This window comes from Apodemus sylvaticus, chromosome 20, assembly GCF_947179515.1.
Source record: "Apodemus sylvaticus chromosome 20, mApoSyl1.1, whole genome shotgun sequence".
Lineage (NCBI taxonomy): Eukaryota > Metazoa > Chordata > Mammalia > Rodentia > Muridae > Apodemus > Apodemus sylvaticus.
The window spans coordinates 28607609-28679697 of NC_067491.1; the positions used below are offsets into that span (position 1 = coordinate 28607609).

Below are 72089 nucleotides of genomic sequence, written 5' to 3' on the forward strand. Positions count from 1 at the left end.
AATCCTGACTAATACACAGGGTCAACATCCACATTCAGTCCAGGGAAAGGCTTTACCAGTCCTCTGAATCTAACTGCCTAACCAGAATGATGTGTAGGAGTGTGGATGGGGATGTGAGATAGAGGGAGTAGGCCTTCCTATTCTCATGAGTCTGAGGCCTCAAGATCCTTGCTATGGCCTTTGTCAATAATACCCATCCACTCAAAACTTAATCCACTCCCTACATCACTCTAGACAACCATTCACAGAAACTGTTTTTAAATTGTGTTTACAATAATGAGTTAATGAACTCTCAACTAGAACTACCAATTCCAGTAGCCTGTAGCAGTCCTTTAGAATATTTAACAATGTTTAGTAATGAACTCCTGTCCTGAAGACCCAGGGTGAGGAGGTTTGTCCCTTAATAGGGCTTATATTCCTGTTATTAAATGTGGGGGTGAGGAGTCACAATATGTAAACCTGAGAAGTCAAATGTAGGTACCCACCCTTGAGAAACCAATCAAACCAGACAAGTTAACACTTTTCCTCATATCCTGCCAGTGTGTGTGACTCCCCCAGTTATTTGTAAACCATTTTCTTATGGAATTGTGTGTTCTGTTTATATTCTAGACATGAGTAAATGAGTCCTTTATAGAGACATGATCTACAAATATTTTTTCTTAGTATGTCTTTAATCTTTCCAGTTCTTTAATATTTCCTTTTACAGAAGTCCATAACCTTAATGTGATGAAGTCAAATGTATCATTCTTAAGGATCATATTTTGATGATATGCTTAATAAACTTTTTGCAAGCTAAAATAATGAAGAGTCTTATGTGTTTTCTTTCAGACAGTTTTAAGTTTTATATTTAGGATTATGAGTATACTAAATCACTAGCATGTGTGGAAACAATAGTGATCTCCACACCTAATAACTGTGTCAAAAATGGGAAAATTAATCACTGCAAATAAGTGGATCCACCTCTGGATTTAATAAAGACCCATTTATCCCTGTATCAGTAGCATACCTTTTTCTTTTGGATTACTTAGTGGAAAGTTTTGAAGTCAAACTACTACATTCCCTAAAATGTTTTCTTCCAGGTCAAAATTGTTTTGCCTTTTCCAAATATTTTTGCTGTTTGCTCTAACAATGTAACAATAGTGCAGTCCAAAAGTAAGATATAAATGGAAATAGACATAGTGTTCACCCTTGCTAAACAATAAAAGAGATCACAGACTATCCTGGACACTACCTGGGAATATATGTACACAAAATTAGTTCACTAGTGGCCAGTAAGTCATTTTGTACTAGTGGCACCAATGAAAATCTGGTTTCATTCTCTGACTGGTGGGCTTTCCTCTTTCTAATAGTTTGATTTAAAGATACAATGTACCAAAATGGTAATGGGTCTGGGGATGCAGCTCACTTGGCAACATGTTTGTCTAACATGCATCAGGCTCTAGATTTGATCACCAGGATCCAGTAAACTAGGTATATTGGCACATGTCTGTAATGCCACCACATAGAGGGAGAGGTGGGAACATCAGGAAACTTAAGTTTCTTAACACAAGAAGTTCCAAAACATCTAATATTTGATCGCTGTGATGAATACTGACACCCAGTCTTTGAAGAAGCTAACAATTTATTTTGTATGTTGTCTCAAAATTAGTGCTGTATAAATACATGCAGAAAAATAAAACAGAGTCTGTCTCAGATTCATTGATTGTAGCAGATAGTCTCTCTAGAAAGAATTTCCTAGTTGCAGTCTTTGGAGTTTAAGCAGACATCTCTCAAGCAAGTTTCACATTGTATCAGAGAACATAATTATGATGTCCAAGAACCATTTTGGCTCAGAATTGGATTTCAGAAAAACAGAACCAGAAGAACTAGTTTAAGAGAAACACCAGCATATAATGAGGCATGTTTAATGGTAGCTATTGGGGGAAGACACTATTGCTATTATTTTAAATGATTGATGTTTTGGCTGACTTTTTAAAGCACTGCCTTCCTTGAGATTAAGTATTAATGGTTTTTATAACATTTCAAACATATATCCTATTGTTTTCTCATAGTCACCCTGTATTACCCCATCTCCTCCTTTAGTAAGTACCTTTTCTCCGTCCACTCCACTTCTACTTCCGTGTGTGTGTGTGTGTGTGTGTGTTCTAGATTCCACATGTGAAAAAAAAGCACAATAATTTGTCTTTCTGAGTTCAGCTTGTTTCATTTAACACCATAGAGTTTTAAAGGATGCCTTTCCTGTTTTTTACTAATCTACTGCTAACATGGTTTGATAGACTACATTTTTACAAGAAGATCTTATTCTCCTCTTGGAACAAAGAAACTGAGACATTTTACTCTGTCTTCTTATTATTCATGGTAATGCCTTTACAAGAGATAGCTGACAAATACCAACGGCATAATAGAAAGTTAATAGTTTTGTGTGTGTGTGTCTTTGTCTGCTTGTTTGTTTTGTTTTAAGTTGCTAGAGCTCACTATTAAGGAATAAGTGATTCATTCCACATACGGAACCATTTCATATGACATCTGCATATCAAACAGAACTCATAACTATTATATTACTTCCAAGATGTTATTTCTACAACTGACAAGCAATGTCACTTCTGAGGGATGTTGAGAAGGATCAGCGGGTCAAAGCACTTGCTACCAAGACTAACAACCTGAATTAGATTCCCTAGGACCTACACAGTAGAAGGAAAAAGCATATCCATAAAAGTTGCCCTCTGACCTTCCCATGCATGCTGTAGTATACAAGCATCCCCCCAATCCCACATTAAATAATTAAAATATTTGAAACAAAGAAATGTTATTTCTTAGAAGGTCAGCAATATTAGATATTTAGAATGATTTTGATGGGAGAGCAAATACCAAAATTTAAAGAGAATTCCAAGAAGAATTGTAAAAGGAGATTTGTCTTTGCTTTTCTAGACATGAGCACCAGGTACTATAGCATGTCAGCACAGCAAGTATCTGCAGTTCCAGCACATGGGGTCCCAAATAAGAGGATCCTTTGATATAAACTCATTGTAACCCCAAAACAGTACTTCTTTTGTCATAGATTAACAAAGTTTAAGCAGGCCAACTCTATAGTAGCAAGTTTCTCCCTATACCTGGCTGAAGACAATCTGGATTAACTAGGAAACAGGTTGTCTGTCTTATGTCTGATTTTTGATATCTTGATCAGCTAGACTGGCTAATCATCTGTTCTCTGTTCTTATGCTCATAATAGAATTGTTTATTCTTTATTCAAAATCTTTCTAATTCATCATGCACATTGAAACCTGTAACCACATCCCTCAATCACAAGATGGAAAGAAAGGTCAATGAGAATTGTTTAGTTAGATATAAATCTCAAAAAAAAATAAATAATAATCCTGTTGTAATTTCCTCTTGTGTAATGATTTTAGTCTGTTTTTTTTTTTGAAGAATATGCATTTATGGTGATTGTTTAGATTGTGGCTATGAGGAAACTTTCTTTCTGAATAGACTTTGTTTTAAGGTATAAAAAGGGTTAAGAATAAAATAAAATGCTAGAATCTGAAAAAAAAAAAGAAAAGAGGATCCTTTGAGCTTAGGACAAGATTGGCAATATATCAAGAAGGGATAGAGAAGAAATAGGAAGTTCCTTCCCAGTACAGCATCAGTGGCCTATGTCAAAGGCCTCTGATACATTTTAGTATAACAGAGATTATTAATATGAAGACAACAAGGGAGGAAGTTGGAGTAATAGAAAGAACAAAGCTTTGAAGTGACTCCTGTATCATAAGAGGTTACTCTCCATTTACAGTGAAAGATAAAGCAGCGATATGATAGCTATTTATCTCTCTGTTAGTCTTGTTTTGGGCAATGAATGCTCAGCTTGAGAAGATGCATTAATACATTACAAGCCAGGAGTGGTGAATTTAATATGTAGCAATCCAGTGAAACTACCACGAAGAGAACTGGGAGGAAGGAGCTGTAAGCATCCAAGTGCAATTTAAGCAGCCTCATGCTGGGACTTGACAGGATGCAAATTTTATGCCTTAGTCTCCTTTTAGAAACCCTAAGTGTATGTTAAAATATCGATGCATATTATTACCTAGAAATGATACCCTTCAGTACAATTTAGAGAATGCACATATATTGTACAATGTATACATATTTAATTTGTCTGTTTAAAAAGAAGTATCAATTGTTTAAGGTTTTTTTGTTTTATTGGTTATTTTATTTATTTACATTTCAAATGTTATCTCTTTTCCCAGTCTCCTCTCCCCCTCTCCCTACTTCTATAAGGATGTTCACCCTCCCACCTACCCCCCCCACCTACTACTGACTCTCACTGTTTTTTGTACATGTTTTGATCATAGTCACCCAGCTCCCTACTCTTCCATATCCACTGCCTTTCCTTTCCCAGCCAAATTTGTGTCCTTGTGCTTGGTTTTGGTTATAACCCTTCAAAACAAATCTGTATTGCCCAAATACTCTTCAATAGATGGTGTTCCTCAGCTGGAGTGTACTTGCCTAACCCAGGGCTACACTTTAAACTGTCTTTTCTTCAGCAGCTAAAAACAGCCAATAGCTCCAAGGCTAGCATTGGGATTTCATGAGTATCTCCCATTCCCTTGCTGGGGTTTGGTCTAGCTTGGACTTCCCAGGTCATGTGCATGCTGTCACTGCTGCTGTATGTTCCTATGTGCAGCTGTGTGGCTGTGTCAAGAGGACAGTGCTTCCTTATAGTTCTCCATCACCTCTGGCTCTTACACTCTTCACTCCCACCCCAATGAATGACAATGAACCCTGAGCCTTAGGTACATTAAGTATATTCCATTTAGGGATTAGGATTATGTAACCTCTTTTGCTCCACACCTTGACCAACTGTACGTCCTTGCATTAATCACCAGCTATTGAAAGCAGAAAACAATGGACCGATCAGAAAGACAGAAACTAAGCATGGAGACAGTGAAACTAATTGAAGCTTTGGACCAATTGGATTTAACAGATACATATAGAACTTTTCATCACAAAGCAAAAGAATATACCTTTTTCTCAGCATCTCATGGTACCTTCTCCAAAATCGATCACATCGTTGGTCACAAGACAGACCTCAACAAATATAAGAACATTGAAATAATCCCATGCCTCCTATCAGATCACTATGGAGTAAAAGTGGTCTTCAATAGCAACAAAAACAACAGAAAACCCACATGCACGTGGAAACTGAACGATATTCTACTCAATGATACCTCGGTCAAGGAAGAAATAAAGAAATCAAAGATTTTTTAGAATTTAACAAAAATTAAGGCACAACATATCCAAATCTATGGAACACAATGAAAGCAGTGCTAAGAGGAAAACTAATAGCTTTGAGTGCCTCCAAAATGAAATTAGAGAGAGCATACACTAGAAGCTTAACAGCACAACTGAAAGTCCTGGAACAAAAAGAAGGTAATTTACCCAGAAGAAGAAGACAGGAAATCATCAAACTCAAGGCTGAAATCAATCAAGTAGAAACTAAGAGAACCATACAAAGAATCAACAAAACCAGGAGCTTGTTCTTCGAAAAAAATCAACAGAATGGACAAACCCTTAGCAGACTAACCAAAGGGCACAGAGACAGTATCCAAATTAACAAAATTAGAAATGAAAAGCATGATATAACAACAGAAACTGAGGAAATTCAAAAAATTATCAGATCCTACTACAAAAGCCTGTACTCAACACAACTGGATAATCTGGAGGAAATGGACAATTTCTTAGACAGATACCAAATACCAAAATTAATTCATGATCAAATAGATCATCTAAACAGACACATAACCCTTAAGGAAATAGAAGGGGTCATCATAGAAAGCCTTCCGACCAAAAATAGCACAGGACCAGATGGTTTTAGTGCAGATTTCTATCACACCTGCAAAGAAAAATTACACCAATACTTTTCAAACTATTCCACCAAGTAGAAACAGAAAGAATACTACCCAACTCCTTCTATGAAGCCAAAATATGCTGATACCAAAACAACACAAAGATCCAACAAAGAAAGAGAATTTCAAGCCAGTATCCCTTATGAATATTGATGCAAAAATACTCAGTAAAATTCTTGCCCACCGAATCCAAGAACACATCAAAACTATCATTCACCATGATCAAGTAGGCTTCATCCCAGGTATGCAGGGATGGTTCAAATTAGGAAATCCATCAATGCAATCCACTACATAAACAAACTCAAAGATAAAAAAAAATACATGATCATTTCATTAGATGCTGAAAAATCATTTGACAAAATTCAGCATCCTTTCATGCTAAAAAGTCTTAGAATAAACAGTAATTCAAGGCCCATACATAAAGATAGTTAAAGCAATATACAGCAAACTGGTAGCCAACATCAAACAAAATGGAGAGAAACTTGAAGCAATCCCACTAAAATCAGGGACTAGACAAGGCTGCCCCCTCTCTCCATATCTTTTCAATATAGTTCTTGATGTCCTAGCTAGAGCAATTAGACACCATAAGGAGGTCAAAGGAATACAAATTGGAAAGGAAGAAGTCAAACTATCACTATTTGCAGATGATATGATAACATACTTAAGTGACCCAAAAAACTCTACCAGAGAACTCCTACAGCTGATAAACAACTTCAGCAAAGTGGCTGGTTACAAAATCAACTCAAGCAAATCAGTAGCCTTTCTATACTCAAAGGATAAGCAGACTGAGAACGAAATTAGGGAAATGACACTCTTCACAATAGCCACAAACAGCATAAAGTATCTTGGGGTGACTCTAACCAAACAAGTGAAAGACCTATATGACAAGAACTTCAGATCTCTGAAGAAGGAAATCAAAGAAGACCTCAGAAAATGGAAAAAAATCTATGCTCATGGATTGGCAGGATTAATATAGTTAAAATGGCCATCTTGCCAAGCAATATACAGATTCAGTGCAATCCCCATCAAAATCCCAACTCAGTTCTTCATAGAATTAGGAAGAGCAATTCTCAAATTCATCTGGAATTACAGAAAACCCAGGATAGCTAAAACTATTCTCAATAGTAAAAGAACTTCTGGAGGAATCAATATCCCAGACTTAAAACATTACTACAGAGCAATAGTGATAAAAACTGCATGATATTGGTACAGTGTGAGGCAAGTGGATCAATGGAATAGGATTGAAGACCCAGAAATGAACCCACACTCCTATGGTCACGTGATCTTCGACAAAGGAACTGAAAGCATCCAGTGGATAAAAGATAGCCTTTTCAACAAATGGTGCTGGTTAAATTGGAGGTCAGCATGCAGAAGAATACAAATTGATCCATTCTTATCTCCTTGTACTAAAATCAACTCCAAATGGATCAAGGACCTCCACATAAAACCTGTCACACTGAAACTAATAGAAAAGAAACTGGGGAAGACCCTTGAGGACATGGGCACAGGGGAAAAGTTCCAGAACAGAACACCAATAGCTTATGCTCTAAGATCAAGAATTGACAAATGGGACCTCATAAAATTACAAAGTTTCTGTATGGCAAAGAACACTGTCAAAAGGACAAAACATCAACCAACAGATTGGGAAAGGATCTTCACCAACCCTAAATCCGACAGAGGGCTAATATCTAATGTATACAAATAACTCAAGAAAGTAGACCCCAGAGAAACAAATAACCCTATTAAAAAGTGGGGTATAGAGCTAAACAAATAATTTTCACATGAAGAACTTCGGATGACTGAGAAGCACCTTAAGAAATGTTCAAAATCATTAATCATTAGGGAAATGCAACTCAAAACAACCCTGAGATTTTACCTCACACAAGTCAGAATGGCTAAGATCAAAAACTCAGGAGACAGCAGGTGTTGGCGAGGATGTGGAGAAAGAGGAACACTCCTCCACTGCTGGTGGGATTTCAAGATGGTGCAACCACTTCGGAAATCAGTCTGGTGATTCCTCAGAAATCTGGGCATGACACTTCTGGAGGACACTGCATATACCCAGAAGATTCCCTGGCATGCAATAAGGACACATGCTCCACTATGTTCATAATGGCCCTATTTGTAATAGCAAGAAGCTGGAAAGAACCTAGTTGTCCCTCAGTGGAGGAATGGATACAAAAAATGTGGTATATTTACACAATGGAGTACTATTAAGCCATTAGAAACAATGAATTCATGAAATTCTTAGACAAATGGATAGAGCTGTAGAACATCATACTAAGTGAGGTAACCCAGTCTCAAAAGATCAATCATGGTATGCACTCACTGATAAGTGGATATTAGCCTGGAAACTTGGAATACTCAAGACATAACCCACATATTAAATGATGTCCAAGAAGAATGGAGGAGTGGCCCCTGGTTCTGGAAAGACTCAGTGCAGCAGTATAGGGGAATACCAGAACAGAGAAGTGGGAAGGGGTGGTTGGGGGAATAGGGGAGGGAAGAGGGCTTATGTGACTTTCGGGGTGTGGGGAGCCAGAAAAGGAGAAATCACTTGAAATGTAAATAAAAACATATATCGAACAAATAAAAAAAATCAAAAGAAGAGCTGAAAGATTTTGCTACATTGATATAACGTGATAATGATAAGTTATTAAGAGTCAGTTCAGTATTGTGTCCATTTAGCTGAAGAATGATTGTATGTTCTCCCTAGAGCTTGCAACCTATAAATACCTGTGCTGATAATTCATGCCAGGTATGGATTTTATCTTGTGGAACAGGACTTAGGAATTTGAGGCCAACAAAAGTACATGTAGGGTGGTGGTGGGGTAAATGGAAAGGAAACAAAGGAAAAGAAGACATACTATACTGTCCGGTGCCTTCCAAAAGGATCCCTTTTTCCTTCCTTTTGTTCCTTCTTTTTTCTTTTTTTCTGTGCTGGGAACAGAAACCTAGAATACATGCTGGTAATCCTTGGTTGAAAAAAACGTTATCCACTTGGGAGGCAAAGAAGGGCAGATCTCTGTGAGCTTAAGGCCAGACTGGTCTACAAAGTGGGTTTCAGGACAACTAAAGTTGTTACACAAAGAACCCCTGTCTCAAAATAGCAAAAACAAAACAAAACTAACAAACAAAACAAAAAACAAAAAACCCAAACCCCTTGTAGTGATGTATTAAATTTTCAATATCCCCAAATCACTTTTGTACTTCACAGGAAGGAACAAACCTGTAGATCTTACTATCAACCAAAACAACCCAGACACATTCTCACAATTCAGTTCAATCACAATTCATTTGCTCTATCTGTGCTTTCTTTCATTTGATGTCTTGGTTATTTTTGACACTTAGTCTTTTCCTTAGGACACAAACTTTGTCAGTAAACCATGCAAATTCATCCAAGACAAGTTTGGTATATAAGAGACAATTTATTTTATGTCATGTCCTTATAAATAAAGTAGTTAAACTGAAGAATAACATCTTTAAAGTCATGAGATGTACAATGTTATAATAATAATGAATGACATATAAGACCCAGTTACTTTCCTAGGAGCCTTGTATAATCCATTTCTCATTTAAATTATTCTGGGATGTTCATATTATCCCAAATCTACTGCTTCTATCCAACAGTTTTGAAAGCCCCACTTGGTTTCATTTTTTTCGCACATGAGAGAAATCTCACCTGAACTGACTCATGCATTCCTTCTCTCTACAACTACTATAAAAATATATTATAAAACAAGAAGAGTTTTCAGCCATTTACTAAAATTCCAAATGTTCTGGACTCTGAATGCACCACACTCATCCAAAAGATTTAGATGTAAGTTGTGAGCCACTTTCTTCTTCATGCCATAGGCAAATTAATGGGACAGAGATCAAGTAGGTAATTAGACAAAAATCACACAGTTGTAAGCAGTTAAAATGTGAGTTCTTTCCATGTAAATATATACCATGAATTTAAAGGTTTCTCCCAACCTCTCTTTTCCATGACTCTTGAAGGCGGGATGAGATATATAGGTTGATGGTCAACAAATTATTAAAACTAAATAAAATTGCTATCCCTAATGTTGCTAGGTAAGATATAATTTTGTCTTTTAGGGAGAAGGTCATTTGGTTACCCAGATGACTCAATGCAAAAATATTAACTTATTTGAGTGTGTGTCGTGTTTGTTCTAATAGGACAGCAAATGCTGTGCCAGCACAGACAAGTCAAAACCCTGCTGTGAATTACTATATAATAACCAGCTTGAGATATGGAATTACAGAGCAAGCAAAGCTGTTCAAGGGCTTAAATATATCTGTCTTGATTGAAATTTCACAGATGCAATTTCTAGAGATACATCTTGCAGCAGCTTGAGAAGGATGTTAGGAAACAGTTTCTGTTTCTAGCTCGGAAACGAAAATATTGTATGACCTTGAATGGAAACTAAGCAGGATTTTTCCATTATATATTTCTACTCTTAAAACCTAAATCATATTTAAAATTCTGTTTTCAGGAATTCTAAGTGGTATAGATGGGCATGTGTGCAGTGAATTGAGCCATTTTTCAGAAGGCCCGTGAGTAGCATTGATTATCTTTGTGCCTAGTACCAAAAGTGGTGTACCCTAGTTTCATAGAAGTGAATATTTGTCATCTGCAGTATACCCTCAATACAGAAGACTTAAGCCTGTCCTCAGAGACCTTAATAGTGTTAATTCAGTGAGTAATTTCATAATCACGACTCCAAAGTCAAATGCCAGAAGCAGTCAACTTGTAAACATGTAAGGTAATAACCATTCAAGTGCTTAGAGCCCTATGGCACTCCATATAAATTCTCAGTGATGATTCAGGACTTTGAGTCATTGTTGGGACAACAACACACTGCAAACAGATAAATAATTTTAATCAAGAACCAGGATCAGTTCTCACTTTTTATGCTGAGTTGATTACTTCTGGAACAGTCTATATTCTATGCTGATAAAAGTTCTGTTTGACCAGAAGGATTTTCGCATATGATTCTTTCTTCTTTAATTAGATGTTTTCTTTTTGTTTGTTTTTGGTTTTGTTTGTTTTTTTTTTAAAGATTTATTTATTATAAGTACTTATACTCTAGCTATTTTTCAGACACACCAGAAGAGGGCATATGATCTCATTACAGATAGTTGTGAACCACCACGCGGTTACTAGGATTTGAACCCAAGACCTTCAGAAGAGCAGACGGTGCTCTTTAGCCGCTAAGCCAACTCTCTAGCTCTTACTCCAGCACTGCTCACTGTAGCTGTCTTCAAACTCCCCAGAAGAAGGCATCTGATCCCATTATGGATGGTTGTAAACCACCATGTGGTTGTTGGGATTTGAACTCAGGAACAAAGAGCAGTCAGTGCTCTTAACTGCTGAGCCATCTTGCTAGCCCCAGATATTTTCTTTATTTACATTTCAAAGATTGTCTTCTTTCCTTGTTTCCCCTCAGAAAACCCCATCTCAATCCCCCATCCCCTGCTCACCAATCTACCTCACCGCTTCCCTGTCCTGGCATTTCCCTACACTGGGGCATTGAGGCTTCAGAGGACTAAGGGTCTCTTCTCTAGTGGATGCTCCATTTACTAAGCCATTCTTATGAAAGCAAAGAATTTAGAGAAGTCTTTTTAGTTATTGGAATAATATGCACCCTATGAAGAATATACATGATATTATTTGTGTTATACAATATTTTTAAATCATTAGACAGGTGTTGCTATAAAAGTGTCAGTCTCTGCTCATTGATTCAAGATATTGATTTCCAAATTCATTTTTATATTTTGCTGTTAATAAAGCATACAAAAAATATAAATTTTCCTGTAAATATACTATCTTAGTTAGGATTTTATTACTGTGAAGAGATAGCCTGATCAAGGCAACTGTTAAAAAATTGAGCATTTAATTGGGGCTGGCTTACAGTTTCAGAGGTTCAGTCCATTATCATCATGACAGGCCAACTTAGGATTGGAGGAGCTGAGAGTCCCATGTCTTGATCCCAAGGCAGTAAAAAGAAGGCTGTCTTATGCAGGCAGCCAGGAGGAGAGTGGAATTCCACACTGGGAGAAGCTTGAACATAGGAGACCTCAAACACCCCCAAAATGATGCACTTCCTCCAACCAGGCCACACTACCTAATAGTGCCATTCCTTGTGGACCAAGCATTCAAACACGTAAATGCATGAGGGAAGCCAAACTTTTTCAAACCACCACACATAGTTTGAGGGTAAAATGCAATATACTGACAGTAGTTTATCCATTTTTACCTCAAACAATTTTTGCAAATGTTTATAACTTTAATATGACACATTTATATGGACACTAAGTTATAAACTGATCTGTACTAAAGAAATTCAAACCACATTTTTCAACAAGGATAAACTGTAAGCCAACCTTAATGCTAATGTTTACAAAATGAAATCATACTTTAATATACAAATGAGAATATGAATATTAACACTCAAAACCTCAGAGTAATTAATTTTACATAACTTTTGAGACTTTTCTAAGGATGGTGAGAGGAAATGTGTGGCCTCAAAGATATGCGCTTGAGTTTCTTTCACTGCTGTGAAGCCTATTTAGATGTAAATATCCCACAAATTCAAAAATTTTAACCCAAGCATTGTCTTCCATTAGTGTCTCTACTCTTGATATGGTAGTAATAAACACTCTACATTTATATAATAGAAAGATCAGTATTAGATGCTCACATAAAAAGAAGATTAGATGCTTAGAAGAAGACTACATAGTGGACCTTGTGTAACATCATGAAACATTTGTTTCACAATAGGAAAGGAAGTCCTGTCCCTGTTGCCCACTAGCTATCTCTATCCAGATTTTTGGATTACGTAATGTAAAGCCAGATGAAATGCTTGTGTGGTGCCCATTTTAGGGTCAGAACATCTATACTTCTTGGGTTTGTGAGTGCTAGAGTTTTTTTTTTTTCTATATTTTCTGTTTACATTCCAAATGCTTTCTCCATTCCAGGTTCCCCCACTTTCCATATGTCCCATAAGCCCTCTTCTCTCCACACATTCCCCAATCACCCTCCTCCCATTTCTCTGTCCTGGTACTCCCCTACAATGCTGCATCAAGCCTTTCCAGGACCTGGGCTCTCTCCTTCCTTCTTCTTGGGAATCATTTGATATGCTAATTGTATTTTGAGTATTCAGAGCTTCTGGGCTAATTAATATCCACTTATGGGTGATTGCATTCCATGTGTATTCTTTTGTGATTGGGTTACCTCACTTAGGATGATATTTTCCAGTTCCAAACATTTGCCTAAAAATTTCATGAATTCATTCTTGTTTTTAATTGCTGAGTAGTATTACATTGTGTAAATATACCACATTTTCTATATCCATTCCTCCATTGAGGGACATCTAGGTTCTTTCCAGCTTCTGGCTATTGTAAATAAGGCTGCTATGAACATAGTGGAGCATCTGTCCTTATTGCATGCCAGAGAATCTTCTGGGTATATGCCCAGGAGTGGTAGAGCAGGGTCCTCTGGAAGTGTCATGCGCAGTTTTCTAAGAAACTCATAGAAAAGAAAGTGGGGACGACCCTTGAGGACATGGGCACAGAGGAAATGTTCCTGAATAGAACACCAATTGCTTATGCTCTAAGATCAAGAATTGATAAATGGGACTTCATAAAATCACAAAATTTCTGTAAGGCAAAGGGCACTGTCAACAGGACAAAACAGCAACCAACAAATTGGAAAAAGATATTCGGCAACCCTACATCTGAAGAGGGCTAATATTCAATATATACAAAAACCTCAAGAAGTTAGACCCCAGAGAACCAAATAACCCTATTAAAAAATGGGGTACAGAGCCAAACAAAGAATTTTCACCTAAAGAAATTCAGATGGCTGAGAAGCACCTTAAGAAATGTTCAACATCATTAGTCATTAGGAAAATGCAAATCAAAACCACCCTGAGATTTCACCTCATACCAGTCAGAATGACTAAGGTTAAAAACTCAGGAGACAGCAGGTATTGGCCAGGAAGTGGAGAAAGAGGAACACTCCTCCACTACTGGTGGGAGTGCTAGAGTTTTATTATGACTTCAGGCTAACTGTTTTGAAGGTGATGCATTCAAGACAGCAAATGCTACTAGGTTTTTCCTGGTAACTTTTCTTTCACCCTAGAAGAACAAGTTCAACCTTTAGGAATTGAGTTAATTCTAGTACAGAATCAATACTTAAATATTCAGTTGCATATCTTACCAATGCTAGCTAATATTTGCACACACATATTTGGAATATTAGTGGTTATGAGCTAGAAACAGGAAGTTTCCAGCTTTCTGAAACCTTATAGAAGGACCTGAAATAAGTAGACATAGTTTTCCAAATTTTAAAGAAACTCGTCCAAACCAAAGTGAGAATACACTATTAGTAACAACAGCAGTTCATCTAAATGAGAATACCTTAGTACCCCCAACTACTGTTGGGCTTCCGTAAAAAGAGAGCCTTATGGAGCTTGTCTTAGTTAGGGTTACTATTGCTGTGATTAAACATCAGGACCAAAGCAACTTGGGGAAGAAATGGTTTAATCAGATTAGATTTCCATATCACCATTCATCATCAAAGGAAACTAAGGCAGAACTCAAGCAGGGCAGGAACCTGGAAGTAGGAACAAATGCAGAGGCCATGGAGGGGTGCTGCTTACTGGCTTGCTCCTTATTTTTGCTTAGCCTACTTTCTTTTAGAACCCAGGACCATCAGCCAAGGGATTGGCAGCACCCACAATGGGCTGTGCCCTCCCCAATTAATCACTAATTAAGAAAATGTTCTACATGCCAGCCTACAGCCTGATCTTATAGAGGTAGTGTCTGTGACTCCTTCCTTTGTTGCCTCCAGCTTGCATCAATTTAACAAAAAACTAGACAATACAGAGCTCAGAAGAAGGAAGGATTTCATTGCAAGTAGTGGCTCTCAATTGTGATGAATTTAAGTTATGTAACACAGACATAAGTGAGTTTAATCATTCACATGCTTAATTGTATATAGGCTTAAGAAGATAAGAGGGATTATCCCTAAAAGTTCACATAGAGGTCACAGTCCACTTAATGGCTTGTATACCCAACATTAGTTCAGACCAAACTGGTTTGGGTTTTACTACTGGAATATACACCATTACCAAGGTAAGTTTTATAAATGATAACATTAATTGGGGCTGGCTTACAGGTTCAAAAGTTCAGTCCATTATCATCAATGTTGGAGTTTGGCAGCACCTAGGCAGGTATGTGCAGGAGGTGCTGAGAGTTCTGCATCTTCATCTGAAGGCTGCTAGTAGAAGACTGACTCCCAGGAAGCTAGGATGAGGGCCTTAAGGCCACCCACCGTGATACACCTACACCTACTCCAAGATGGCCACACCTCCTAATAGTTCCATTCCCTGGGCCAAGCATATACAAACCATCATACTGGGCACATGCCTTGTTTTTTAATTCATTTCCTAACATCTTTAGTGGTGGTTTGAAAGAATGCCCTGATAGGCTCATATATTTTCATGCTTACTCCACACTTTATGAGTTGTCACAGAAGAATTAAAAGGTATGGCCTTGTTGAAATAGATATGACTTTGTTAGAAGAGGTGTGCCACAAGGGGTGGGCTTTGAGGTTTCAAAAGCTCAGGCCAGACATAGTGCCTCTCTTTCTTTCTCTCTGCCTGCTTCCTACGGATCAGGATATAGAGCTTTTAGTTACTTCTCCAGCACCATGTCAGTCTGCATGCTGCCATATTCCTTGTCATCATGATAATGGACTGAACCTCTGAAACTAAGCCATCCCCAATTAAATGCTTTCTTTTGTAACAGTTGCTTTGGTCATGAGAATAGACTAGTGACTTAGACATGCTTGAGTAGAAAAATGTTATTCTCAAGGGATTTCTGAGAGGTAGTCACTTATTTCCATTGTTTAAAACCAGTTCAGCAGGGCAGTGGTGGCACACGCCTTTAATCCCAGCACTTTGGAGGAAGAGGCAGGTAGATTTCTTAGTTTGAGGCCAGCCTGGTCTACAGTGTGAATTCCAGGACAGCCAGGGCTATACAGAGAAACCCTGTATCAAAAAAAACAAACAGAAAACCAAACAAATAAAGCAAAGAAACAAACAAAAATACTGGTACAAAATCTAAAGCTGATAGGGTCCCAAGTTTCCAAAAGGTTGCTCGGGGTATTGTTTGGCAAGGAGTATACACCCATAGTAAGAGTCTCAGGGTGTCAAGTATAGTATTAGTTAGAAGAGGGTGTGTATATAGCCTAAAGCAAGTAGAGCCTCAGGTTTCTGAGATGTTCTTTGAGCCTTATTTATGCAAAGCCTATTGCAGATCTTGCAGAAGAATGAGTCTCACACTTACACATTTACCTGGCTTACATTAGTTTTTCACCACCACTAATGCAAAACAATCCCTCACTTCCATACACTGAACAATCAAAATAACTTAATTTGACTCAAGATACTGCACCATAAACCTATCTGTATGAAAAACAGATCCTCGTGGTGGCCAATTTTATCTGCAGAAGTTGAACTTATTGGTGTTAGTCTAACAGCCTGCTTAAACTGAGCCTATTACTTTCCTCAAGGTTTGGTATTTTTACATATTAACTTAGAAACAACTCATTAATTTTGTAAATGGCAGTGCTATTCATCTTACACATAATATCAGAAAGCATTGACCTTGAATTTTTGGTCTACACATGATCTTTTTAAATTTTTAGTTTTGTAATTACCTTTCAAGTAAAAGATTTCCATGTGACATTTCCAGACATACTTCCTAATTGTCATCCCAACACTGTCCCCCACATCATCCCTCTATCTCCCGTTCCCACTTTTCCATTTACTCTTTTACCTCAAAGATTACTTCTATCCTCATAAACTGACTATTTAATACTTTCTAACTATTGATCTTTTCTACTGGTAATCAAAAAATATGAAGGCATCTTAAATCCTTTCAGTTTTCCTAACATATTCAAGTTATGAGCAATTCTTCCAGAATATATACAGAATATCTTTCATCTTTTATCTGTTGCGCCAATACAGGGTTGAGCAAGGGCTATTAATTCAGCCTCCTGGGAGGACTGAACACGGTAGAATCGAGCAGTCTGGATGACCTCGATTTCAATGAATACAACAAAAGAAGATGATACTGTTACCTTTAAGAGTACAAATTCATCAAATGCCTGTCTTTAAGATCTGACTCGGCTGCACTAAACTTTTATTCTTGCTCAATGTATTTTCATTATACAGAGGAAATCCAGTTTCAGGTGTGAGATCTGAACAAGCTAAACAATGACATTTAACAGATGATACAACTCATTCTACACAGCATGGACAGGCCTTCAGTTTGAAATCCTGCTACCTTGGCTACCTGAGTAGCCAGCCCAGGTCACCAAGCCCTGTTGTAAGCACCATCATAATAGAAGCTTCAAACAGTTTGGCTGTAGCCACCTCTTACAAACATGATATGTAGACTCCTCTGCTTTTTTTTTTTTTTTTAATGGAAGGAATATACTATAAGAGGCAATAGAAAGCATCTGCTGAATTATTCCTCACAATGTGCCATCATCCCCTTCTTAAATAAATGAGACAGTTAGAAGGTTTTGAAGAGAAAAACAAAAGAGAAAGCTTCTTTTACCTGTGTATCCATGAGGAGACTTAGGAAGTGCCATCTCAAAAAGTTCTTGAGATGACTATTTTTTAAAAGGGTGTTATTATTGATTTTTCTTTAAATTACCAGTCAGTCTTTCTAATACTTTCATCCTCTTTTAGTGGTATGGTCTGTTTTTTGCAGGGTAGAAAATATCCACATGTGAATGAAATAATTTCTCCAACTTTGGACAGCATTGTGACCTTTTTCTAGAATTTTTTTTTATGTCAGCTACTTTTTAAAAAAGATACATAGTTTCTTGTTTTCTATTTAGATCAAGTAAGGATATCAATGTTCCAAGTATACATGATATGAGCCAGCCCCTCACATAATGTTCAGAAGAAATAATGTTCAAAACACTCTTAGAATCTGTTGAGATAATGTTTTGTACACTATGTAAAGGTTAGCCTTATATTCCTCAAATACTGATTTCTATACAGGCAGAGAGTTGAGTACAGGCTGCACTTTAGTATTGTTATTTTTATGAAGCATCATCATTCTCCTTGCTTAGTAACCATCACTTTCTGATTGGTCAATAAAGAGCTGATCAGCCAATTACCTGGGCAGAGGAAATAGGAAGACTGGCCTTCCAAACCCAGTTAGGGTCCCAGGGAGAGAGAATTAGGAGAAGGAACATGTGGAAGATTTGCCACAAAGTCATAAGGAGAGAGTAGACATGGGGACACACCAGAATGAGCTAAGGCAAAGCTAGATCTAGGCAAGTAATGGGTATTTGTCTTGTAGTAACAGCCTTAGAGGGTTGGAATACCTCAGAGCCTGCACAGCCTAGGCTAACAGCTTGTTAACAAACTTGATAGGTCTTTGTGTCAATTTTTGTTAACAAACTTAATAGGTCTTTGTGTTGATTAGGAGCTAGAAAGGGAAAAGATAAGGATTTTATGTTTAAATCACAATCTACAGAATCTTTTGTTTAAATCATTTATAATTGAAAGAAACATGAGGAGATTGCATAAAACTCATACATAACCATCCATGCATGCTACTAGTTTACACCTAAAATAGCAAACAAGTGTCAATTATTGCTGTATACATACTTACAAAAGATTCATTATCTAGCTCTTTAGGAAACTGACAGAACACCTTGTCATTGGGCGCTACCACTGTCTAGGAATCCATTTCATTACTTTCACTTGAATTTGAATGTTCTTGAATATGAGTTTACTTCTTTGATTGGCAACTTACCTGAATATTTAAGAGTATTTCAAGGTCTGAAATATGTCTATCATTATTCTAATAAAGATTTAAAACCAGGTTTTATTCAGGTATAAGTGGATAATAGGATGGTGTCAGCGTGGCTTTAAAGGACCCATTTAATCAACTACAAATATTCTAGTCATAATAGTAGAATATCAAAGCCAAAAAATAGAAAGAGTGTGATATAATGGTACCTCAAGAAGAGGACAGTCCATGCAAGAGAAGCATTGAGGCTCATTGTAACGAAGGTGCTATCACCTGATGCCCACTCAATTGGATAAGGCTATGAAGTTGGCACATAGCTTTTTGTTTTTTGTTTTTTTGACACAGGGTTTCTCTGTACAGCCCTGGCTGTCCTGGAACTCACTCTGTAAAACAGGCTGGCCTCAAACTCAGAAATCTGCCTACCTCTGCCTCCCAAGTGCTGGGATTAAAGGTGTGTGCCACCACTGCCCAGCACTGATGCTGGTCTCTCCTCCTCCTCCTCCTCCTTCTTCTTCTTTGTCTTTTGTTTGTTTTTTAAGTTGGCACAAATTGACACTGGCAAATTTGCAGGACTGCTCAGGTTCATAAGTTATCAATATTTATTTAAAAATATACCAGTTGTTATCTTGACACATAAGAAATAAAGTAGAGATAGTTAAGATCATGCATATCCATTGATAACGAGAAGGTCCACTCTGAAAGCAGACATAATGCCCAGGGTATAGGCATGAACCTATAGGTATAGTGCCACTGAACTTCTTGGAAAAGCATCACTGTTTTTCCAATTTGACTTCATACGTTCCTTTGCCATCGCTGCAAGAAGACATTAGTACATTATCTAATCATTTCACATATGCTGAAGTTCCTAAAACATTAAAAGGCCTTCTACCATAGGCTGTTTGTCTGCCAGTCGGCCAGTCATGGGGCCTGTGTCCTGCGTGGAGAGCAGCAGAGGGAGTGATTCCCTGCGGCCATCTTCGCGGTCTGCCGGGGCAGAAAAGCATCACTAGGTAATGTATTATCCTGAGTTTAAGACCTCTGGGGGTGCAAACTGCCAGGGGTCTGCCTGCACCCAGGACATGAGCATATAGTCGGTTCATCTGCCAGCCAGTCGGTCGTGGGGCCTGTGTTCTATGTGAGGATCAACAGAGGGAGTGACCCTTCCCCCCACACACACACCATCTTCACTACATGACAGAGCAGTCTGGGAACACCTGGTTCACCTTGACAACCCAAGTATAACATTGCCTGAGGCAAGACTGAGCAGAGTTCCAAAGGCACAAAAGAGAAACACAGCATATCAGCAACCTGTGCCAGAGGAAACCCAGTCATCCAGTGTCTCGGAACTAGCCTTAAAGGTTCACAGTAGGTTTAAGCACCAGCCAGTGACAATAAGATCTTCTAACACCAGTGGGAACTAGATGGCTAAAGTCAAATGCAGGAACGTTACTAACAGAAACCAGCATCTGAACCCAATTCTCCAACAACAGCAAGTCCTGGATACCACAACACACCAGAAAAACAAGGGTTGGATTTAAAATCACTGGTAAGGATGCTGTAAGAGGAACACATGAAGGACATAAATAAATCTCTTAAAGAAATTCCGGAGAAAAATGATCAAAAGCTAGAAGCCCTTACAAGGGAAACACAAAAAATCACTTAAATTCAGGAGAATATGGGTCATAAGTTAGTAGCCAATAAGGAGGAAATGCAAAAATCACTTAAAGAAATACAGGAGAACTTTGATCAACAGGCAGAAGTCATGAAAGAGGAAACACAAAAAATCTCTCAACGAATTACATGAAAACACAAAGAAGCAAGTGAAGGAACTGTGCAAACACTTGCAGGATCTAAAAACAGAAGTAGAAACAACTAAAAAAGCACAAAGGGAGACAACTTTAGAGACAGAAAACCTTGGGAAGAAATCAGGGGTCATAGATGCAAATATCAACAACAGAATACAAGATATAGACCAATCTCAGATGCCAAAGATACCATAGAAATCATTGTCTCAACAGTCAAAGAAAATGCAAAATGCAAAAAGCTTGTAAGCCAAAACATACAGGAAATCCAGGACACAATGAGAAAGCCAAACCTAAGGATTATAGGCATTGATGAGAGTGAAGACTTACAACTTAAAGGGCCAGCAAATATCTTCAACAAAATTATGGAAGAAAACTTCCCTAACCTAAAGAGCCCATGAATATACAAGAAGCCTACAGAACTCCAAACAGACTGGACCAGAACAGAAATACCTCTCGTCACATAATAATCAAAACCCCAAATGTACTAAACAAAGAAAGAATACTTAGGGCAGTAAGAGAAAAAGGGCAAGTAACATATAAAGGAAGACCTATCAGAATTACACCAGACTTCTCACCAGAGACCATGAAAGCTAGAAGATCCTGGGCAGAGCTCATGCAGACTCTAAGAGAACACAAATGCCAGCCAAGACTACTATACCCAGTGAAACTCTCAATCACTATAGATGGAGACACCAAGATATTCCATGACAAAACCAAATTTATGCAATATCTTTCCACAAACCCAGACCTATAAAGGATAATAGCGGGAAACACCATTAAAATGAGGGAAATTATGCCCTGGAAAAAGCAGGATATTAAACTTCTTTCATCAAAGCCAAAGGAAGATAACCACACAAGATGAAAAAATTAACATCAAAAATAGTAGGAAGCAATAACTACTACTCCTTAATGTATCTCAACATCAATGGACTCAATTCCCCATTAAAAAGACATAGACTAGCAGACTTGATAAACAGGACCCAACATTTTGCTGCATACAGGGATCACACCTCAGTGTCAAAGACAAAAACTACCTTAGAGTAAAAGGATGGAATACAATTCTACATGCAAATGGTCTCAGGAAACAAGCCGGAGTTGCCATTCTAATATCAGATAAAATTGACTTTCAACATAATGTCATCAAAAGAGACGTGGAAGGACACTTGCTGGTCAAAGGCAAAATCCAACAAGAAGAACTCTCAATCCTGAACAACTATGCTTCAAATGCAAGGGCACCCTCATTCATAAAAGAAACTTTACTAAAGCTCAAAGCACACATTGCTCCTAACACAATAATTGTGGGTGACTTCAACACTCCCCTCTCATCAATGGACTGATCAGGAAAACAGAAACTAAACAGGGAGACAGTGAAACTAATTGAAGCTTTGGACCAGTTGGATTTGACAAATATATATAGAAATTTTCATCCCAAAGCAAAAGAATATACCTTTTTCTCAGCACCTCATGTTACCTTCTCCAAAATCGATCATATAGTTCGTCACAAAACAGACCTCAACAAATATAAGAAGGTTGAAATAATCCCATGCCTCCTATCATATCCCTATAGAGTAAAAGTGGTCTTTAATAACAATAAAAACAACAGGAAGCCCACAAACACATGGAAACTGAACAATACTCTACTCACTGATACCTTAGTCAAGGAAGAAATAAAGAAAGAAATCAAAGATTTTTTAGAATTTAACGAAAATGAGGCACAACATATCCAAACCTATGGGACACAATGAAAGCAGTGCTAAGAGGAAAACTCATAGCTTTCAGTGCCTCCGAAAAAAAATTAGGGAGAGCATATAGTAGAAGCTTAATGGCACAACTGAAACCCCTGGAACAAAAAGAAGTTAATTCACCCAGGAGTAGAAGAAGACAGGAAATCATCAAACTCAGGGCTGAAATCAATCAAGTTGAAACTAAGAGAACCATACAAAGAATCAACAAAACCAGGAGCTGGTTCTTTGAAAAAAATCAACAAGATAGATAAACCCTTAGCCACACTAACCAAAGGGTACAGAGACAGTATCCAATTTATCAAAATTAGAAATGAAAGGGAGATATTACAACAGGAACTGAGGAAATTCAAAAAATCATCAGATCCTACTACAAAAGCCTGTATTCAACACAACTGGAGAATCTGGAGGAAATGGACAGTTTCCTAGACAGATATCAGACACCAAAATTAAATCAGGACCAAATAGATCATCTAAACAGACTCATAATCCCTAAAGAAATAGAAGGGGTCATAGATAGCCTTCTGACCAAAAAAAGCACAGGACCAGATGGTTTTAGTGCAGATCTCTATCAGACCTTCAAAGAAGACTTAACACCAATACTCTTCAAACTATTCTACCACAATAGAAACAGAAGGAACACTCCCAAATCCTTCTACGAAGCCACAATTATGCAGATACCAAAACCACACAAAGATCCAACTAAGAAAGAGAATTTCAGGCCAATTTCCCTTATCAATATCAATGCAAAAATACTCAATAAAATTTTTGCCCACCGAATCCAAGAACACATCAAAACTGTCATACACCATAAGCAAGTAGGCTTCATCCCAGGGATGCAGGTATGGTTCAATATAAGGAAATCCATCAATGGCATCCACTACATAAACAAACTCAAAGGGAAAAAAAACACATGATCATTTCATTAGATGCTGAAAAAGCATTTGACAAAATTCAGCATCCTTTCATTCTAAAATCTTGGAAAGGACAGGAATTCAAGGCCCATATCTAAACATAGTAAAAGAAATATACAGCAAGCTGGTAGCCAACATCAAACTAAGTGGAGAGAAACTTGAAGCAATCCCACTAAAATCAGGGACTAGACACGGCTGCCCCCTCTCTCCATATCTTTTCAAAATAGTTATTGATGGACTAGCTAGAGCAATTAGATAATATAAGGAGGTCAAAGGGATACAAATTGGAAAGGAAGAAGTCAAACTATCACTACTTGCAGATGATATGATAGTATACTTAAGTGACCCAAAAAACTCTACCAGAGAACTCCAACAGCTGATAAACAACTTCAGCATAGTGCCTGGTTATAAAACCAACTCAAGCAAGTCAGTTGCCTTCCTATATACTCAAAGGATTAGCAGGCTGAGAAAGAAATTAGGGAAATGACACCCTTCACAATAGCCACATACAGCATAAAGAATCTTGAGGTGACTCTAACAAAACAAGTGAAAGACCTATATGACAAGAACTTCAGATCTCTGAAGAAGGAAATCGAAGAAGACCTCAAAAAATGGAAAACTCTTCCATGCTCGTGGATTGGCAGGATTAATATAGTTAAAATGACCATCTTGCCAAAAGCAATATACAGATTCAATGTAATCCCCATCAAAATCCCAACCCAGTTCTTCATAGAGCTAGAAAGAGCAATTCTCAAATTCATCTGGAATAACAAAAAACCCAGGATAGCTAAAACTATTCTCAACAGTAAAAGAACTTCTGGGGGAATCAGTATCTCAGACCTCAAACTTTACTACAGAGCAATAGTGATAAAAACTGCATGGTTTTGGTACAATGTCAGGTGAGCGGATCAATGGAAAAGGATTGAAGACCCAGAAATAAACCCACACACCTATGGTCACTTGATCTTCAACAAAGGAGCTGAAAGCATCCAGTGGATAAAAGATAGTCTTTTCAACAAATGGTGCTGGTTCAACTGGAGGTCAGCATGCAGAAGAATGCGAATATATTCTTCTGCATGCTGACCTCCAGTTAGCAGACAATATTCTTGTCTCCTTGTACTAAGCTCAACTCCAAATGGATCAAGGACCTCCCCATAAAACCTGACACACTGAAACTAATCGAAAAGAAACTGGGGAAGACCCTTGAAGACATGGGCACAGGGGATAAGTTCCTGAACAGAACAACAATAGCTTATACTGTAAGATCAAGAATTGACAAATGGGACCTCATAAAACTACAAAGTTTCTGTCAAAAAGACAAAACATCAACCAACAGATTGGGAAAGTATCTTCACCCACCCTAAATCTGACAGAGGGCTAATATCTAATATATACAAAGAACTAGAGAAGGTAGAACCCAGAGAACCAAATAACCCCATTAAAAAGTGGGGTACAGAGCTAAACAAAGAATTTTCACATGAAGAATTTTGGATGGCTCAGAAACACCTTAAGAAATGTTTAATATCATTAATCATTAGGGAAATGCAAATCAAAACAACCCTGAGATTTCACCTCACACCAGTCAGAATTGCTAAGGTCAAAAACTCAGGAGACAGCAGGTGTTGGCAAGGATGTGGAGAAAGAGGAACACTCCTCCACTGCTGGTGGGATTGCAAGATGGTACAACCATTTTGGAAATCAGTCTGGCAGTTCCTCAGAAATCTGGGCATGACATTTCCGGAGGACCCTGCTATACCACTCCTGGGCATATTCCCAGAGGACTCCCCGGCATGCAATAAGGACATATGCTCCACTATTTTCATAGCAGCTCTATTTGTAATAGCCAGAAGCTGGAAAGAACCCAGGTGTCCCTTTCTCGTTGGAAGCCAGAAAAGGGAAAATCATTTGAAGTGTTAATAAAGAATATATCGAATAAAAAAAATTTTAAAAAAAGAAAAAAAGCCTTCTACCATGTGATGCAACCACATGGTACCTTCAAATTTACTGACCCATACAAGACTTAGACACCCCCCCCCCAAAAAAAAAAAGCTTCAGTTGTTATGGCTAAACACTGAGCATTGCTCATTTAACAAGCAACAACTGAATGGATAGAGTATATCTAGCCAGTAAAATATTTCTGTTTCAGTAGAAACAAACTATTTGCAAACACTGCAGTAACACATATGAATTAACAAGTATTTGTGCTGACTAGACAAACTGCAAACTAGAGCACAGTATAGAACCCTTGGTGTTGTTATTATTATTATCATCATCATTATTATCGTTATCATTTTGAAAATGAAGACTGGATTACAAGAAATGATCAGGTGCTGCTTTGAATCTGTATGGGGGCTACTGGGGGGACCCATTACAGAGGGTCGGGAAGAATATTTTGAAGCTGATGCTAGGAGACCATAAAGAGACTTCATGTGCAGATGTATGTCAGACTCACCAAGTTATCCAGTTATGTGTTTAATGACACGTCTCAGTGAAGCTGGCAGCCCTACGAATGATTTAATGGTGGTGTTCTTAATAAAAGTTATTCAAATAAAGCAGAAATTCCAGGGGACATAAAAAAGGAAAATATTTATGCTTTCCAATTCTGTATGTTTTTTCTAATCAGGCTCCTGGAATAAAGTAAAAGCTTCATATGAAATCATCGTCTAGGTCAACATTTTTTAAAAAAATAATTACCCCTAGATTCACACTTTCATACTGTTAAAAGTTAAAAAAACTAAAAAAAGTTGATGTCCTCCCCAGTTTCATGTTTCACTCACGTGACACAGCCGAAAGTGTGCCTAACCCTCAGGCAGAGATTTCAGTGGGTTCAGCCTCATTGTCTATTTTAAGAATGAACATGAGTCATGAGCTCTTTAAAAGCTAAACTGATTCAACACCAAGTCTGGAGTGTCTCTTGATTTTTGAAAGGCCTGAGACATTAATAAAACACCCAAGCTCATCACACTTGTCTCATACCCTCATTTAAAAGGCGGCTCTTCTGTACATGATTTCACCCCCACAACTCAGTTTTTGCTTTTGCCAATTGTAATCCGAATCAGAACTTCTGAAGTCGAAAGTCATGGATCTAGACGGGCAAGACAGCTGATGATGGCTTTAGGCTCTTATAGCATGGCATTCACACCGATTGCACACTTAAACTAATCTGGAAGGCATCTGTCAACAAGGAGTTAAATCTATCATCCTCCTACATTTGGCATGGCAGACTGATTCTCTCCTCTCCTCTCAGGCAGTGAGTATTTGAGATACTAGTGCAGCCTTGAAAAGCAGAGCATTTACAGTGATACCATGCCAACCACTGGGTCCCTTTAACTACTTTGGCTCTTTCCTACTTACAATGGTCAAACTCTAGCAGTGTGCACTGCAATTCAGTGACTGGTACAAACAGGCTAGACCTTCAACTTTTCTGGAGCTCTGTACTGCACACAGGCATCTGTCTTGAAGCTATAAAAACAGCAAGCACTGATCATGTGTAGCGTATCCAATTACCATCTTTTGTTCTGTCCTTGAATCTGGGTTGTAATTAAGATTATTATCTAGTTTTGGAAGCCACTGATGAGCCCCTGCTGTTCATACGTGCATTTTAAATATAGGTCAAGGTCAAGCCACAGCAGTCTGTACCTTGCTTGATATTAGCATACTTAGTAGAGCTTGTCAAGCGTCACCTTGGCTGCCATCTGCTGTAGCCACCCAGAACACCAGCTTTCCTGAGCCACAGTCTCAAGCATAAAGCCAGAGAGGTTTATTTGCTTTTAAACTTGGGAGGAGATTCTGTGCCTTAGATGAAGGCCATGTCCAGCACCTTTAAGTCACATATCACTTCTTGTCTGAGGCCAAGTATTACACTCCATTTCTGTAGACTATTTTTCTGATAGATAAAGCTGCTCTGAAGTCAGGTCAAACTCTCATTACAATCCTTTAAGGATGAGTGCAGAAAGCTGGATGTGGTGGCACACGCCTTTAAGCTAGCACTGGGAAGACAGAGGCAGGCAGACCTTTGTGAGATTAAGGCGACCCTGGTCCACATAGTTCCAGGACAGCCAAAGCTATGCAGAAACCCTGTTTCACAAAGGATGATGATGATGGGGTCAGTAAGAGGAGGAGGAGGAGTGGGAGGAGGAGGAAGAAAAGGAGGGAAAGGAGGAGGAAAAAAGGGGAAGGAGGAGGAGGGGAGGTGTTGGAAGAGAAAGAAAAGAGAAAGAGGAGGAGGAGGATGTGGAGGAGGAGGAGGAAGAGAAGGCGGCACAAAAGGAAGCAATGAAAAGCCTACTGCACTTTTACAAATTAAAACTATGGCAAAACTTCCTGTGTGTATGGTAAATTCAAAGACTGAGATCATTCTCTGGTCATCTAAAGCTTCTTCATGTTCACAGTTATCCTTTTACAGTCTTCTCTTGGTAATGGACATATGTGGCTTAATATTTTAAATATTTTGTTTTGTAGCACTGGGGCTTTAGCCCAGGACCTTGACAAGCTAGACGAGCAACGTCCTGTAGCTGTAACCTCAGCCTACAGAACAAGTTCTCAGCTACTACACTGCTCAAAACATTGGCCTTTTCCTTGCTTTGTGTCTATCCCCATTTTTATCCTTTCTCAATAGAATTTATTTTTATAATTTATGAGAATGGTGATCAAGAGTATATATACTCTGGTCCAGTACACTGACATGTGCCTATAGTGCTACTAGCTGGCCCCTAGGGATGTGGAAGATCAAGTCCAGTTGATGCCAACTTAGGCAAACACCTCAAAAGATGCCCCAGTCAGTAAAATGACTTCTGTGCTGTCCAAGTTGGTAGATCTGAGCTGGGATTCCCCAATACCTGCTCCTGAACCCCAGTGCTGGGAAGGCAGGGACAGGAAGACTGAAGGTTAGTGAGAAACTCTAAACCAATTAGGTTCTGTGTGATTGAAGGCTTCAACTGTTGGTGTCCGCACCCATGCATACTTGGACATATAAACATAGAGATAATGTGGTATATGTACATCCAATATATATACAAGTAGGGTGGGTTGGGATACATCCTCTAAACCAGCCAGCATGTCAAATTTAAGTTACAATACTGTCCCAAGGCAGAACAAGTCAGTCAATAAGGAGACAATATTTTCTCTGTATGGGAGGGACACTTAGGAATAAAGAGGAAATATCCACACTTCTAGTTTGTCTCTAGCTTTAGTAACCTTGAAGCCTTTTCTTAAGCATTTACCTTTACAATTATTTTTCTCTCTGTACACGGCTGATACAACTAATCCCTTAAGCAACTGGATTGTCTCAGCCTCCACACTCAGCTTCCCTAGGTTTTGTTTGTTTGTTTGTTTGTTTTACACTAAATTCCTCCAAGAAGCTTTGGCTAAGGCTTTGGGGAGTGTAGCACAAGAATTAAGAACCATTACTGAGCCAATCTCTGCTATTCAAACCTCAGGGTAGAGGTTTCAGATGAGCAGTATGTTTTTTTGCCACACTCAAGTCTGAACCTTTTCTTTTGAACATAACGCTGATTGCTGTCCTAAAATATGTTTGGATGTAAACAAAATGAAATAAAAACAAATGAACAAGACTAAAACAAAAACAAACAAACAAGCAAACAAACCTCAACACAGACCTCTCCTCAATACTGTTGTAAAAGGTACTTCACCCGATTTTTCACTTAAATCTTAGAAGGACCAGATCTCTGTTTCAGCCTGAAGACTCTAGAACAGAGATTTGAATAAAGGAGTTCAATGACACTGCTTACTGTGTGTGCTTCCTTAATCAGATTATGGCTTTCTGGGCTGTTCAGAAGCAATAGCGCATTACACACTTCTAAGCACTATTTTTCCATGCAGGGAGCAAGTTTTGTATTTCCTCAATATGTTACTGAACTTTTAAACACAGGATGAAGGCTGTAACACACAAAGCTTTTTAAAAATCTTTAAGACAGTTTTAGAATGTATTTGCTACCGTTTATAAAGCACACAGTTTTATAACCATTACTGTGCAGTCTATTTGCTTACAATGTCAAGACATTCTAGTTGTGGCAACTGAAGGCAGAAAGGTTCTCTCAGCTTGCAAAAGTACCAACAATATTACACAGTCACAATACAGAACTTGATTGCTGTGAAAATGTTGAGGTTCTACCATTATTTAAAAGATATTAAACAAATGTTTCCATTAAACAGAATGCTTCTATGAAATTCAATTCCTAAATCAAATGTATTAGGTCTGTCTTACTATGGAGATACAAACTCTTTTACTCTACTTTCAGGTAGCCTAGAAAATCCTCTTTCCTGTACCATGTACTAAAAATGAATAAATAAAAACTCCAAAGGTGAGTCACTCCTTCCCTTAATTAAAATGAACTTCAACAATGAATAATCTATCAGGACTGGTAGTGGGGGTGTGACATCCCAGTTCTCCTGGTGGAGGCAAGAGAGCACAAGTTTGAGAGCAGAGATCTATAAGCTGCAGAGAAACCCCATCTCAAAACTCCTGGGGCTCCAACAGAGTTCTGTGTTAGTATGGCTGCCAAACCCGTGCAAGGACCTAAGGTTAATTTCCTAATCAACTGAAACATGTTCACATCATTGAAATGTCTCCCTGTGAGCTCAGGCCTATTTCAAAGTAGTTTATTTCACATAAATTCCACTGAAGTTTTTAAACATCTTCAGGATTAAAGTCATTTTTTGATGGAGAATATATATAGAAAATTTTCTTTCACAAAAACAAAAAAATAATTCAGCAATTCATTTGATGTCAACAAATTGAGGCTCCTGATACACATACAAAAGGAAGCAACAGTCAGTCAGAATTCAATCCTTAACGAGAAAGTGTCTGCTTTAACTGTTTTCTTGTATTTTCTGAAGAAGATTCTCCATCTGTAAATTCAGGTTAGGCTGGCCCTTTTTTGTCTTTTTGCTCAGTATTTTGAAAGCTTCCATTTTTTTCTTTTTGTAGAGCTTCTGAGCCTCTTCTCTCTCTTGCTTTCTCATTTCGTATTCCTATGATCATAAACACACGATCTTCATTAGTCATAAGCAGGAAATATAGGCCAGAAATTGTTCTGAAATTGCTGTGGCTCTGCTATCCTGATAATCTTTTATATTGTTTAAGAGGGGAATTGATGTAGTTGTCCTCTTTGCTTTCATACCATCATGATATAAGGAGTACCTCATGGTAAAAAAGTCAGCGCAGTACTTAATGCATTTGTATGTAAGAAAAAGATAAGTGTTTAATGATTTCACTGAGAAATTATATACTTAATTAACAATTTCATTGTTTAAATCCACTAACGAATTAGCCCTCTAATTCTTTATTGAAAAAATGAATCCTTTCTAAAGGTTAACTGTTAATATCCTGGTAAAAAGTTCATTTCTAGTAAACCGTACTTGTATTTTTTTGCTGTTGTTAACTAATTCACAGATTTAACTTAGAAAATGCTACTTACCTACTATATACGTACAAAACATTCTGCTAGACACGAGTCATTTCACTTGCTATGATAAAAATTCAAATCTAAGTATAGAGGACTATAATTCAAAATGATAATAGTTCTGCAGATCCACTATTCATCAAGCACTCCAACATTCTTACTAGCTTCAAGGTAACAGATGAAAAGACGCTGTACTGTACTTCATCTCTGGTCCAGAGTGCCTCAAAATGATATACTAGACAAACATTAGACTTGTAGTTATTTGTAACTACAAGGAATTATAACTGGCAAGGAATCTTACATGCAATTTGTGAAACTATAGCACATATCCTCCTAAAAAACTTACAGTTTACTTTGTTGGTAAACTAGGGCTAAGCTCAGTAATAAGGAAGTGCCGTGCTGGGGACCACTCTGTGGCAGAGCTTGGTTTTATAAACAAATTTTCAAGTGCTCATCATGCTACATCACATTACTTAAAATCAGTTAACCATGTATTTATTTTAAACAAACTTAAGGATAAGAAGCTGGATGTGGTGGAGCAAGTGTTTAATCCCAGCAATGATGAGGCAGAGGCAGGGGGATCTTTGAGTTCCAGGCCAGCCAGAGCTACATAGTGACACCCTGCCTTAAGAAAGGTCTAAAAATTATTCATTAATTTTCTTAGATTAAGAAAATCATCAACATTCTGATTAATTAGGTCTTAAGAACTGAAATTTACAGCACATAAGATTATTTCAAGGAACTTGCTAAAGAACCCAATTCCTAGGCCATAGTTTGAGAAACATCACAGATGCTGATATTATAGACCACCAACTTTTTTTGCTAGTTTGTTTTTTCAAATCTTATCATTGACCTACTAAGATTATCTGAGCCAATCAAGGACTTTGAATATTGTACAATTCTACAAGTCTACTGAGTAAACCCTAAAATAAGTATTAAATCAGATAATATTATGTAGCAATAGCAACACTAAGAAGCATAGCTTGCTCACATGTTAAAGAGAAAGAGAAACAAGGCTAAATAACCACAAAGTAGGACTTACGGATGTCTTAGCAGCACGCTTCACTTGTACGCGTTCATACTCTTCTTGTGCCTTCTGGTTCGAAGTTTTCTTTGGAAACGTCACAGAACTTGCAAGATAGATTAAGAAAGGTAAGTTAAAGCATTTAAAAATGATTTAGCCAAAATTATGCTACTATGTCAGATCCAGTATTTATACACAAAAGCTTCGCTAATACAAATCAAAGGTAGCATGAAGAGAATATCAATTCCAACTACAGCAACAACAAAAGGGAAATGCCCAAAAAAGCTACAGTATAGTCATGACTGCAGATTAGAGGGTGGTAAATGAAGATCTGGGGAGAAATATTCAACAAGCTCAGTAAGGATGGAGAGTGAACTGTTAATACAAGTGGTAAGTGAAGTACCAGATGCATCAGAGGTATAAACAAACCTCAATGTGACTGCTTTCGTCACCTTGTGTCTGTTTCCTCCTCTTACCACTAGTTATCCAGCTTAGATAGTCTCCAATCGCTGTTGAACTACCTTGAGCTCTTGGAAAGGGAAGTCGCTAGTGTGTCACTTGTTACCCGACTTAGTAACAACCTTCCTTCCCTGTGAGTCTCACCTTCTCAGATCATAACTATAATCCATTCCAGCAGCTCCTGAGTTAAAAATAAATGCACGTCTTCAATCACCAAAGTCTATCTGCTAGCAAGCTAATAATGGTTAGCTTTTCATAGTAAATTTCTGCATGAAGAATAAACCAGTCATGACTTCCCATTCACTCCTCGACTCTCTGACAAGCAATTTCTGCTCCACCATTCCAAACCGTCCTTACCAAGACAGCACTCATCTCCCAGCCCAAAATATCCAATAGGCTTTCTGCTTCCTTCTATTATCTACTCCTGAAAACCTGAGTGTGACCCATAGAGTGTCATTCTTCACTTCTAATTCTCATGCCTGCAAGTGTTCCTGTAGCTTTGGGCACAGTGTGTGACATATACAGAGACTAAGGGACTGCTCACCACTGTATTTGAGGAAAGGGCTCTCCACAAACCAGACAGTACCTGTCTCATCTGTTCCCTGTCAGAAGTCTACTGAATACTAAACACCACCAACCCTCATTTCTTCCTTTATCCCCACTGTATACTTTGCTCTCATTTGCAACACAAATAATGCTCAACGTTGTTTTTGAGGATTATATACATTCATACAAAGTATTATTGATCAAGCCTACCCACCATTTCTTCTTCTCCAATTCCTCCCCCATCCTTTACTTCTCTACACCTTTTTCTCCCAGCTTCATGTGCATCTTTTGTATTTTTACTAAATGGAGTAGTCCACTTCCTGATGCCAGCATGTGCATGTGCATGGTTGTGGAGCCATCTACTGGAGCATGGGGAGTCTCTTGGGCATGTCTGAAGAAGACTGATTCCCCTACCCAGTCATCAATTGCCAAAATCTATTAAGCAACATATGGGACTTTGTAACTCCCTCCCCAGTGCATGATGGGATTTTGCCAGGATCTTGCATATGTCTTGTGCATTTGATAATTGCCCCAGCTTTGAAAATAGTTTTATAAACTAGCTCTAATAAAATCAACGTGGTTAAGACAGTTTTGTTTTAAGGTAAAGTAACATAAGCTGGTCTGACACTCACCATCTACCTTAGTCTATGCTCTAACTATTCGGTCCTCCCGTGTTAAGCCTCTTCAGTACTCAGTACAGGAATTAACAGGGATGAGCCTGCACTCATCCAGGAAAAAGTCCATGTGTTAAATATTTTTGTTGTGTAATAGGATGGAATCTTACTATGTACAAGCTAGCTTTGAATTACCAGCAATCTTTCTGTTTCAGCCTTCTGGGAAGATTTCAGGTATATAAAACCATCCCTTGCTTGGCTTTCATTTACTGCAAACTATTTCCTGTACCCTTTGCAGAGAATGCAAATTAAAATACAGAGAACAGCAATTAGCAGTCATAAAGTTACCAAATACTAAGCATGTTTTAGAATACTTGATATAAATGAACATGACAAACTGTCATGCTTTAGGAACATCATTCACTGAGAACATGATCCAAGTTGAGGCTGCGAAAGATGGTGTACGGGATGGCTCTCAAATAATCTTATACTATCCTACCTATCATAGTGGACACTGGTATACCAACATGGGATGTCTGGCTTTACAATCCAAAGTGCCAATGGCTACACACTTACATTATTTTTCTAGTATATGGCTATGTTGCCCATGCTGGCCTGAACTGGTAATTGTCTGGTCTCAGCTTCCTAAATGTTGGGCTTGCAGATCTACAACATCGAACCCAGCCTCCAACCCCAAATTAAAACACACACATTAATACTGGGTTTAATTACAGTCCGATTATATGACTTATTCTTGAGGATCTGCAATTCAAAACTCAGATCTATTAATTCTCATGTCAGATTTTCGTCATGTCTGCTCAACTAGCTTATTTCAGTCATTGAACACTAAAAGGGGATACTCCATGAAATATTATTACATGACTTGGAAAATGTGTTAAGAAAAATTTTAATTCTTACACAAGTTTCTCTGTGTCTTCAATAACACATTATTTACTTTTAAAGTGAAGAATTTCCCAAGAAGAAAGTGCATACTTTCCTGTGCTCAGTTCTGGCTGAGGCTGGAAATCACTCAACTGCTCTTTGCATAAAGTTTGCTCAGTGTTGCCTTCCTCTTCAGGCAAAAGCTGGTCAACTTGTTCTGACAAAAGCAGACCAACCTTTCTTTGCTGTTTTCTGAGTCTTTCTTCTTCAGCTAGATAGAGGTGTCAGATGTTCTGGGTAATGATCCGTGAACTGGGATTCCCATGAGATTGGTGCTTTCTTCACCTTCTACAGCAATTTCTTGTAATTTTGCTGGACCTTCAGTTTTCTCCGAAATGCAAAACCTTGTCCTAACATTGAAGGATATCAGTCACAATTACTTTAACAGAAATGAAGGGTTTTATTTTCTTTTACATATATTCAAATGATAGAATTACTTGGCTTTGCTTTAAAGATTGCATTTATGCAACACATTTAATGATATGATGAAGAGCAGGTCATTAATATATACCTGAATATAATACTAACAGTAGTTAGACATCGCATAAGAACTTCTAAGTACTGCTAATCAGTAAACAAATCTTTACTGCTTAGCTTGAATTTATAATTGTATCTACAAATTACATTTTCTTTAATTCACACAAAATCTCACTTGGGTCTCCAATAAATACTTAAAAATAAGGTAGGACAATCTATTATTGGAGAAATTTACTAATCACTTATTTCCCAAACAACACAACGACACACAATAAAACATAAAACAACAAAAGGGGAGATACTGTAAGAATTTCTGAACATGTCAATTATTATTAGATTGAACAAAAAATACTTAACCATTTGACGTGCATTGAGAGGCTTTACAAAGACATCAAATCTAAGGAAGACAACAACAGTATGACCCTGGAGGGCTACTGAGGTGTTTTTTACTTATCAAAGCTTCGGGACAGTGTATTTTTTAACTCGATCTTGCTCTCTTTCCTTTGCTGTAACATAGATGTCTGTTTGTCCATTTCTACGTAGACAAGTGCACCTAGACGCTCCATGCTCCCGCTTAGACGAAAGAGCTGCGTTAAATGATTTAAGCTGACAGCACCGTCCGGTTCTCCCAAAGGACTGAGAAACTCTCGGGTTTGGAGGGCGTAGGAATGGTTTCCTCTGTCTCAAGCTGAACCGAATCTACGTCCTGGACTTTTTCCAAGCCGGGAACCTCCACAGCTCTCTCCTTACATACCCTCGCGCACGCTCCCCAGGAAGGCTTGCTGGTGGTTCGGCCGCCAGTTCCTGCGTTTCCCATTCTGGTTTCCGAGTCTGACCTGAGGAGTCCCTTACCCATGCGTCGCAAATCCTCCGGCCCGCCACCTCGAAGACGGCCGCCCGGTAGCCATTTCGCACCACCGGGTTCTTAGAAGTACAGTGGACGCCGACATAATACGTCACCAGGCAGAAGCAATCAAGAAGAACCGCCCAAACTAGTGCGTGCTCGGAGCTCGATTGCTTCAGCCTGTGCCGCTTCCGGGTAGAGAGGTGTCGTACGGCCTTGTTGGCGCCACCTGCAGCCGTGGAGGGCGAGCGTCACGGCGGCGGCCTGTTCTCTCCCCGGGACCCCAGACCTGCCCACGCTGCACGCCAAGTTACAGGACTTGCTGGGCTTCCCAAGGGGCGCCTTGGCCATTTCCAGCGCGCATACGGTGGACTTCTACACCAAGTCGGTCTGGCAGCAACTGGTCGACCTGCCCCCTGAGAGCGTGCTAGCCGCGCTGAGGAAGTCGGCGACGGAGGCCGAGGCGCGAGAGGCGCTTCAGCTGGAGGAGGCAGAGGCGGGATCAGGGAATGGCGGAGCGGGCGGGGCGGCTGTCAGTGCGTCCCCTGGTGGAACTCAGAGGAAGTGGCAGGGACTTGAAGGATCTGTCCCCAGCTGATGAGTTGGAGGCTTGTGAATAGTGAGGGTGGGCGGGGACCGGCGGGCTCCTCTCTGGGTTCTAGTCTGGGTGTTGGTAGAGTTCCACAATATACAGTAGTCAACACAGGGAAGAGGCGTTCCTTCACTTAATTATTTAACAATTTAGTTTTGAAAACATCAAAAGACTGTGTGACGACCATACAAGGTTGAAGTGAGCTTGGGAGACCAATAAGAGTTTGTTCCTAATCGGTACGAGGAAGATTGCATCCTGGATGAGGATGGTGATAGTGAAAGTTTGGAATGGTCGCTAGTTCGTTTGAGAACTGTACTTTCTATATATGTTATGCGCCTGAGTGTTTTCTAGGCTCTGGAGTTTCATACCCTTAAGAAACTTAGATTCTCCCATGTTTCTGGGGCGGCGGGGAGGGTTGGAAATAGAAAAAGGAACAATAGCAGCTACTGGAATTGCTTGTGCTTTGCTTCCAAGCTTTCCAGGTGTTGTCAGGGTTAGTGAACTTCCTCTCTGAGGCATCCTGTAAATGCAAAGTGCCGCGGGGGTGGAGGTAGGGATGGGGGGAGTGTTATAATGATAGAACTTAGGAAATATTGCTTCTTTGAAATCATTCTTGGTTGTTGGAGAGTTAGGCACCTTTCAGTTTGCTCCCATAGCATTCTGCGTTGATAGTGTGGTACATAAACTTGTAGAAAGCAGGAACCATATTTGCCTTAACAATAGATGGTTTTCAACATGTGGGAAAATATTCGGCATACATTAAATACTCCATAAAATGTTTGTTGAACAAATGATTCTTGTTGACTTTAAAAAACAAAAAACCAAGAAAACAACATTTAAGTGCAGAGCAAGACTTTGTTTAACTTTGTCTCTACCTGATGGAATATTTCCTTAAATAAAACATGTATGTGTTTCAGTTGTTACGTCATTCTCCAGCTATTCTCTCAAATTCTATACAATAAAATCCTTACTGTTTGCTCCACAATCAAGCTGTTCCTCACTAAAAGAAACGTTTTACCCCGTGTTGGTGCTTGTGTGGTGTGCGTACATGTGGATATGTTTACAGAGCCATATTGGGGCAGTCATGCACTTGGTAGAGTTTGACTTTGGTCAAGGACAATCCCTGGCTTTGGGCAGGAATCTGCCCTTAGGACATAATAGGGAAGTAGGTTAAAGCAGGAATTTTTATCCTTAGGTGGAGTGCTAAGAGTATACTTGACTATGGTCAAGGTTAACTTCTCTCAGATAGCCAGGATCCTGCTCCACTTAGGGTGGAGTGCTCAAAGTAAAGGTTAAGTTCCTTGTTCCTCCAGGTCTAGGAATTCCTGAATTAAGCAGGTGACCCACCCAGCTGCGGGAGCAGTCAAGAGGAGGACCTCCAAGAGAAGCTAGAAAACTTCCACCAGAACTCAGCCTGGAGTCTAGGGGGAAGGGTTTGCCCAAACTGTTAAAAGGTCTGGTGCCATTAAAGTTTCGGGCTTTGATCAGTGAATATTGTCTTGGCCATACTTCTTTTCGCCCCTTCCCTATTTATCCCTCAGCTTCTGTTCCAGAAACCCATTTCGTAATAGCTGCAGGCAGCTATGGAACCCAACAGATATGTATGTTGTTGTGAGGGGTGCACATGCATGTGGGTGTGCATGTGTGTTAAGACCTGATATTGCTGTCCAGTGTCTTCCTGGTTGCTCTCCACACCCTTCGTATGGTTGGCAGGATCTCATGTTGGACTGGAGCTTGCCATTTTGGCTGATCTGCCCAGTCAGCTTTTCCAAGGGTTCCCTTTTTCTCTCTCCCACAAGCGGGAATTATAGAGAGTGGGCTGGTTAGTTTTGTCAGCTTGATAGAAACTGGAATTACTTGGGAAGAGAAAACCTTAATTTAGAAGGTGCACTTATCAGACTGCCCTGCAGACAAGTCTTGGGGAAGTTTTCTTTATTCAAGAATTGATGTGGGAGGGCCCAGCCCACTGTGGGCAGTGCTACCCTTGTGCAGCAGGTGGTCCCGGGTTGTATAAAAAGCAAGCTGTTAGAGCAGTGAACAGAAAGCCAGGAAGCTTTATTCCTCCATGGCCTTGGCTTCAGTTCCTGTCTTCAGGGACTTGACTGCTGGAGATCCCACTTCATTTTCCCTTAGTGTTGGACTGATTGTGACATGTTAGCCACATAAACCTTTTCTTCCTCAAGTACGGTCTTTTCCCACTGTGGTCCTCGTGATTATGTGGAAAGCATTTCACCCTGACTTCCCCCCACCCCTGTTCTTTATCTGTTGTATGCTGTGGGCTTTGAGGGTCTTCGTGCCATTTTAGTGTCCATGACTACAACTTCACAGTAGTATGCACCACTGAATTACTTTGATTTTTATCTATTTTTTTTAATTTAGCAAATGTGTTTCTAAGTTTGTCTCATTGAATAGTTTATTTCTGAACAAATTAAGCTATGTAAAGATTTTTTAAATTCAACTATTATGGTTAATTCTAGTTTTATATTTAATTTCATTTCCAAATGTAATGCACTTCAATGGTAAGATGCTTTTAGAATGATTGACTGTATTTATGTATTCATTATGGTGTTAATATTGGTGTGGTAAGGATCTGCATGTTACTCCTTCTTCATATGTACTGTTTCATGCAAAATCATGTTTAGCATGTTTAAATAAAATATTTTTCATTTTATATGCAACTGTAAATTAAGCTATAGTTGTTTAGACAGAAAAAGAAAGAGAATAAACCTAGCATATAACTGGATCATACTATGCAACAATATGTATATTACAGTATAATGGATATTTGCAAAGTTTGTAAAATTTAACACAACCCATTTTCGAAGTTCAGTAAGACAGACTTAACTTTTGACTATTAAAATGTAAGACCCCCCAAAACTGAGGGCGCCCCAGCGCCCCACACCTCGGAAGGCGACACCCAAATCACTGGCGAGAAATGGTCTCAATGCAACAGCAAGAGGATTTTTTTATTCCAGAATTCTGGGTTCCACAGCCATACACCGCACAGGGGTAGAGGACTGTGGACCCTGCCTGCAGAATTGGGACAGCTTTTATAAGTTTACAACAAAGCCCGTGAATCACAAACCAATCATTCCTTAGCATCAAGAGCCCATGTAGTGTAAACCAATCTATTTGTACCACTCTATAGTTTTTAGGCCAATCAGTTTAAATTATCGGAGCCTGTGCTCCGTGGACCAATTAGTTTCATATTTTCTTGGAGGTCTATAGCTGTGTGAACTCCTTCCTGGATGTGGGTAATGGCATAAGCAGTTTACAGAAGCAAGATAAGCAAATAATTAGCTCATTTCCAGTTACCTTATGGGGCCAGGATCACCTAATCAAGGCCTTTTTGCCTAGCTCCTAAAGGGCGGGCTCTGGAATGTGAAGTGTTTGGGGCTCCTTAGAAGGCTGGAATTAGAGCTTCTTTGGAGCAAGATAGCATTTTAAACTTCTGACTTCTTGGAGTCATTAGAGTTAGGCTGTATTATTTTCTATCCTTTCAAAACAATTAAACGTTGTAGTCAACTATTGAAGAAGCCAAAGTCTTAAACTTTTATTAAATTTTCATGGGATAAAAACCTCCTTTTTCGAAAAAACATGCTCAACTCATCCACCACTTGGGGACCATTGTGCTTTTTATCCAAAGGAAAACTACCATGAGGCTTTTGTGGCAGTGCTAGAACTAATGGGGTTTGACCCATAGCAGTGATGGGGAGGGATTTTCAAATGAAAGACGATTTTGCATCAGGCTAGTTGGCTAGCTAGACATAAATTGGAGACACACAGAAGATAAAAAGATTTTTTAACTTTAACAGAAAATGAAATGCTATTGATCAACACAGGAAGTTGACAAAGAGAAAAATATGTCAGGAATAAGAATATTTATAGAAATAAATATTTTATATCATTGTGAAGATAATTATCAAGAAAATACTCTTGTCAGTATCTTCCTGAAATTCTGGTCCATTGGCAATGTGATTAATGATTTCCCCAATGCCTATAATGCAGTTATATCTATAACTAGTACATGTTTGTATCTTATATTGTGTTCTGTATGATCTAAGTCACTCTTGTCTCACACTAACATTGTCAGCATTCAGGCTGAAACAAGGTTTTATGCTTCCCTAACAGGCTCAGTGGTACTATTGAAGTCCTCGTAGTGGCCTCAGTGATTACCACCACTATGGAGGCTTAGAAGAATTCCATAGTTGATGATGCTACAATAGTAAGTGCATTGACATATGCTGTCATTCATGCATGCATCCATCCATCATCCATTCATTCATGCTGTGTGCAAAATACTTTTGCTTTACAACTAAACATGGAATGGTAGTAATTCTTTGTTTCTAGTGATACCACAAAAAAAAAAAAAAAACTTACACAAGTATTTTACTGTCTTTTCAGAGACATTAATTATCTCATATGTCCAAATTACATTTTAACTTCTGGAACCAAGATCATTTCTAGTGGAGAAGGAAATATTAAGAAGAGTAAAGAAAGTGGCTACAAAAATAAGCAAGTGTGTGATCTCTTAACATACCGCTATAGATTGATCTCTGCCAGAGAGGTTGCCAAACCTGATTCTGATAGTCAGGTCTGTTATAATGCCTGCTGGTATTTTGCCTGGTGTGGCATGCTACTGGAACATGGGGATTAAGAGCAAACTGTAAAGTCAGACTGCGTGGTTTGTTTGTCCTGATAGTGTGTGCACATTTGAATCAGTTACCATCTTGTCAAGTCTTAGATTTTTCCACCACAAATGACATAAGAGCAAAAATTAACTTGCTCAGAAGACAGGTAAAATGTTTAACCATGCCTGGCATGTGGTATTAAACATTCAGCACATCTTAGCAATGGAGCAGTGTGTTGTTGTGAGAGCTGATGGGGCGTGTCTTCCTTAGAGTCTGATAGGACACTCACATATGATAACAGGTAAGTAGTTTTGAAATATTAATTACGAATATATATTCGTTGCTTTTATTTCTAGTTTTAAAGTTTTGTGCATTTTTCCTCAGAGGTTCTCATGGTCTGTGTGTTTGACTCTTGTTTTCCTGTATACATTGGCATCTAGTAGAAAGAGTAAAAGCAGGTTAGAAGTATCTTGGTATCATGTTTTGAAAACAACCTCTCCTGCCTCATTTCCATCTTATTTCCTAAGTTGTTATTGTCTTTAGTCTTATTTTTGTTTATTGTTTTGTGTGTGTGTGTGCGCGCGCGCGCGCGCGTGTGTGTGTTTGTGTGTGTGTTGTATGCACGGCTTGTTAGTGCAGATGTTTTCATAGCATACCTTTGTGAGTCTGTGGAGGTCAGAGAACAAGGAACAGAAATCAGTTCTGGCCTGAGGATAGCCTCCAGTTGTGGGAATGTGCACAGGCGCCTTTACCCACTGAGCCGCTCAGGTCGCTGAGGTCATCCGTTTTACATACTGCCTTGCAGTCTCTCTTATAAGAGACTGCTGTGGAATAGTGATACAGGTGGCACAAGAAACCTATTGAAGCTGACACTGAAGTAAGATCAGGAACCTCCAGTAGAGGGCTCTGTAAGCAAAACCATCAAGCCTTGGAGTGTGCAGGGGTAGCAAGCAGGCAGCAGATTTTAACAATGCATCCTTCCCTGTGGGGAGGAATGTTTGCACCCAACTGAGAATTAGATAAAGCTACTGCACTGTACTGCACTGCAGCTTCCCTGCTCCTAGCTGCTAATCACAAACTGATTATGCTGACACGAGTCACCAAGACACAAGGTGCGGTGAGGACTTCAACATCTACATTGGCCCGTGGCCTTCTCGTATGCGGGATCACAGAAGGAAGGAAAGATTGTTCTCCTTTCTCGTTCTCTATGAATCTCTAAAAGCAGCAAACCGAGTCTCTCAAAAGAAGAAAAGAAAATTACCTCAGCTGTACTTATGTGATCAAAATAATTTTTAATTGTGGAACTCTGGACTGAGTAAACTGATTTTAACTCTAAAAATATAAACTATGATTGAATCAGAATATATACCCCTTTAAACATTATTTACTGTTGAAAACACTTTAAGTTAGGCATCCAGTATCCCGAATTAATAGCATTTAATTCAAGTCAATTTTTAGTTCTGCTTTGCTGTTCATCACAAAAGGAAGTCAGGACTGGAACTCAAAGAGGTCAGGAAGCAGGAGCTGATGCAGAGGCCATGGAGAGATGGTTCTTACTGGCTTGCTTCCCCTGGCTTGCTCAGCCTGCTCTCTTATAGAACCCAAGAGTGCTAGCCCAAAGGTGGTACCACCCACAAGGGGCCCTCCCCCCTTGATCACTAATTGAGAAAATGCCCCACAGCTGGATCTCATGGAGGCACTTCCCTAAGTGAAGCTGCTTTCTCTGTGATAATTCCAGCCTGTGTCAAGTCACAATTAAGAAGTTCCAATTTGCATGTGATTGTCTTTAATCTGAAACAATGTATTTCTTTGCTATGTTGTATTCTCATGTATATTTCTCAGTGAAAACTGTACAATGCATTCTATATGGAAGAAACATGTTTAAACATAGACACAACACAAAGCAAACTCCAAAGTGAATACATTCATGGTCCTTTCAGTGCTAATAACCAGAAGTGTGCTCTTTTACAGTTTACAAGTTATGTGAGTTTAAAACACCATGGGTTTAAACGTGTTGTTTATTAGAAAACAAGATCATTTCGAACAATACATGATGTCTAGTCAGGGTTTCTATTCCTGTACAACATCATGACCAAGAAGCAAGTTGGGGAGGAAAGGGTTTATTCAGCTTACCCTTCTGCATTGCTGTTCATCACAAAAGGAAGTCAGGACTGGAACTCAAGCAGGTTAGAAAGCAGGAGCTGATGCAGAGGCCATGGAGAGATGTTTCTTACTGGCTTGCTTTCCTTGCCTTGCTCAGCCTGCTCTCTTATAGAACCCAAGAGCACCAGCCCAAAGGTGGTACCACCCACAAGGGGCCCTCCCCACTTGATCACTAATTGAGAAAATGCCCCACAGCTGGATCTCATGGAGGCACTTCCCCAACTGAAGCTGCTTTCTCTGTGATAACTCCAGCCTGTGTCAAGTTGACACACAAACTAGCCAATATACATGATTTGATCAAGTCACGATTAAGGACTTCCAATTTGTATGAGATTGTCTTTAATCTGAAACAACGTATTTCTTTACTATGTTGTATTCTCATGTATATTTCTCAGTGAAAACTGTACAATGCATTCTATGTGGAAGAAAGATGTTTAAACATAGACACAACACAAAGCAAACTGCAACGTGAATACATTCACGGTCCTTTCAGTGCTACTAAGCACAAGTATGTTCTTTTACAGTTTACAAGTTCTGTGAGTTTTAAAACACTTTGCATTTAAACATTTCGCACACTACATGATTTGTTCTAGTCAAGATTAAGAAGTTCCAATTCATACATGATTGTCTGCTCTGCAACACTGTATTTCTTTACTATGTTGTATTCTCGAATATATTTCTCAGAGAACAGTGTACATTGCATTCTATGTGGAAGAAACGTGTTTAAACATAGACACAACACAAAGCAAACTGCAACGTGAATGCATTCAAGGTCCTTTCAGTGCTTATGACAAGAAGTGTGTTCTTTTACATTTTAAATGGTCTTTGAGTTTTAAAACACTGTGTATTTAAACGTGTTATCAGAAAACAAGATCATTTCACACAATTATGATTTGTTCTAGTCCTGATTTAGAATTTCTAACTCATACATGATTGTTTTTACTTCAGATCTCTGAAGAAGGAAATTGAAGATCGGAAATGGAAAAATCTTCCATGCTCGTGGATTGGCAGGATTAATATAGTTAAAATGGCCATTTTCCAAAAGCAATCTACACATTCAATGCAATCCTCATCAAAATCCCAACTCAGTTCTTCATAGAGCTAGAAAGAACAATTCTCAAATTCATCTGGAATAACAAAAAACTCAGGATAGCTAAAACTATTCTCAACAACAAAAGAAATTCTGGGGGAATCACCATCCCTGACCTCAAGCAAATAGTGTTAAAAACTGCATGATATTGGTACAGTGACAGTCAGGCAGATTAATGGAATAGGGTTGAAGATCCAGAAATGAACCCACACATCTATGGCCACTTGATCCTCGACAAAGGAGCTGAAAACATCCAATGGAAAAAAGATAGCTTTTTCAACAAATGGTGCTCGCTCAACTAACCTATAATTCTTAGAGAAAAATGTACAATGCATTGTATGTGAAAAAATCGTGATTAGGCATAGACACAACACAATTCAAATTATAAAGTAAATGCATTCATGCTCCTTTCAGTGCTGTCCTAACTCTAACCCTAACTCTAAGCCTAATCCTTACCCTAACCCTAAATTTAACCCTAAACCTAATTCTAACCCTAACCCTAATGCTAACCCTAACCGTAACCCTAAGAAAAATGCTATGCGTTTAAATGAGTTTTTTTTTTTTTAGCAAAAACAAGATAATTTCAAACAATGCCAGATTTGTTCTAAATGAAATTAAGAATTTCTAATTTGTACATGGTTGTTGTTTCTCTGAAACACTGTATTTCCTTAAAATGTTGTGTTCTCACCTACATTTCTTACAGATAACTGAACAATGCATTCTATGTGGAAGATACGTGCTTAGACATCGACACAAGACAAAGCACATTACAAAGTTAATGCATTCATGTTCCTTTCAGTGCTAACATAATCCTAACCATAACCTTAACCCTAACCCTAACCCTAAATCTAACCCTATCCCTAACCATAACCATAATTCTAAAACACTATATGTTTAAGTGTGTTATTTAGCAACCACAATATGATTTCGCACAATACATGATTTGTTCCAGTGGTGATTAAGTATTTCTAATTCATATGTGGCTGTCTTTACTCTGCAACACTGTGTTTCCTTAAAATGTTGTATTGTCACCTATATTTCGTAGAGAAAACTGTACAATGTGGAAGAAAAGTGATTAGACATAGATGCAACACAAAGCACATTACAACGTGAATGCACTCATGTTCCTTTCAGTGCTATCCTAACTCTAACCCTAACCCTAACACTAACCCTAACCCTAACCCTAACCCTAATTCTAACCCTAACCCTAACCCTAACTCTAACCCTAACCCTAACCCTAACCCTAACCCTAACCCTAACCCTAACCCTTACCCTAACCCTAACCTTAACCCTAACCCTAACACTCAACCTAACACTAACCCTAATTCTAACAATAACCCTAACACTAACCCTAACCCTAATGAAAACACTGTACGTTTAAACTTGTAGTTTAGCACCAAAAAAAAGGTAATTTTGCACAAAACATGATTTGCTCTAGCTGTGAGTAATAATTTCAAATTTGTACGTGGTTGTCTTTACTCTGCAACACTGTGTTTACTTAAGATGTTGTATTTTCATGTATATTTCTTAGAAAACTGTACAATGCATTCTATGTGGAAGAAACATGATTAGACATAGACACAACACAAAACACAATACACAGGGAATGCATTCTTGTTCTATTCAGTGCAAACCTAACTCTAACCCTAACCCTAACCCTAACCCTAACCCTAATTCTAACCCTATCCCTAATGAAAACACTGTGTTTAAACGTATAGTTTAGCAAAAACAAGATAATTTTGCAGAATACAGGATTTGTTCTAGGCGTGATAAGAATTTCAAATTCGTACATTGTTGCCTTTACTCTGCAACACTGCATTTCCTTAAAACATTGTATTCTCACCTATAGTTCTTAAAGAAAACTGTATGATGCATTGTATGTGGAAGAAACTGTCTTCGTCATAGATGCAATACAAAGCACATTTCAATGTGAATGCATTCATGTTTCTTTCAGTGATAACCTAATGCTAACCCCAATCCTAACCCTAACCTTAAACTTAACGCTAACCCTAACCCTAATTCTAAACCTAAACCTAACCCTAAAACTAAACCTAAGCCTAACTGTAATGAAAACAGTATGCGTTTAAACGTGTTGTTTAGCAAAATCATGATAATTCCGCACAATACCTGATTTGTTCTAGGTGAGATTAAGAATTTCAAATTCATACATGGTTGTCTTTATACTGCAACTATGTATTTCCTTAAAATGTTGTATTGTCACCTATATTTCTTAGAGAAAACTGTACAATGCATTGTATGTGGAAGAAACTTGCTTAGACATAGACACAACACAAAACACATTACAAAACGAAGGCATTCATGTTCCTTTCAGTGCTAACCTAATGCTAACCCTAACCCAAACCCTAACCCTAACCCTAACCATAACCTTAATTCTAACCCTAACCCTAACCCTAAACCCCTACCCCTAACCTTAACCCTAACCCTAATGAAAACACTATGCATCTAAACGTGTTGTTTAGCAAAAACAAGATAATTTCAGGCAATGCAGGATTTGTTCTAGTAATGATTAAGAATTTTTAATTGCGCCTTTCGCTGCATGGAAGCCATTTCAGAACTCGGCTTCCCACCAGTCAGGAGAGACTCACCTCCATCTTGATTCCGGGCTCTAGAGATCGGACAGACTGAGGTACACAAACATAATCCTAGGCCCAACACCGCAGGGGTCTGAGCCTGACGGGCGTTGGCCTGCACCCAGGCCCTGGGCTGTTCGAGTGGCCATCGGGGCGCCAACCCAGCCAGGAGTTTTTTTTGCCCTGGCCGGCGCACACGCCGCCATTTTGCCTACAGGACCCAGAGTGCTTGGGAGGGCAGAGATGGCTAACAAGCGTAGCCTGAGGCTAACAAAACAGGGGTCTAGGCCCCAAAAGGCACAGGACTGACCCCAAGAACTGGGCGGCTTGGTGGACCATCTGTGTGTCAACCCGCCCAGGAGGTTATTAGCACAACAGACTCTCCCGGTGCTTTCGGGGAGCACGCCGGCCATCCGGGTCACCTGGCAGACCCAATTAACAGTCATAGCCCTAGGGGAACTTTGCTCAGACCTTGGCCTCCCAGGCTTTTGCCTGGACTCAGGGCCTGGGCGGCAAGGCTAACCTAGTGTGCGCCAGCACGGTTGGGGAAATCGGCTGCCCAGCGGAGTGAGCGGAACACAGGGGAGGTCACAGCAGCATACACCTTCGGAGCTCCCTGGGGGTGCACACGGGTTCCATCTGGTCCACAGACACAGTCTGGGGCAAGGCCTCAGGCAGAAGCCTTCAGGTCAACTCTCTCTGCTTCAGATCAGCCTGGGTGGCCGCACCACATCTCCAGGTCCCTCAAGAGGCTAGTGGGGGCTTCCGGGCGGCCAGCTGGGAGAAGTCAGTGTGCTCCAATAAATCCTGCGGGCCCCAGCGGGAGCCTTCATGTGCCTGCTTCTGGATCTGAACAGCCTGGACAGCAGCACCCTGTCTACAGGCAGTGCAGGGTGTAAGCTGTGCACCAGAGGCCAACGGGGAAGGGGCAGCTTGCACTGGTGAGTCCAGCACTGACAAGACCAAGTAACACCAGTGAGAGCTAGATGGCAAAAGGCAAACGCAGGAACGTCACTAACAGAAATCAAGGCAATATGGCAACATCTGAACCCAATTCTCCTCTACCAGCATGTCCTGGATACCCCATCACACCAGTAAAACAAGATTTGGATTTAAAAATCACTGGTCATGATGCTGGTACAGGAACACATGAAGGACATACTTAAAGAAATTCAGGAGAAAATGGATCAAAAGTTAGAAGCCCTTGCAAGGGAAACACAAAAATCATTGAAAGAAATCCAGGAGAATACAAAAGCCAACAAGGAGGAAATGCAAAAATCACTTAAAGAAATACAGGAGAATTTTGGTCAACAGGTTGAGGTCATGAAAGACGAAACACAAAAATCTCTTAAAGAAATACAGGAGAACTTTGGTCAACAGGCTGAGGTCATGAAAGAAAAAACACAAAAATCTCTTAAAGAATTACAGGAAAGCACAAACAAGCAAGTGAAGGAGCTAAGCAAAACCATCCAGGATCTAAAATCAGAAGTAGAAACAACTAAGAAAACTCAAAAGGAGACAACTTTGGAGATAGAAAGCCTTGGGAAGAAATCAGGTGACAGAGATGCAAATATCAACAACAGAATACAAGAAATAGAAGAAAGAATCTCAGATGCTGAAGATTCCATAGAAACCATGGACTCAACAGTTAAAGAAAATGCAAAATGCAAAAAGCTTGTAACCCAAAATATCCAGGAAATCCAGGACACAACGAGAAGACCAAACCTAAGGATTATAGGCATAGATGAGAGTGAAGATTTACAACTTGAAGGGCCAGCAAATATCTTCAATAAAATTATGGAAGAAAACTTCCCTAACCTAAAGAGAGAGATGCCCATGAATATACAAGAAGCCTACAGAACTCCAAACAGACTGGACCAGAACAGAAATACTTCCCGTCACATAATAATCAAAACACCAAATGTTCTTAACAAAGAAAGAATATTAAAGGCAGTAAGAGAAAAAGGCCAAGTAACATATAAAGGAAGACCTATCAGAATCACAGCAGACTTTTCACCTGAGACTATGAAGGCTAGAAGGTCCTGGGCAGATCTCATGCAGACTCTAAGAGAACACAAATGCCAACCAAAACTACTATATCCAGCAAAACTCTCAATCACCATAGATGGAGAAACTAAGATATTTCAAGACAAAACCAAGTTTACCCAATATCTATCCACAAACCCAGCCCTAAAAAGGATAATAGGAGGACAACACCAATACAAGGAGGGAAACTTCACCCAGAAAAAAGCAAGATAGTAACCTTTCATCAAACCCAAAAGAAGTTAAGCAATCAAATTTAAAACATAACGTCAAAAATGATAGGAAGTAACAATCACTATTCCTTAATATCTCTTAACATCAATGGACTCAATGCCCCAATAAAAAGACACAGACTAACTGACTGGATACGTAAACAGGACCCTACATTTTGCTGCTTACAGGAAACACACCTCAGGGTCAAAGACAAACACTACCTTAGAGTAAAAGGCTGGAAGACAATTTTACAAGCAAATGGTCTCAGGAAACAAGCTGGAGTAGCCATTTTAATATCAGATAAAATTGACTTTCAACCCAAAGTCATCAAAAGAGACTCTGAGGGACACTTCTTGCTGGTCAAAGGAAAAATACAACAAGAAGAACTCTCAATCCTGAACATCTATGCTCCAAATGCAAGGGCACCCTCTTTCATAAAAGAAACTTTATTAAAACTCAAAGCACACATTGCACCTAACACAATAATTGTGGGTGACTTCAACACTGCACTTTCCTCAATGGACCGATCAGGAAAACAGAAACTAAACATGGACACAATGAAACTAATTGAAGCTTTGGACCAATTAGATTTAACTGATATATATAGAACATTCTATCCTAAAACAAAAGAATATACCGTTTTTTCAGCACCTCATGGTACCTTCTCCAAAATCGACCATATAATTGGTCACAAGACAGACCTCAACAAATATAAGAAGATCGAACTAATCCCATGCCTCCTATCTGATCACTATGGAATAAAAGTGGTCTTCAATAGCAAAAGAAACAATAGAAAACCCACATACACGTGGAAATTGAACAATACTCTACTCAATGATACCTTGGTCAAGGAAGAAATAAAGAAAGAAATTAAAGACTTTTTAGAACACAATGAAAATGAAAACACAACATACCCAAATCTATGGGACACAATGAAAGCAGTGCTAAGAGGAAAACTCATAGCCCTGAGTGCCTCCAAAAAGAAAGTGGAGAGAGCATACATTACCAACTTAATGACACACCTGAAAGCCCTAGAACAAAAAGAAGCTATTTCACCCAGGAGGAGTAGAAGGCAGGAAATCATCAAACTCAGGGCCGAAATCAATCAAGTAGAAACAAAGAGAACCATACAAAAAATCAACAAAACCAGGAGCTGGTTCTTTGAGAAAATCAACAAGATAGATAAACCCTTAGCCAGACTGACCAAAGGGCACAGAGAAAGTATCCAAATTAACAAACTTAGAAATGAAAAGGGAGACATAACAACGGAAACTGAGGAAATCCAAAAAATCATCAGATCCTACTACAAGAGCCTGTACTCAACACAACTGGAGAATCTGGAGGAAATGGACAATTTCCTTGACAGATACCAAATACCAAAATTAAATCAGGACCAACTAGACCATCTGAACAGTCCCATAAAGCCTAAAGAAATAGAAGGAGTCATAGAAAGTCTTCCAACCAAAAAAAGCACAGGACCAGATGGTTTCAGTGCAGAATTCTACCAGACCTTCAAAGAAGAGTTAACACCAATACTCTTCAAACTATTCCACAAAATAGAAACAGAAGGAACACTACCCAATTCCTTCTACGAAGCCACAATTACGCTGATACCAAAGCCACACAAAGATCCAACAAAGAAAGAGAACTTCAGAAGAATTTCCCTTATGAACATCGATGCAAAAATATTCAATAAAATTCTTGCCAACCGAATCCAAGAACACATCAAAACGATCATCCACCATGATCAAGTAGGCTTTATCCCGGGAATGCAGGGTTGGTTCAATATACGGAAATCCATCAATACAATCCACTACATAAACAAACTCAAAGAACAAAACCACATGGTCATTTCATTGGATGCTGAAAAAGCATTTGAAAAAATTCAGCATCCTTTCATGCTTAAAGTCTTGGAGAGAACAGGAATTCAAGGCCCGTACCTAAACATAGTAAAAGCAATATACAGCAAACCGGTAGCCAGCATCAAACTAAATGGAGAGAAACTTGAAGAAATCCCACTGAAATCAGGGACCAGACAAGGCTGCCCCCTTTCTCCTTATCTTTTCAATATTGTACTTGAGGTACTAGCTCGGGCAATTCGACAACATAAGGAGGTCAAAGGGATACAAATTGGAAAGGAGGAAGTCAAACTATCATTATTTGCAGACGACATGATAGTCTACCTAAGTGACCCAAAAAACTCCACTAGAGAGCTCCTACAGCTGATAAACAACTTCAGCAAAGTGGCAGGTTATAAAATCAACTCAAGCAAATCAGTGGCCTTCCTATACTCAAAGGATAAGCAGGCTGAGAAAGAAATTAGGGAAATGACCCCCTTCACAATAGCCACAAACAGTATAAAGTATCTTGGGGTGACTCTTACCAAAGATGTGAAAGATCTGTATGACAAGAACTTCAAGACTCTGAAGAAGGAAATGGAAGAAGACCTCAAAAAATGGGAAAACCTCCCATGCTCATGGATCGGTAGAATCAATATAGTTAAAATGGCCATTTTCCCTAAAGCACTATACAGATTCAATGCAATACCCATCAAAATCCCAACTCAATTCTTCACAGAGTTAGAAAGAGCATTTATCAAATTCATCTGGAACAACAAAAAACCCAGGATAGCTAAAACTATTCTCAGCAACAAAAGAAAATCTGGGGGAATCAGTATCCCTGACCTCAAGCAATACTACAGAGCAATAGTGTTAAAAACTGCATGGTATTGGTACAGTGACAGGCAGGAGGATCAATGGAACAGGATTGAAGATCCAGAAATGAACCCACACACCTATGGCCACTTGATCCTTGACAAAGAGGCTGAAAACATCCAATGGAAAAAAGATAGCCTTTTCAACAAATGGTGCTGGTTCAACTGGAGGTCAGCATGCAGAAGAATGCGAATTGATCCATCCTTGTCTCCTTGTACTAAGCTCAAATCCAAATGGATCAAGGACCTCCACATAAAGCCAGACACTCTGAAGCTAATAGAAAAGAAACTGGGGAAGACCCTTGAGGACATCGGTACAGGGAGAAAGTTTCTGAACAGAACACCAATAGTGTATGCTCTAAGAGCAAGAATTGACAAATGGGACCACATAAGGTTACAGAGTTTCTGTAAGGCAAAGGACACCATCAAGAGGACAGATCGGCAACCAACAAATTGGGAAAAGATCTTCACCAATCCTACCTCAGATAGAGGGCTAATATCCAATATATATAAAGAACTCAAGAAGTTAGACTCCAGAAAACCGAACAACCCTATTAAAAAATGGGGTACAGAGTTAAACAAAGAATTCTCACCTGAAGAACTTCGGATGGTGGAGAAGCATCTTAAAAAAATGCTCAACTTCATTAGTCATTAGGGAAATGCAAATCAAAACAACCCTAAGATTTCATCTTACACCAGTCAGAATGCCTAAGATTAAAAATTCAGGAGACAGCAGGTGTTGGAGAGGGTGCGGAGAAAGAGGAACACTCCTCCACTGCTGGTGAGGTTGCAAATTGGTACAACCACTCTGGAAAGCAGTCTGGCGGTTCCTCCGAAAACTGGGCACCTCACTTCCAGAAGATCCTGCTATACCACTCCTGGGCATATACCCAGAGGATTCCCCACCATGTAATAAGGATACATGCTCTACTATGTTCATAGCAGCCCTATTTATAATTGCCAGATGCTGGAAAGAACCCAGGTATCCCTCAACAGAAGAGTGGATGCAAAAAATGTGGTATATCTACACAATGGAGTACTATTCAGCCATTAGAAACAATGAATTCATGAAATTCTTAGGCAAATGGATGGAGCTAGAGAACATCATACTAAGTGAGGTAACCCAGACTCAAAAGGTGATTCATGGTATGCACTCACTAATAAGTGGTTATTAACCTAGAAAACTGGAATACCCAAAACATAATCCACACATCAAATGAGATACAAGAAGAAAGCAGGAGTGGTCCCTGGTTCTGGAAAGACTCAGTGAAACAGTATTTGGCAAAACCAGAATGGGGAACTGGGAAGGGGTGGGAGGGAGGACAGGGGAAGAGAAGTGGGCTTACGGGACTTTCGGGGAGTGGGGGGGGGGCTAGAAAAGGGGAAATCATTTGAAATGTAAATAAATTATATCGAATAAAAAAATAACAATAAAAAAAAGAATTTTTAATTGTAAGTGGTTGTCTTTACTCTGCAACAGTATATTTCCTTAAAATTTTCTATTCTATCATAAATTTCTTAGCGATAACTGTACAATGAATTGCTTGTGGAAGATACAAGCTAAGATTCATATGCAACACAAAGCACATTACAAAGTTAATGCATTCATGTTCCTTTCAGTGCTTACATAATTCTAACCCTAACCCTAATGAAAATACTATGCTTCTAAACGTGTTGTTTAGCAAAAACAAGATAATTTCTTGCAATGCAAGATTTGTTCTAGCCACAATTAAGAATTTCTAATTGTATTGGAATACAGTGTTTCTGAGTAAAGAAACATACTAATATGAACTTTCTTTTTTCAGTTAGAACTTATAATGCATTATGCCATATTTTCTTGTTTTCTGCTAAAAAAGTCAGTTTTTGTTTGTTTGTTTGTTTTTATTTGATATATTCTTTATGTACATTTCAAGTACAATTTTCCCTTTCCTGGATCCCATCCTCCCTGAAAGCCCTCTTCGCTCTCCCTGATCCCCAATCCACCCCTTCCCACTTCCCTCTCCTGGTTTTCCCCTACACTGCCACACTGAGCCTTTCCAGGACCAGGGGCCACTCCTTCCTTCTTCTTGGGCATCATTTGATATGTGAATTGTGTCTTGAGTAATCTAAGCTTCTGTGCTAATATCCGTTTATCAGTGAGTGCATACCCTGAGTGTTCGAGGCTGCAGACTCTTAACCTTGCCTCCAGTGTCATGCTTACTCCTCACCTAAACCTCCATAAAGAGCTCCACCAGTTGGAGACTACATGTTCAAATGGGGACATTGTCATTTAAACCATCATCTTTGTAATGTATAACATATGTTGAACCATCGCTGCATCTCTGGGGAAAAGCCAACTTAAACATGGTGAATAACTTTCTTGTGTGTTCGTGAATTTGGTTTGCAAATACAAATATGTTTTTGTTTTTAATTTGTAACTTTGATCATCAATGAGATTGGTCTGTAATTTTTCTTTTCTTCTGGTTGTGTCTTTATTTTTTTTTTTTTATTTTCTATATTCTTTGTTTACATTTCAAAAGCTTTCTCCTTTCCCAGTTCCCCCCTATATGTCCCATAAGTCCTCTACTCTTCATCCATTCTCCTATCTTTCCTCCTACCTTTTCTCTGTCCTGGTACTCCCCTACAATGCTGGATCAAGCCTTTCCAGGATTAGGACCCTTTTCTTCCTTCTTCATGGAAATCACATGATATGCTAATTGTATCTTCAGTATTCAGAGCTTCAGGGCTAAATAATATCCACTTATCAATGATTGCATTCCATGCGTATTCTTTTGTGATTACATTACCTCACTTAGGATGATATTTTCCGGTTACAACTATTTGCCTAAAAAATTCATGAATTCATTATTTTTAATTGCTGAATAGTACTCCATTGTGTATAAATACCACATTTTCTGTATCCATTCTTCCATTGATGGATATCTGGGTTCTTTCCAGCTTTTGGATATTATAAATAAGGCTACTATGAACATAGTGGAGCATGTGTCCTTATTGCATGCTGGGGAATCCTCTGGGTATATGCCCAGGAGAGGTATAGCAGGGTCCTCCGCAAGTGTCATATCCAGTTTTCTTAGGAACCGCCAGACTGATTTCCATAGTGGTTGGACCATCTTACAATCCCACCAGCTGTGAAGGAATGTTACTCTTTCTCTACATCCTTGCCAACACCTGCTGTCTCCTGAGTTTTCAATCTTAGCCATTCTGACTGGTGTGAGGTGAAATCTCAGGGTTGTTTTGATTTGCATTTCCCTAATGACTAATGATATTGAGCATTTCTTAAGGTGCTTCTCCTCCATCCAAATTTCTTCAGGTGAAAATTCTTTGTTTAGGTCTTTACCCCATTTTTTAATAGGGTTATTTGGTTCCCTGGGGTCTAACTTCTTAAGTTCCTTGTATATGTTGGATATTTGCCCTGTCTGGGATATTAATTCCCCCAGAAGTTATTTTACTGTTGAGAATAGTTTTAGCTATCCTGGGTTTTTTGTTATTCCAGATAAATTTGAGAATTGCTTTTTCTAACTCTGTGAAGAATTGAATTGGGATTTTAATGAGGATTGCTTTGAATCTATATATTGCCTTTGGCAAGATGGCCATTTTAACTATATTAATCCTGCCAATCCACGAGCATGGAAGATTTTTCCATTTTCTGAGGTCTTCTTCGATTTCCTTCTTCAGAGACCTGAAGTTCTTGTTGTATAGATCTTTCACTTGTTCTGTTAGAGTCATCAAGATACTTTATATTGTTTGTGGCTATTGTGAGGGGTGTCATTTCCCTAACTTCTTTCTCAGCCTGCTTATCCTTTGAGTATAGGAAGGAAACTGATTTGCTTGAGTTGATTTTATAACCTGCCACTTTGCTGAAGTTGTTTATCAGCTGTAGGAGTTTTCTGGTGGAGTTTTTTTGTTTGTTTGTTTTTGTTTTTGTTTTGTTTTGTTTTGTCACTTAAGTATACGATCATATCATCTGCAAATAGTGATAATTTTACTCCTTCCTTTCCAATTTGTATCCCTTTGACCTCCTTATGTTGTCTAAATGCTCTAGCTAGAACTTCAAGTACTATATTGAAAAGATATGGAGAGAGAGGGCAGCCTTGTTTAGTCCCTGATTTTAGTGGGATTGCTTCAAGTTTCTCTCCATTTAGTTTGATATTGGCTACTGGTTTGCTGTATATTGCTTTAAGTATGTTTAGGTATGGGTTTTGAATTCCCATTCTTTCCAAGACTTTTAGCATGAAAGGATGCTGAATTTTGTCAAATGCTTTTTCAGCATCTAATGAAATGATCATATGGTTTTTTTCTTTGAGTTTGTTTATGTAGTGGATTGCATTGATGGATTTCCTTATATTGAACCTTCCATGCATCCCTGGGATGAATCACACTTGATTGTGGTGGATGATTGTTTTGATGTGTTCTTGGATTCAGTTGGCAAAAATTTTTTTGAGTATTTTTGCATCGATTTTCATAAGGGAAATTGGCCTGAAGTTCTCTTTCTTTGTTGGATTGATTTCAGCCCTGAGTTTGATGATTTTCTGCCTTCTACTCCTCCTGGGTGAATTCACTTCTTTTTGCTCCAGGGCTTTCAGGTGTGTCATTAAGCTGCTAGTGTATGCTCTCTCCATTTTCTTTTTGGAGGCACTCAGGGCTATGAGTTTTCCTCTTACCACTGCTTTCATTGTGTCCCATAGATTTGGGTATGTTGTGTCTTCATTTTCATTAAATTCTAAGAAGTCTTTGATTTCTTTCTTTATTTCTTCCTTGACCAACATATCATTGAGTAGAGTATTGTTCAGTTTCCATGTGTATGTGGGCTTTCTGTTGATTTTGTTGCTATTGAAGACCACTTTTACTCTTATCAGTGATCTGATTGTAGGCATGGGATTATTTCAATCTTTTTATATTTGTTGAGGTCTGTCTTGTGACCAATTATATGGTCGATTTTAGAGAAGGTCCCATGTGGTGCTGAAAAAAAGGTATATTCCTTTACTTTAGGATGAAATGTTTTATATATATCTATATATCTATATATCTATATATCTATATATCTATATCTCTCTATATATCTATATATCTATATCTCTATCCATATCTCTATCTCTGTCTCTGTCTCTATCTCTATATCTATCTATATCTATCTATATCTATCTATATCTATATCTATCTATATATCTATATCTATATCTATCTATATATCTATCTCTATCTCTATCTCTATCTCCATCTATATCTATATCTATATCTATATCTATATCTATATCTATATCTATATCTATAATGTATCTGCTGAGTCTAATTGGTCCAAATCTTCAATTAATTTCACTTGTCCCTGTTTAGTTTCTGTTTTCCTGATCGGTCCATTGAGGAAAGTACAGTGTTGAAGTCACCCACAATTATTGTGTTAGGTGCAATGTGTGCTTTGAGCTTTAGTAAAGATTCTTTTATGAATGAGGGTGCCTTTGCATTTGGAGCATAGATGTTCAGGATTGAGAGTTCTTCTTGGTGTGTTTTTCCGTTGACCAGCAAGACGTGTCCCACAGTGTCTCTTTTGATGACTTTAGGTTGAAAGTCCATTTTATCTGATATTAGAATGGCTATGCCGGCTTGATTCCTGAGACCATTTGCTTGTAAAATTGTCTTCCAGCCTTTTATTCTAAGGTAGTGTTTGTCTTTGACACTGAGGTGTGTTTCCTGTATACAACAAAATGTAGGGCCCCGTTTATGTATCCAGTATGTTAGTCTATGTCTTTTTATTGGGGAATTGAGTCCATTGATGTTAATAGATATTAAGGAATAGTGATTATTACTTCCTGTCTTTTTTGATGTTACCTTTTATATTTGATTGTTTATCTTCTTTTGGGTTTGATGAAAGAAGGCTACTATCTTGCTTTTTCCAGGGTGAAGTTTTCCTCCTTGTATTGGTGTTTCCTCCTATTATCCTTTGTAGGGCTGAGTTTGTGGTAAGATATTGGATGAACTTGGTTTTGTCATGCAATATCTTGGCTTCTCCATCTATGGTGATTGAGAGTTTTGCTAGGTATAGTAGTTTTTGCTGGCATTTGTGTTCTCTTAGAGTCTGCATGAGATCTGCCTAGGATCATCTAGCTTTCATAGTCTCTGGTGAGATGTCTTGTGTGATTCTGATAGGTCTTCCTTTATATGTTACTTGGCCTTCTTCTCTTACTGCCTTTAATATTCTTTCTTTGTTTAGTACATTTGGGGTTTTGGTTATTATGTGATGGGAGGTATTTCTGTTCTGGTTCAGTCTGTTTGGAGTTCTGTAGGCTTCTTGTATATTCATGGGCATCTCTCTCTTTAGGTTAGGGAAATTTTCTTCCATAATTTTATTGAAGATATTTGCTGGCCCTTTAAGTTTAAATCTTTGCTCTCATCTATGCCTATAATCCTTAGGTTTGGCCTTCTCATTGTGTCCTGGATTTCCTGGATGTTTTGGGTTACAAGCTTTTTGCATTTTGCATTTTCTTTGACTGTTGAGTCCATGGTTTCTATGGTATCCTTGGCATCGGAGATTCTTTCTTCTATCTCTTGTATTCTGTTGTTGATATTTGTATCTATGGCCCCTGATTTCTTCCCAAGGTTTTCTATCTCCAAAGTTTTCTCCCTTTGTGATTTCTTAGTTGTTTCTACTTCTATTTTTAGATCCTTGGTATTTTTGCTCAGTTCCTTCATGTTTGCATTTTCCTATAATTCTTTAAGAGATTTTTGTGTTTCCTCTGTCATGACTTCTGCCTGTTGATCAAATTTCTCCTGTACTTCTTTAAGAGATTTTTGCATTTCCTCCTTATTGACTTCTATCTTTTTACCCATATTCTCCTGAATTTCTTTAAGTGATTTTTGTGTTTCCCTTGTAAGGGCTTCTAGCTTTTGATCATTTTTCCTCTTGAATTTCTTTCAGAGATTTATTTATGTCCTTTATGTGTTCTTGAAACAGCATCATGACCAGTGATTTTAAATACAAATCTTGTTTTTCTGGTGTGTTTTGTTATCCAGGACTTGCTGTTAATGGAGAATTGGGTTCAGATGCTGCCATGTTGCCTTGATTTCTGTTAATAACGTTCCTACATTTGCCTTTTGCCATCTAGATCTCACTGGTGTTAGTTGGTCTTGTCAATGCAGGACTCACCTGTGCAAACTGCCTCCCTGCAGCCAGCCTCCTGATGCACCGCTGGCCCTCTCTACTTCTTGGGGACGGGGCAGGTTACCCAGGCTGCTCCTGATCCAGAGGTGGCAACTGGAAGGCTCCTGCCTGAGGCCTCCGGACGGGATCCAAAGGTGGCAACCTAAAAAAGTCATTTAAATTCATAGTGTTTTATTAATCACAGAACTTTTAAACTGTAAAAGAACACAGTTCTGATTACTAGCCCAGAAACAAACATGAATGATTTCACATTGTAGTCTGTTTGGTATTGCGTGTATGTTTAAACACTATTCCTCCATGTGTAATGCACATGAACTCACAGAACTTGTAAACTTAAAGAACATATTTCTGTTTTATCTGAGAAGTGCATGTGAAAATCCAATATAGTATTGAAATACAGTGTTCCCGAGTAAAGACAATTACATACTAATAAGAACATTCGTATTTCATTTAGAACTTATGATGCATTGTGCCATACATTCTTGTTTTCTGCTAAACAAGTCATTTAAACACATCGTGTTTTAAAACTCACAGAACTTGTAAACTGTAAAAGAACACAGTTCTGGTTACTAGCCTGGAAAGGAACGTGAATGCTTTCACATTGTCATGTGTTTGGTGTTGTGTCTACATTTAAACACATTCCCTCTACATATAGTAAATAGATTGTGCAGTTTTCTCTGAGAAATGCATGTGAAAATCAAATGTAGTATTGAAAATCAGTGTACCCGAGTAAAGAAAATCACGTATTAATAAGTACTTTCTTATTGCAGTTAGAATTTACCATGCATTGTGCCACATGTTCTTGTTTTATGCTAAACAAGTCTTTTAAACACAATTGTTTTAAAACTCACAGAACTTGTAAACTTAAAGAACATATTTCTGGTTACTAGCCCACAAATGAACTAATAAGAACTTTCTTATTGCAGTTAGCACATATGTGTTGTGCGAAATGTTCGTGATTTCTCCTTGGAAACTTATTTAAACACACAGTGTTTTAAAACTTAAAAAAAAACTTGTAAGCTGTAAAAGAACACACTTCTAGTCATTAGTACTGAAAATAATATGAATGCATTCACTTTGTAGTGTGTTTGGTGTTGCGTCTAATGTTTAAACACGTTTCCTCCACATATGATGCAGCACTTTACTCTGACAAACAAATGTGATAATCAAATTTTTAGTATTGAAATAAAGTGTTCCTGTGTAAATACAATCATATGCTAATAAGAACTTTTTTATTACAGTTAGAGCATATGACACACTGTGCAATATATTCTTGTTTTCTTGTTAGCAACTTATTCAAACGCATGGTGTTTTAAAACTCGGAGAACTTGTAAAGTGTAAAAGAACACACTTCTCATTATTATAACTGAAAGGAACATGAATGCATTCACGTTGTATTTTGTTTGAAATTCCATCTGTGTTTAAATAAGTTTCCTCCACGTTGTACAGTTTTCTCTGAGAAATGCATGTGAAAATCCAATATAGTATTGAAATACAGTGTTCCTGAGTAAAGTCAATCACATACTAATAAGAACTTTCTTTTTTTTTTTTTATTATTCGATATAATTTATTTACATTTCAAATGATTTCCCCTTTTCTAGCCCCCCCACTCCCCGAAAGTCCCGCAAGCCCCCTTCTCTTCCCCTGTCCTCCCACCCACCCCTTCCCACTTCCCCGTTCTGGTTTTGCTGAATACTGTTTCACTGAGTCTTTCCAGAACCAGGGGCCACTCCTCCTTTCTTCTTGTACCTCATTTGATGTGTGGATTATGTTTTGGGTATTCCAGTTTTCTAGGTTAATATCCACTTATTAGTGAGTGCATACCATGATTCACCTTTTGAGTCTGGGTTACCTCACTTAGTATGATATTCTCTAGCTCCATCCATTTGCCTAAGAATTTCATGAATTCATTGTTTCTAATGGCTGAATAGTACTCCATTGTGTAGATATACCACATTTTTTGCATCCACTCTTCTGTTGAGGGATACCTGGGTTCTTTCCAGCATCTGGCAATTACAAATAGGGCTGCTATGAACATAGTAGAACATGTATCCTTATTACATGGTGGGGAGTCTTCTGGGTATATGCCCAGGAGTGGTATAGCAGGATCTTCTGGAATTAAGGTGCCCAGTTTTCGGAGGAACCGCCAGACTGATTTCCAGAGTGGTTGTACCAATTTGCAACCCCACCAGCAGTGGAGGAGTGTTCCTCTTTCTCCACACCCTCTCCAACACCTGCTGTCTCCTGAATTTTTAATCTTAGCCATTCTGACTGGTGTAAGATGAAATCTTAGGGTTGTTTTGATTTGCATTTCCCTAATGACTAATGAAGTTGAGCATTTTTTAAGATACTTCTCCGCCATCCGAAGTTCTTCAGGTGAGAATTCTTTGTTTAACTCTGTACCCCATTTTTTAATAGGGTTGTTTGGTTTTCTGGAGTCTAACTTCTTGAGTTCTTTATATATATTGGATATTAGCCCTCTATCTGATGTAGGATTGGTGAAGATCTTTTCCCAATTTGTTGGTTGCCGATTTGTCCTCTTGATGGTGTCCTTTGCCTTACAGAAACTTTGTAATTTTATGAGGTCCCATTTGTCAATTCTTGCTCTTAGAGCATACGCTATTGGTGTTCTGTTCAGAAACTTTCTCCCTGTACCGATATCCTCAAGGGTCTTCCCCAGTTTTTTTTCTATTAGCTTCAGAGTGTCTGGCTTTATGTGGAGGTCCTTGATCCATTTGGATTTGAGCTTAGTAAAAGGAGACAAGGATGGATCAATTCGCATTCTTCTGCATGCTGACCTCCAGTTGAACCAGCACCATTTGTTGAAAAGGCTATCTTTTTTCCATTGGATGTTTTCAGCCTCTTTGTCGAGGATCAAGTGGCCATACGTGTGTGGGTTCATTTCTGGATCTTCAATCCTGTTCCATTGATCCTCCTGTCTGTCACTGTACCAATACCATGCAGTTTTTAACACTATTGCTCTGTAGTATTGCTTGAGGTCAGGGATACTGATTCCCCCAGATTTCCTTTTGTTGCTGAGAATAGTTTTAGCTATCCTGGGTTTTTTGTTGTTCCAGATGAATTTGATAATTGCTCTTTCTAGCTCTGTGAAGAATTGAGTTGGGATTTTGATGGGTATTGCATTGAATCTGTATAGTGCTTTAGGCAAAATGGCCATTTTAACTATATTGATTCTGCCGATCCATGAGCATGGGAGGTTTTCCCATTTTTTGAGGTCTTCTTCCATTTCCTTCTTCAGAGTCTTGAAGTTCTTGTCATACAGATCTTTCACATGTTTGGTAAGAGTCACCCCAAGATACTTTATACTGTTTGTGGCTATTGTGAAGGGGGTCATTTCCCTAATTTCTTTCTCAGCCTGCTTATCCTTTGAGTATAGGAAGGCCACTGATTTGCTTGAGTTGACTTTATAACCTGCCACTTTGCTGAAGTTGTTTATCAGCTGTAGGAGCTCTCTAGTGGAGTTCTTTGGGTCACTTAGGTAGACGATCATGTCGTCTGCAAATAATGATAGTTTGACTTCTTCCTTTCCAATTTGTATCCCTTTGACCTCCTTATGTTGTCGAATTGCCCGAGCTAGTACCTCAAGTACAATATTGAAAAGATAAGGAGAAAGGGGGCAGCCTTGTCTGGTCCCTGATTTCAGTGGGATTGCTTCAAGTTTCTCTCCATTTAGTTTGATGCTGGCTACCGGTTTGCTGTATATTGCTTTTACTATGTTTAGGTATGGGCCTTGAATTCCTGTTCTCTCCAAGACTTTAAGCATGAAGGGATGCTGAATTTTGTCAAATGCTTTTTCAGCATCCAATGAAATGACCATGTGGTTTTGTTCTTTGAGTTTGTTTATGTAGTGGATTGTATTGATGGATTTCCGTATATTGAACCAACCCTGCATTCCTGGGATAAAGCCTACTTGATCATGGTGGATGATCGTTTTGATGTGTTCTTGGATTCGGTTGGCAAGAATTTTATTGAGTATTTTTGCATCGATGTTCATAAGGGAAATTGGTCTGAAGTTCTCTTTCTTTGTTGGATCTTTGTGTGGCTTTGGTATCAGCGTAATTGTGGCTTCGTAGAAGGAATTGGGTAGTGTTCCTTCTGTTTCTATTTTGTGGAATAGTTTGAAGAGTATTGGTGTTAACTCTTCTTTGAAGGTCTGGTAGAATTCTGCACTGAAGCCATCTGGTCCTGTGCTTTTTTTGGTTGGAAGACTTTCTATGACTCCTTCTATTTCTTTAGGCATTATGGGACTGTTTAGATGGTCTAGTTGGTCCTGATTTAATTTTGGTATTTGGTATCTGTCAAGGAAATTGTCCATTTCCTCCAGATTCTCCAGTTGTGTTGAGTATAGGCTCTTGTAGTAGGATCTGATGATTTTTTGGATTTCCTCAGTTTCCGTTGTTATATCTCTCTTTTCATTTCTAAGTTTGTTAATTTGGATACTTTCTCTGTGCCCTTTGGTCATTCTGGCTAAGGGTTTATCTATCTTGTTGATTTTCTCAAAGAACCAGCTCCTGGTATTGTTGATTTTTTGTATGGTTCTCTTTGTTTCTACTTGATTGATTTCGGCCCTGAGTTTGATGATTTCCTGCCTCTACTCCTCCTGGGCGAAATAGCTTCTTTTTGTTCCAGGGCTTTCAGGTGTGTCATTAAGCTGGTAATGTATGCTCTCTCCATTTTATTTTTGGAGGCACTCAGGGCTATGAGTTTTCCTCTTAGCACTGCTTTCATTGTGTCCCATAGATTTGGGTATGTTGTGTTTTCATTTTCATTGTGTTCTAAAAAGTCTTTAATTTCTTTCTTTATTTCTTCCTTGACCAAGGTATCATTGAGTAGAGTATTGTTCAGTTTCCACGTGTATGTGGGCTTTCTGTTGTTTCTGTTGCTATTGAAGACCACTTTTACTCCATAGTGATCAGATAGGAGGCATGGGATTAGTTCGATCTTCTTATATTTGTTGAGGTCTGTCTTGTGACCAATTATATGGTCGATTTTGGAGAAGGTACCATGAGGTGCTGAGAAAAAGGTATATTCTTTTGTTTTAGGATAGAATGTTCTATATATATCTGTTAAATCTAATTGGTCCAAAGCTTCAATTAGTTTCATTGTGTCCCTGTTTAGTTTCTGTTTTCCTGATCGGTCCATTGAGGAAAGTGCAGTGTTGAAGTCACCCACAATTATTGTGTTAGGTGCAATGTGTGCTTTTAGTTTTAATAAAGTTTCTTTTACAAAAGAGGGTGCCCTTACATTTGGGGCATAGATGTTCAGGATTGTCAGTTCTTCTTTTTGTATTTTTCCTTTGACCAGCAAGAAGTGTCCCTCAGGGTCTCTTTTGATGACTTTGGGTTGAAAGTCAATTTTATCTGATATTAAAATGGCTACTCCAGCTTGTTTCCTGAGACCATTTGCTTGTAAAATTGTCTTCCAGCCTTTTACTCTAAGGTAGTGTTTGTCTTTGACCCTGAGGTGTGTTTCCTGTAAGCAGCAAAATGTAGGGTCCTGTTTACGTATCCATTCAGTTAGTCTGTGTCTTTTTATTGGGGCATTAAGTCCATTGATGTTAAGAGATATTAAGGAATCGTGATTGTTACTTCCTATCATTTTTGACGTTATTTTTTAAATTTGAATGCTTAACTTCTTTTGGGTTTGATGAAAGGTTACTATCTTGCTTTTTCCAGGGTGAAGTTTCCCTCCTTGTATTGGTGTTGTCCTCCTATTATCCTTTTTAGGGCCGGGTTTGTGGATAGATATTGGGTAAACTTGGTTTTGTCATGAAATATCTTAGTTTCTCCATCTATGGTGATTGAGAGTTTTGCTGGATATAGTAGTTTTGGTTGGCATTTGTGTTCTCTTAGAGTCTGCATGAGATCTGCCCAGGACCTTCTAGCCTTCATAGTCTCAGGTGAAAAGTCTGCTGTGATTCTGATAGGTCTTCCTTTATATGTTACTTGGCCTTTTTCTCTTACTGCCTTTAGTATTCTTTCTTTGTTTAGAACATTTGGTGTTTTGATTATTATGTGACGGGAAGTATTTCTGTTCTGGTCCAGTCTGTTTGGAGTTCTGTAGGCTTCTTGTATATTCATGGGCATCTCTCTCTTTAGGTTAGGGAAGTTTTCTTCCATAATTTTATTGAAGATATTTGCTGGCCCTTTAAGTTGTAAATCTTCACTCTCCTCTATGCCTATAATCCTTAGGTTTGGTCTTCTCATTGTGTCCTGGATTTCCTGGATATTTTGGGTTACAAGCTTTTTGCATTTTGCATTTTCTTTAACTGTTGAGTCCATGGTTTCTATGGAATCTTCAGCATCTGAGATTCTTTCTTCTATCTCTTGTATTCTGTTGTTGATATTTGTATCTCTGTCCCCTGATTTCTTCCCAAGGCTTTCTATCTCCAAAGTTGTCTCCCTTTGAGTTTTCTTAGTTGTTTCTACTTCTGATTTTAGATCCTGGATGGTTTTGCTTAGCTCCTTCACTTGCATGTTTGTGTTTTCCTGTAATTCTTTAAGAGATTTTTGTGTTTTCTCTTTCATGAGCTCAGCCTGTTGACCAAAGTTCTCCTGTATTTCTTTAAGAGATTTTTGTGTTTCGTCTTTCATGACCTCAGCCTGTTGACCAAAGTTCTCCTGTATTTCTTTAAGTGTTTTTTGCATTTCCTCCTTGTTGGCTTTTGTATTCTCCTGGATTTCTTTCAATGATTTTTGTGTTTCCCTTGCAAGGGCTTCTACCTTTTGATCCATTGTCTCCTGAATTTCTTTATGTATGACCTTCATGTGTTCCTGTACCAGCATCATGACCAGTGATTTTAAATCCAAATCTTGTTTTACTGGTGTGATGGGGTATCCAGGACATGTTGGTAGAGGAGAATTGGGTTCAGATGTTGCCATATTGCCTTGATTTCTGTTAGTGACGTTCCTGCGTTTGCCTTTTGCCATCTAGATCTCACTGGTGTTAGTTTATCTTGTCAGTGCTGGACTCACCAGTGCAAGCTGCCCATTCCCAGTTGGCCTCTGGTGCACAGCTTACCTCCTGCACTGCTTGTAGACAGTGTGCTGCTGCCCAGGCTGTTCAGATCCCAAAGCAGGCACCCGAAGGCTCCCGCTGGGGCCCGCTGGATTCACTGGAGCACACTGACTTCTCCCAGCTGGCCGCCCGGAAGCCCAGCTAGCCACTTGCAGGACTTGGAGATGTAATGCTGCCGCCCAGACTGATCTGGATCCGGAAGCGGAGAGAGTAGAGCTAAGGGCTTCTGCCTGAGGCCTTGCCCCAGATTGTGTCTGTGGAGCAGATGGAGCCCGTGTGCACTCCCAGGGAGTGCCGACGGTGTATGCTACTGTGACCTCCCCTGAGTTCCGCTCACTCCGCTGGGCAGCCGATCTGCCAACCGGGCTATCGCACACAAGGTTAGCCTGGCCGCCCAGTCCCTGAGTCCAGGCAAAAGCCTGGGAGGCCAAGGTCCGAGCAATGTTCCCCTACGGCTTTGACTGTTAATTGGGTTTGCCAGGTGACTAGGATGGCGGGCGTGTGCGCCCGCGCTCCCTGAAAGCGCCGGGAGAGTCTGCTTTGCTAACAATCACCTGGGCGGGTTGACTCACAGATGGCCCACCAAGCCGCCCAGTTCTTGGGGTCAGTCCTGTGCCTTTTGGGGCCTGGACCCCCGCTTTGTTAGCCTTAGGCTATGCCTGTTACAGGTCTGCCCGCCTGAGCTCTCTGTCGTCCTGCAGGCAAAATGGCGGCGGCGCGCTCGCAGGCCTGGGCAAAAAACCTCCTGGTTGGGTTGGCACCCCGATGGCCCCCCGACCCGCCCAGGGCCTGGGTGCAGGCCAACGCCCTTCGGGCTCAGACCACTGCGGGCTCAGACCACCGCGGTGTTGGCCTCGGATTATGTTTGTGTACCTCAGTCTGTCCGATTCCTGGAGTACGGAACCAAGATGGATCCTCCTCTCCTGACTGGTGGGAGGCCGAGTTCTGAAGTGGCCTCCGTGCAGGAAAGGCGCCGCACAACTGCAGCTGCTTGCTGTCCGGCTGGTCAGCGAAGGTCAGTGGTCGTGGGCGCAGGGCCTAACTGGTCCCTGTGACGCCTTGGTTCCACTGCTGATGGCCCTTCAGCTGGAGCAGCCACTGCTGCCGCTGCTGCTGCCGCCGCTGCCGCCCAAGAACTTTCTTATTGCAGTTAGAACATATGCATTGTGTGAAATATTCTTCATTTCTGCGCAGCAACTCATTTAAATGCAGTGTTTGAAAGGTTACAGAACTTGTAATCTGTATATTGCTTTTTGGCAAGATGGCCATTTTAACTATATTAATCCTGCCAATCCACGAGCATGGAAGATTTTTCCATTTTCTGAGGTCTTCTTCGATTTCCTTCTTCAGAGATCTGAAGTTCTTGCTGTATAGATCTTTCACTTGTTTAGTTAGAGTCACAACAAGATACTTTATATTGTTTGTGGCTATTGTGAAGGGTGTCATTTCCCTAACTTCTTTCTCAGCCTGCTTGTCCTTTGAGTATAGGAAGGAAACTGATTTGCTTGAGTTGATTTTATAACCAGCCACTTTGCTGAAGTTGTTTATCAGCTGTAGGCATTTTCTGGTGGAGTTTTTTAGATCACTTGAGTATACCATTCATATCATCTGCAAATAGTGATAATTTGACTTCTTTCTTTCCAATTTGAATCCCTTTGACCCCCTTATGCTAATTGCTCTAGCTAGAACTTCAAGTACTATTTGGAAAGATATGGAGAGAGAGGGCAGCCTTGTCTAGTCCCTGATTTTAGTGGGATTGCTTCAAGTTTCTCTCCATTTAGTTTGATGTTGGCTACCGGTTTGCTGTATATTACTTTTACTATGTTTAGGTATGGGCCTTGAATTCCTGTTCTTTCCAAGACTTTAAGCATGAAAGGATGCTGAATTTTGTCAAATGCCTTTTCAGCATCTAATGAAATGATCATAGGTTTTTTTTTTTCTTTGAGTTTGTTTATGTGGTGGATTGCATTGATGGATTTCCTTATATTGAACCATTCCTGCATCCCTGGGATAAAGCCTACTTGATCATGGTGGATGATCATTTTGATGTGTTCTTGGATTCATTTGGCAAGAATTTTATTCAGTATTTTTACGTCAATATTCATAAGGGAAATTGGCCTGAAGTTCTCTTTCTTTGTTGGATCTTTGTGTGGTTTTGGTATCACCGTAATTGTGGCTTCATAGAACAAGTTGGGTAGTGTTCCTTCTGTTTCTATTTTGTGGAATAGTTTGAAGAGTATTGGTATTAGGTCTTTGAAGATCTGATAGAATTCTGCACTGAAGCTTCCCGTGCTTCTTTTGGTTGGGAGACTTTCTATGACCCCTTTTATTTCTTTAGGAGTTATGGGACTGTTTAGATGATCTATTTGATCCTGATTTAATTTTGGTGTTTCATATCTGTTTAGGAAACTGTCCATTCGTCCAGATTCTCCAGTTGTGTTGAGTATAAGCTTTTGTAGTAGGATCTTATGATTTTTTGAATTTCCTCAGTTTCTGTTGTTATATCTCCATTTTCATTTCTAATTTTGTTAATATGGATACTGTCTCTGTGCCCTTTGGTTAGTCTGGCTAAGGGTATATCTATCTTGTTGATTTTCTCAAAGAACCAGCTCCTCATCTTGTTGATTCTTAATATAGTTCTCTTTGTTTCTACTTGATTGATTTCAGTCCTGAGTTTCATAATTTCCTGCTTTCTACTCCTCCTGGGTGAATTAGCTTCTTTTTGCTCCAGGGCTTTCAGGTATGTCATTAAGCTGCTAGTGTATGCTCTCTCCATTTTCTTTTTGGAGGCACTTGGGGCTCTGAGTTTTCCCCTTAGCACTGCTTTTATTGTGTCCTATATATTTGGGTATGTTGTATCTTCATTTTCATTAAATCCTAAGAAGTCTTTGATTTCTTTCTTTATTTCTTCCTTGACCAAGGTATCATTGAGTAGAGTATTATTCAGTTTCCATGTGTATGTGGGTTTTCTGTTGTTTTTGTTGCTATTGAGGACCACTTTTACTCCATAGTGGTCTGATAGTAGGCATGGGATTATTTTGATCTTCTTACATTTGTTGAGGTCTATCTTGTGACCAATTATATGATCGATTTTGGAGAAGGTACCATGAGGTGCTTAGAAAAAGGTATATTCTTTTGCTTTAGGATGAAATGTTCTATATATATATATCTGTTAAATCTAATTGGTCCAAAGCTTCAGTTTCACTGTGTTCCTATTCAGTTTCTGTTTTCCTGATCAGTCCATTGAGGAAAGTGCAGTGTTGAAGTCACCCACAATTATTGTGTTAGGTGCAATGTGTGCTTTGAGCTTTAGTAAAGTTTCTTTTATGAATGAGGGCGCCCTTGCAATTGGAGCAGATATTCAGGATGGAGAGTTCTTCCTGATGTTTTTTCCTTTGACCAGCAAGAAGTGTCCCTCAGTGTCTCTTTTGATGACTTTAGGCTGAAAGTCAATTTTATCTGATACTAGAATCGCTACTTCGGCTTGTTTCCTGAGACCATTTGCCTGTAAAATTCTTACAGCCATTTACTCTAAGGTAGTGTTTGTCTTTGACCCTGAGGTGTTTTTCCTGTATGCAGCAAAATGTAGGGTCCTGTTTATGTGTCCAGCCTGTTAGCCTATGTCTTTTTTTTATTGGGAATTGAGTCCATTGATGTTAAGAGATATTAAGGAATAGTGATTATTACTTCCTGTCAATTTAATGCTACTTTTTATATTTGATTGGTTATCTTCTTTTGGGTTTGATGAAAGAAGGTTACTATCTTGCTTTTTCCAGGGTGAAGTTTCCCTCCTTGTATTGGTGTTTTCCTCCTATTATTCTTTGTAGTCCTGGGTTTGTGGTAAGATAATTGGGTAAACTTGGTTTTGTCATGCAATATCTTGGTTTCTCCATCTATGGTGATTGAGAGTTTTGCTAGGTATAGTAGTTTCTGCTGGCATTTTTGTTCTCTTAAAGTTTGCATGAGATCTGCCCCGAATCTTCTAGCATTAATAGTCTCAGGTGAGAAGTCTGGTGTGATTCTGATAGGTCTTCCTTTATATGCTACTTGGCCTTCTTCTCTTACTGCCTTTAATATTCTTTCTTTGTTTAGTATATTTTGGGTTTTGATTATTATGTGATGGGAGGTATTTCTGTTCTGGCCCAGTCTGTTTGGAGTTTTGTAGGCTTCTTGTATATTCATGGGCATCTCTCTCTTTAGGTTAGGGAAGTTTTCTTCCATAATTTTATTGAAGATGTTTGCTGGCCCTTTAAGTTGTAAATCTTCACTCTCATCTATCCCTATAATCCTTAGGTTTGGCCTTCTTGTTGTGTCCTGGATTTTCTGGATGTTTTGGGTTACAAGCCTTTTGCATTTTGCATTTTCTTTAACTGTTGAGTCCATGGTTTCTATGGTGTCTTCAGCATCTGCGATTCTTTCTTCTATCTCTTGTATTCTGTTGTTGATATTTGTATCTATGGCCCCTGATTTCTTCCCAAGGTTTTCTGTCTCCAAAGTTGTCTCCCTTTGTGATTTCTTAGTTGTTTCTACTTCTGTTTTTAGATCCAAATGGTTTTGTTCAGCTCCTTCCCTTGCTTCTTTGTCCTTTCCTATAATTCTTTAAGAGATTTTTGTGTTTCCTCTTTCATGACTTCAGCCTGTTGACCAAAGTTCTCTTGTATTTCTTTAAGCGATTTTTGTGTTTCCTCCTTATTGGCTTCTATCTTTGGACCCGTATTCTCCTGAATTTCTTTACGTGATTTTTGTGTTTCCCTTGTAAGGGCTTCTAACTTTTCATCCATTTTCTCCTGAATTTCTTTAAGAGATTTATTTATGTCGTTCATGTGTTCCTGTAACAACATCATGACCAGTGATTTTAAACCCAAATCTTGTATTTCTGGAGTTTTTTGGTATCCAGGACTTGCTGTTAATGGAGAATTGGGTTCAGATGCTGCCATGTTGCCTTGATTTCTGTTAGTAATGTTCGTACGTTTGTCTTTTGCCATCTAGTTCTCACTGGTGTTGGTCTTGTCAATGCTGGACTCACCAGTGCAAGTGGCCTCTTCATCGCTGGCCTCCAGGTGCACAGCTGGCCTCCTGCACTGCCTGGACAAGGGGCACTGTGGCCCAGGCTCTTCCCGATTCAGAGGCGGATACCAGAAAGCTCCTGCCAGAGGCCTCCCGATTGGATTCTCAGCTCTGCAGGGCTGGACTCACCCGTGCACATTGCCTCTTCCCAGCTGGCCTCCGGTTGCCCAGCTAGCCTCCTGCACTGGCTGGAGAAGTGGAGCCGTGGTCCAGGCTGTTACTGATTCAGAGGCGGAGTCCAATCAAAGAACTTTTAAACTGTAAAAGAACACAATTCTGGTTACTAGCCCAGAAACAACCATGAATGCTTTCACATTGTAGTCTGTTTGGTGTTGCGTCTATGTTTAAACATGATTCCTCCATGTGTAATGCATTATACTGTTTTCTCTGAGAAATGCATGTGAAAATCCAATATAGTATTCAAATACAGTGTTCCCGAGTAAAGACAATCACATACTAATAAGGACTTTCTTATTGCAGTTAGATTATATGTATTGTGCGAAATGTTCTTGTTTTCTGCTTAGCAACTCGTTTAAATACAGTGTTTAAAAACTGGCAGAACCTGTGAACTGTAAAAGAGCAAGATTTTGGTTATTAGCACAGAAAGGAACGTGAATGCTTTCACATTGTAGTGTGTTTGGTGTTGCATCTATGTTTAAACACGTTTACTCCATGTATAATGCATTGTACAGCTTTCTCTGGAAAATGCATATGAATCTACTATAGCATTGAAATATACTGTTAGTGAGTTAAGCCAATCACATACTAATAACTTTCTTATTGCGTTGTGCAAAATATTGTTGTTTTGGCTCAACACTTCTCATAATTAGCACTGAAAGTAACATGAATGCATTCACGTTGTAGTGTGTTTGATGTTGTGTCTAATGTTTAAGCATGTTTCCTCCACGTATAATGCTTTTTACTGTCATATCTGAGAAATGCATGTGAAAATCCAACATAGTATTGAAAAATTGTTCCCGAGTAAAGAAAATCACATGCTAATAAGAACTTTCGTATTGCATTTAGAACCTATGATGCATTGTGCCATACGTTCTTGTTTTCTGCTAAACAAGTGATTTAAATGCATAGTGTTTTAAAACTCACAGAACTTGTAATCTGTAAATGAACACAGTTCTTTTTACTAGCCTGGAAATGGACATGAATGCTTTCAAATTGTAGTTCAAACCCTTCCATAGTGTTCCTTGACTGCAATCTAGTGGCTGGCTATAAGTATCTGTATTCGTCTCAGTCAGCTGTT

The 72089-nt window shown here is 39.0% G+C and overlaps 1 pseudogene; it reads right to left on the reverse strand.

Annotated features, from left to right (window-relative positions):
* Positions 1-25770: 25770 nt before the first annotated feature.
* On the reverse strand, positions 25771-35816 carry LOC127670868 (thyroid transcription factor 1-associated protein 26-like; annotated as a pseudogene).
* Positions 35817-72089: the final 36273 nt, after the last annotated feature.